Below are 72089 nucleotides of genomic sequence, written 5' to 3'. Positions count from 1 at the left end.
CTTGGATTAGAGTGTAATTCTGGTTCTCTTGAGTAATTATGGTATTTTTATTTTCTTTAATTAATTCAGTATAAATGATATTTAAAATTTCTTGTGTTACTGAAGAAGAACCGTGCCAGATGCGTACGTTGAGTCATACTTCCACACACAGAACAGTTACACTTGTGCTTTGGTTTCGTAGGTTTTATAGTTGCTGGGGACTTAATTAATTAATTGTGTTAATGAAAATTTCCATTTCATTCTTTGTTGTTGTTCTATGCAGTCAGATTGCGTAATAATACTAGTCAGGGCCAACCGGTACGAGACTTCGTAATCGGACAAACAGCTACAAAAAATTAAAAATTATTTTCAAATTTATTTTAATTAAGCCCCCATCCAATTTATTTGCATTTTAAAATATTAAGCCCCCATGCACTTGGACTTCTGCTCTAGGATTCTTGGCTGAGGATCGATGGCGCAAGCAGAAGACGGAGGTGGTCTCACAGATTCCCTATTGGGTTTAAATCCGGTGAGTCTAACGGCCACGGGAGTAAGGTAGAGTCATCCTGGCTCTCTTCGAACTACGCGCATACAGTGCGAGCTGTGTGACATGACGTGTAGTGCAGGTAAATGCTGTCGTGCCGAGGGAAATACAAACTGCATGTAAGGGTGGCCATGGTCCCAGAGGATGGATGCACACTTATGATGATATTGTGCCTTTCAGAATGACGAGATCACCCAGGAATTGTCATGAAAACATTCCCCCGAACATAATGGTCCCTTCTCCGGTCTGGACGCTTCCGATGATGACTCCAGGGCGTACATGGCAACGGCTATCTATCTACACTCCTGGAAATGGAAAAAAGAACACATTGACACCGGTGTGTCAGACCCACCATACTTGCTCCGGACACTGCGAGAGGGCTGTACAAGCAATGATCACACGCACGGCACAGCGGACACACCAGGAACCGCGGTGTTGGCCGTCGAATGGCGCTAGCTGCGCAGCATTTGTGCACCGCCGCCGTCAGTGTCAGCCAGTTTGCCGTGGCATACGGAGCTCCATCGCAGTCTTTAACACTGGTAGCATGCCGTGACAGCGTGGACGTGAACCGTATGTGCAGTTGACGGACTTTGAGCGAGGGCGTATAGTGGGCATGCGGGAGGCCGGGTGGACGTACCGCCGAATTGCTCAACACGTGGGCCGTGAGGTCTCCACAGTACATCGATGTTGTCGCCAGTGGTCGGCGGAAGATGCACGTGCCCGTCCACCTGGGACCGGACCGCAGCGACGCACGGATGCACGCCAAGACCGTAGGATCCTACGCAGTGCCGTAGGGGACCGCACCGCCACTTCCCAGCAAATTAGGGACACTGTTGCTCTTGGGGTATCGGCGAGGACCATTCGCAACCGTCTCCATGAAGCTGGGCTACGGTCCCGCACACCGTTAGGCCGTCTTCCGCTCACGCCCCAACATCGTGCAGCCCGCCTCCAGTGGTGTCGCGACAGGCGTGAATGGAGGGACGAATGGAGACGTGTCGTCTTCAGCGATGAGAGTCGCTTCTGCCTTGGTGCCAATGATGGTCGTATGCGTGTTTGGCGCCGTGCAGGTGAGCGCCACAATCAGGACTGCATACGACCGAGGCACACAGGGCCAACACCCGGCATCATGGTGTGGGGAGCGATCTCCTACACTGGCCGTACACCACTGGTGATCGTCGAGGGGACACTGAATAGTGCACGGTACATCCAAACCGTCATCGAACCCATCGTTCTACCATTCCTAGACCGGCAAGGGAACTTGCTGTTCCAACAGGACAATGCACGTCCGCATGTATCCCGTGCCACCCAACGTGCTCTAGAAGGTGTAAGTCAACTACCCTGGCCAGCAAGATCTCCGGATCTGTCCCCCATTGAGCATGTTTGGGACTGGATGAAGCGTCGTCTCACGCGGTCTGCACGTCCAGCACGAACGCTGGTCCAACTGAGGCGCCAGGTGGAAATGGCACGGCAAGCCGTTCCACAGGACTACATCCAGCATCTCTACGATCGTCTCCATGGGAGAATAGCAGCCTGCATTGCTGCGATAGGTGGATATACACTGTACTAGTGCCGACATTGTGCATGCTCTGTTGCCTGTGTCTATGTGCCTGTGGTTCTGTCAGTGTGATCATGTGATGTATCTGACCCCACGAATGTGTCAATAAAGTTTCCCCTTCCTGGGACAATGAATTCACGGTGTTCTTATTTCAATTTCCAGGAGTGTAATTAGGCATATAAAGTAATTAATCTGGAAAGGCCATCCGTCGCCAGTCAGTAGACGTCCAGCGGCGTTATTGTAGTGTAAATTCCAGCCTTCATCGCCGATGAACAAGAGTCATCATGGATGCCTGAACCAGACTCCTGTTACGAACGCCCATACACAGCAATGTTCGCTGGACGGTCGTTGAGGAGACAGTGTTGGTAGCCCTTGGTTCACCTGGACGGTTAGTTACTCAACAGCTGCGAGTGTATTGGCCCATACACAGTTTCACAGCCAAAGGATAGCGCCATTTTGCATAAACGGTACACTTTAACTACGGTGGTACACGAATACTTTGCGAACTTAGCCGTTTGGGAAACGTCTCCATCGTTCGCCCGAAAGCCAATGATCACGTCCTTTTGGATATCAGATAATTCGCTCCGTGTTCATCATTACGACAACGACTCTACTGTTTTCTGCATCGACGACACGCTTTACGTACCGTCCATTGCTACTGTTGCCACCTGCCTTCTGTGAGTCGTTATCGCATGTTGACGTCGAACATAGGCGGTGGTCACATGTTAATCGACCGTGTGTGTGTGTGTGTGTGGATGGGGAAAGTAGGGATGGCGGTCGCTCGCTGATCAAGGAATCGAATAACAAGAGCGAGCACTTTTCCACATGGCGCTGCCTTTTTTCCCACCCACACGGTGATGCGTGTGAACAGCTGGCCTATGTCGCAGACGAGGAATGAAAAACGCAGTACACCTCTTCACTAAAACTTTGCCGGCTGAAACGTGCAATTACGCGTGTGCATATCGGGTAGCGACTGTACTGAAGCCTGCAATGAGAGGCCGATTTGATCAACCGCCGGAGCGCTCCAGTGAACACGACTCTCTCTCAGTCTCAAATTTTGCACCATCTGCGCTCCCAGCAGGACGTAACAGGGTAATTTTTTATTGTATATAATCAAAGTCGTGTGACAAACGTGCAGGCCGTCTGGTGCATGACACGCCGTTCCGCGCTAATGGCTGCGCAATAACTCACGATAAACCGCGGCTGGAAAACGGTAATTCCACTCATTGGAACTAAATGCCAGTCAGTGTACGCTCAGCCATGAGTACGCAATACAGATATTCACAAATGAATTGACGTATTTAATGCGTCATTCTTGGCTGAGTGCTAGTCACCGAGTTTTAGACAGTATTACGTATGATTAATCCCGCAGTAAGGAAAAGCGCTTCCTTTTTCTCCGTTTCAAGAAGAATTACGATGAAAGTTGTTCACTATGGGAATTATATTCATGTAATCAATATAATTTTTTTTCGAACCTGCTTCTTAGCAAAAAGTATTCCATGCGGTTGTAGAATGAAAGTTATGCGATACGCAGCCATCGATAAATGACTATCTACCAAAATTAAGACAACGTCCACAGTTTTTATAATTGATACGATCTCGTAGGAATGCAACACAGTCTGGATAGATTATTTTCTTATCGACTCCAGTTTCAAACTGCGCTGCAGATCATGGAACGGGGACAGGGACAAGAAAAATAGGTAACAACAATAAAAATTAGAGAAGTGTGACATTACAAACTTTGCCATCAGATACGACATGGACCGAAAGAGACGGACTGAGAGGGCGCTGCCATTCGTAGACACAGTACAGAGCTCTCCCACTGGATGGGGTTAGTAGACACCTTCACGAAGCAACTGTATACATTCAACCTCGAATACTCAATACAGATATATGCAAATGAAATTACGCGGCTGCTCATAAGCCACACATCACGCTTGGTGTAAGGAGCGTAAACATTGGACGACTGAACAGTGGAAGAACGTTGTGTGGAGTGAAGAATGACGGTACACAATGTGGCGATCCGATGGCATGGTATGGGTATGGCGAATGCTCGATGAACGTAATCCGTCAGCGTGTGTAGTGCCAACAATAAAATTTAGAGGCGGTGGTGTTATGGTGTGGTCGTGTTTTTCATAGAAGGACTTGCACCCCTTGTAGTTTTGCGTGGCACTATAACAGCACTGGCCTACATTGATGTTTTAAGAACCTTCTTGCTTCTCACTGTTGAAGAGCAATTCGGGTATGGCGACTGCATCTTTCAACACGATCGAGCACCTGTTCATAATTCACGGACTTTGGCGGAGTGGTTACAGGACAATAACATCCCAGTAATGGACTGGCCTGCACAGAGTCCTGACCTGAATCTTGTAGAACACCTTTCGGATGTTTTGTAACGCCGACTTCGTGCCAGACCTCACCGACCGACATCGATACCTCTCGTCAGTGCAGCACTCCGTGAAGAATGAACTGCCATTCCCCAAGAAACCTTCTAGCACCTGACTGAACTATGCCTGCGAGAGTGGAAGCTATTATCAAGGCTAATGGTGGGCTAACACCACATCGAATTCCAGCATTACCGATGGAGGGCGCCACGAACTTCAAAGTAATTTTCAGCCAGGTGTCCGGATACTTTTGATCACTTAATGTACAACCTACGTTGAAAATTCTCCAAGTTCGCAATTGTGAGACATGGATTCAATACGAAGCTATCTTTTCTCCCTCACGGGAATGACAATACTACAACAAGGGTGTACATGGAAAAATCCCCAAGGAAGCACTGGAAACCATTTCGAAAAAATACAAAGATCCTGTGGCTGTATCATATAACGGGTACTAGCCAACGTTAAAATGTGTGACGTAATGGAACAACTACATGAAATATTGTAGCAGCTGCGTGTAGACTAATATTAGCGTTTGGATATGGATGTAAAGGAAGATTTAGCTGGGATTTTTAACGAAATTGTGCTGTGCGACTACCTAATGTCAAACCACAACTTCTGCGTAGAAGGAGACTGCCAGGGAAACTGCAATGTAATTTTGGACAACCATTACTCGGTTGGCACTGGCTGTTTATTGTGGGTCAGTTCCAAATGTAAAGATATATAACAGATTTATGTGTCACATCACAAGCTCACTGTAAACAAAGTTAACGGTAGCCATCTTCCAGATTTTTTAGTGTCTAGAAATGCGACTTTTATACAGGTTTATACCTTTCTTGGCTAAAGGACGTGGTACTGTCAGGCTACAGATTGGGCTGTGTGTTTGACCGTGTGCAAGACTCTTCGACTGTGTTAAAAACGATCAAACAGTATGTAACAGTGTTCTCCAAGCCAATTGGTTCCATGTGTTGTGAATTTACTTACAGAATAGACGCTTCGTGGTGTTTATCAACGCTCTGCAGTTTGTCTACTGGGGTGATAGGAATATCCGAAAATGGACTGGTGTACAAGTGAGTTTTTAAAACACTCAAGACCAAGAAAACTTATAAGTTATGTTCTACCGGCACACAGTTTTAATTATCTATTTATAAATTACAAGGATGTTTGAAATATTGACTTCAACAAAGATAATACAAATTTTATACAGACGTGTTACCTTAAAACAGGAGAAAAATGTTTTTCTCAATCTAGGACATCGTTCTCCACAGTAACATCAGGTATAGATATTGTCGAATTAGGGTTGGTTCCCACAACCAAGGTTATTCCATAAGCCTTAACAATAAAACAAACAAACAAACTGTAGAACGGAATTGAACCATTCCTCTTCAGGAAATTACTCCCCTACATACAGTTACTGTGTTATGTTTACGAAAAAGAAAACCTGTAAACTGAGGACGTTAAAGCCAAGAAACGAAAGCTGGTATATATGAAGAAAACGGCCACCATAAACGAAGAACGTAAACTGCAATTAGAGAAACATGAAGCTAATGCAGATGTGCTAGTGCAGTTCATAAATTGTTTTAGACGCAGTGTATGTAGAAATATGTCTATGGCTGGAGAACACAAAACATTTTCATTTACAGTAGACAGCAGAGGAAATTGATTACAAGTTGGAGCGCTGCCCAAAATCAATGGATTCGAGAGCATTTACTGCATTAAATGATACACGAAGAAAATTATATTTCTCCATTCCCATTTGTAGCAGCTTAGTGTGTTGAACTGGATGTCGCGCACTAGCAACAGAACAGCCATTTGTGGAATTTAAAACCAATGGAATATCTACATTTAATGGACACACATCTGAAAAAGTTATAGTTCTATGTTGTATACAGAAATTCAGAAAAACTGAGTAGAAGAAAATCTGTTAGCGTACGCACAGAATGTATGAAGAGCTTTAAAATTAGAGTCATGGAGGATCTAAGGGTTAAAATTACAATCGTCCAATGCAAGAACAGGGCTAATAGTTAATGGCGTAAAACAGGCATTTCACAGGAGGAAAATCAGATATATATAGAATTGGAGAACACACCGTCTGCTGATTGTGAAATTATTGGCTGGAGAAAGAAACAGCTGATTCAGATTTGAATTTAAGTTACAGGTTGAAAATTAGGCCGGGTGTTATGGAAACTCCGACAAAAGAAAATAAAAAAAGTTGTTGAAGTGTGGAGATGTATATCCAAATTAATAATAGTTTTTGTATAAGAATGTTTATTGTTATTCGTCGCTGCGCCAAAACCCTAAAAATGTCTCCAATGTCAGATGATTACTGTGTATGTCTTTTGGATGGGGGATGTTGGTAGTTGTGAAACTTCCCCTTACAAAAACTAATGAATTACTGTGCTGATAAATCTCTTACATTATTTGATTTTCAAACAGCTGAGCAAAACTGAACGTACTCCGCCATTTCACTCTTAACCTATTCTGATCAACACTAAACTGACACACAATATTTTTAGCGTAACGCAATCTGACTTTGAAAAATCCCTAGAAAATAATGGCCCTGACTAACATTAACGTATACCTTTCACAAATCACTTACCTCACAAAATCTTCGTTACTAGAACTACTGCAATACAGCGAGCGCCACTAGTGCCAGCTAACTAAAAGATTCAAAAAACTGAAGGCACTAACTACTGATAGGCATAGTTAGCAAATGAAAGATTTTGATAGAGAAAAACCGATGTATTTACCTTAATAGTGTTCAAAAGTCATAATATATATAGCAGTCCATGGCACCCATTCTTACAAATGTACTGTTTCTGATGGACACACGTCCAGATCATCCGCTCTCAAAAATCCGCCATCTCACTTCCCCACATCCACCATTGCTGGCGGCTCACCTCCAACTGCGCAACGCTACGCGCTGTTAACAGCCAACTGCCCAACACTACAATAGCGAACAACAATGCAAACCAGCCACAGACTGCACACAGCACAGCCAGTGATTTTCATACAGAGCGCTACGTGGCGTTACCAATAAATAGACCTAAACAGCCTACTTACAGTTGGGTGACATTGAAAAGCTGTTGAAGCTATGTAGTTAGGATTGCGACTCTGTTTCTTACCTATAGAAAGTGTGATAAAGTCAATGACAGTCCTGAAACAGTTGAAAAGTTTGTTTCATTTTCCAAGAGAATCACCCTAAGAATATCTTCACCACTTCCTGTATTCGCTTCACTTCTTGTACGTGTCTCTTCAGAAAGTTGCTGAGACAATGCAGCATGACTTGCATATCACCAGGGATACGTGTACTGATGACTTAAAGCTTCAGCTTGTGGCAAAGAAAGGAGTCTTCCATACGAATACATAGACTCGATGGAGAGACTCAACATAATCACACTACGAGACATAACTGCACTTTGAGTAAACAAATAGGCACTGCCATAACGGATGCAGAGTATGAGCATGCAGTGAATGCTTGGCAGTAGTTAGATATCTCTGTTTTAGGACAATATGCAACATTACACATTAAGACGGATGTACGCCTGCTCACAGACATTTTCGAAAAAATTTCGCAGTGTATGCCTGCCACATACTATATGGCTCCTGCTTTTAATTTCATTGGACCAAGGCTTTCTGGGTTACAGTGTTAAGCACACTTCTTAGCATCAAACTGTTGACTGATGTTGCATGCCGCTCTTCTGGGAGTGCAGGAGTCGTGCGGGAAGCCTAATATCCGTGAATGATTGATGAGGAGCGCAGACCATCTAACGATTTAAGTCACATTGTTTTGTTGGATGTAAACAACCTATACAGGGTGTTACAAAAAGGTACGGCCAAACTTTCAGGAAACATTCCTCACACACAAAGAAAGAAAATATGTTATGCGGACATGTGTCCGGAAACGCTTACTTTCCTGTTAGAGGTCATTTTATTACTTATCTTCAAATCACATTAATCATGGAATGGAAACACAAAGCAACAACACGTACCAGCGTAACTTCAAACACTTTGTTAAAGGAAATGTTCAAAATGTCCTCCGTTAGCGAGGATACATGCATCCACCTTCCGTCGCATGGAATTCCTGAAGCGCTGATGCAGCCCTGGAGAATGGCGTATTGTATCACAGCCGTCCACAATACGAGCACGAAGAGTCTCTACATTTGGTACCGGGGTTGCATAGACAAGAGCTTTCAAATGCCCCCATAAATGAAAGTCAAGAGGGTTGAGGTAAGGAGAGCGTGGAGGCCATGGAATTGGTCCGCCTCTACCAATCCATCGGTCACCGAATCTATTGTTGAGAAGCGTACGAACACTTCGACTGAAATGTGCAGGAGCTCCATCGTGCATGAACCACATGTTGTGTCGTACTTGTAAAGGCACATGTTCTAGCAGCACAGGTAGAGTATCCCGTATGAAATCATGATAACGTGCTCCATTGAGCGTAGGTGGAAGAACATACTGACGAAACTAAAATGAGCTCTAACATGGAAATTAAGCGTTTCCGGACACATGTCCATATAACATCTTTTCTTTATTTGTGTGTGAGGAATGTTTCCTGAAAGTTTGGCCGTAACTTTTTGTAACACCCTGTATAGGTAAGCCATGCAACAGATTCTGCAGTCTGGCGTGTTCCAGTTGATGTCCAGACGGGAAATTGCAAGACTGAAGGAAAACGTCCACGATGTTGCTGTGGATGCTGGTGAGGGATATGTTCTGCAGGGAGAACTGGCACATCCTACCCATTAGCAATGTAAAACGTGGACGACACGCACAGCGACTTGTCATTCTTTCAGCAGCGCTTAGTCCTGCGAAATGGTTCCATGCTGAAGTTGTTGACAATTTTGGGGAATAAGCAGCGACAAATTCTGCACTACAGAAACTTCCAGTAATGTCACATATTTCGGATGGAATAACGCATGGCATCTCCTTCAGCCAGCTTGATGTAAACACCGAACTGAGATCTGCCTTGACATGTCACACTGAAAAAGAGTTTTACAAATTAATGAATAATACAGTATCCGAAACGACAATGGAAAATGTTAGAAAACATCGCAAAATGCAATTAGATTCGACGTGGCTGGATGGAGGGGGTCGTTATGACAAGATACGACATTTTCAAGCGGGTCACCATCTTCAGTGTGGGACTAGTCACTTCAGAGATGTCAACTTTTCCGTGCATTTCACGATAACTGCCTATATCGTCATGTGTATTGTGAATCCCTCCGTAACACTTTCACTACGAGTTTGCAAAGCCTAACTTCAACAATTCCAACTAATTTTATATGGATACAGATAGATTCATCTACTGATTCATATGAAGTGACTGGTACAATCATGAAGAATTCGACACGTCTGGATATGTAGCCGAATATTCTTTTGTGATAACATCACAAAACAAGAACGTTAACGGTCTGATGAAAGACGAGACATATGGTTCACAGATTGTGGAATTTTATGGATCAGGTCCAAAATGTACACATATTGTATAGGTACATATGCGACTGAGAGGCAGATTTGGGATGTGCATCTACATCTACATCTACCTGGTTACTCTGCAATTCAAATTTAAGTCCCTGGCAGAGGGTTCATCGAACCATTTTTATACTACTTCTCGAATGGCGCGTGGGAAAAAGGAACACCTAAATCTTTCCGTTCGAGCTCTAATTTCTCTTATTTTAGTATGATGATCATTTCTCCCTATGTAGGTGGGTGTCGAAAAAATATTTTCGCATTCGGAAGAGAAAGTTGGTGATTGAAATTTCGTAAATATATCTCGCCGCAGAGAAAACCGCCTTTGTTTCAGTGACTGCCACCCCAACACGTGTATCATGTCAGTGACACATTCACCCCTACTGCACGATAACACGAGCTGCCCTGCTTTGCACTTTTTCGATGTCATCCGTCAGTCCTACCTAATAAGGACCCATACCGCGCACAAATACTCCAGCAATACACTCTACATAATTACTCCATTCAGCCTAACATCTGATTTCTTAATCTCTGTCTGAGCATGATGTAATCGAGTTGGAATCTTCCAGCGTTTTCGATCTTTCCCAAGTGCATATTTTCTTGTGATGTTTCGAACAGTGTATTCACTATTACAAGCTTACATTTATTGCAGAACTCAATCAGCTTTTGTCTCCTGCATTCTTATTACAGAGCACTTATTTTCATGTAATTCAGTTTTCCATTCCTTTCCCACTACAGAGTTCCGATCATCCAAGATCTATAGATTTTGATTTCCCTTTAAATACTGAAGTATCATTATCCTCATATTCTTTCACTACTTGTTTATCGCTATGTGATTTGTGTGGGTGTACTTGAGGTATTGTACGTGTAGTTGGTTTTCTATCGATTCTGATGCCAAAAATCCGTTTACTGCACTGCTTACAGTAACTCACTCTCTCTCCTGCTGAACTATTCATGAAGATTTCTACTCTTGTTACAGTATTGACGGCTGCTCTTGACATGACGCTGGATAAGTCCGACCATAAATCCTTCCACCACAATTCATTGATACCTGCTATATCTTGATTGAGGCTCTGGTTTTCTCTTAGCAGTATTTCTAGCTTCCATACGATAATCAGATTTATGACATTCCACTTCCTACTCGACGAATATTAAATTTCCGCTGGTTTTTCGTTTTCGCACGGTCATGTCCGTACGACAATCTTTTACCACAAGGTTCCAAAAATTGACAAATCCAGGTTATTTTACGAATGGAGAGATCATTTTCACCCTTTTTCGTATAAAGCAATCATGTGCTGTGCACATTATACATCGTCGTTGTAATGGTTTCCTTTGGTTTCTACATCATCATTCACTTTATCATTACTGATTCTTCCACCTCTTACGGACAGTTTCCTGACCTATGGGAAAGAGGCTGTACCCCAACGTCTGGTCGCTTCTCCACCCTCTCGCACAAGGCCGTTGGGTGAACGTAGTTATGTAGACTGACTGGGAACACTTTCTCCTGTGTGGTGTCAGAATGTAAGAGAAACGCGGATTTAAAGCTTCTGTAAAGTTTGGAAGGTAAGAGACGAGATACTGGCAGAAGTAAAAGCTGTGAGTACCGTGCGTGAGTCGTGCTTCGGTACCTCAGATGGTAGAGCACTTGCCCGCGAAAGGCAAAGGTCCCGAGTTCGAGTCTCGGTCGGGCACACAGTTTTAATCTGCCAGGAAGTTTCATATCAGCGCACACTCCGCTGCAGAGTGAAAATCTCATTCTCTTCTTCACTCAAGATATCTGGCCCTGGCGGAGACCATCAACTTAATGAGGTGGACATAATTTATCTGGGGCCCTCTCCCCCTCTAGGGTTTGGCCCCTGTCCAGGACTCTGACCCGTGGGGATCGGTATAATCCGTCAGGTAACAAGGTTGTGGAACAGCCACACAAACTGCGACCAGCAGGCTGCCATGGAGACGGTAGAAAGAAACTTTTCCAAATGTCCTTTCGTAATGTAAGAAGGAATACAGAAAAATCGATGTATCCGCATAACTTTTATGGGTACAAAAACCCTTCCCAAATATGATGTTAGTGTATAGCATTCGAAATCGTGAGACAAAAGGCGATAAAGTAAAGTACAATCAACAACCAAATGGAACGAGTTAAAAATACAAAATTATGGAAGACATTCGTGCTGACAAACGAGTAAAACAACAGTAGAGCAGGTGGTTCAGACAGAAGAATATAATACAAAAATAAAGTTATGGAGAACGTTCGGTGTAGTTATTACGTAAGGGTCATAGGGCTAAGACAAACTGAGAGGAGCACAAGAACGACTTAAACCAGTCGAGACTTACCTGTTTATTTACACCCACCTTCTCCATCCCCATTCCAACAGCCTCTCCACTCACAGGGTCACTTAGGTAGTTCCCGTGATGCATCAGTTTGCTCTAACGCATGTGACCAGGACCAGTACAATCATGTACAGTTGTCTACAGAAGTTTATGTGCAAATAAATGTTTACTGGGAAACACCTTTAGCATGTGTATTTAGCACACATAGAACAATAAATGGCTGCATGAACATGATACAAAAGTGAACATATACGAAAACATAAACATATAACGCTAAACAGCAACAGCTAGATCTAAACAAACTGCCAAATAATCACTACAAATCTCACGTCACAATATATATAGTGAATTAAATTTGTATGTATAGGTTACGTGCAAATAAATATTTCCTGGACGACACCAATACTATGTGCCTTTAGCGCGTTTAGAACAATAAATGGCCGCGTGAACGGGATACAGAATAGAAAGTAAGGAAAAAGATAAACATATAATGGTAAATAGAAATATCTGGATCTAAACAAACTGACGAAGAATCACTACAAACCTCACGTCACAATATATATAGCGAATTAAATTTGTATCTATTACTGACCATTATAGTCACGGACTATGGCGGACGAGTTTATGCTTCTCCTGCGCATCTATGTCACGCGTTCTCCGACAACCAATGAGCGTTCAGCAGTGTTCTCAGTGCTCTGCTGTATCTATCGTAGCCCATGCGAGCATTAAACGTAAACGTAAGAAGTTATTTACCGAATTTTTATTCAATTTGTTCCGAGTTGTCACGTCTGACGTTGGTAAGCGACAAATTATTGCGCAAACAAGCGAGAGATATGTAATTTCACCGTGTATGCGCTTACCACAACCGTCACTTGGAAACGGCAACAATACAGTCCCCGACTGTGACTCGATCTGGGCGAAACGTCATCGTTCATGTATGGGACTCCAGAAATACCTAATGTGAATAGGCGAAACGTGTCTGGTACTCAAGAATAAATTTGTGTTGGAATAGATTATCAGGAAACGAGGAAAATGGATGCAAATACTAACAATATGTTTATTGACACAAAAAATCCTGATCTGTAGGTGCAGTGCATTGCAGCGACTGTTAGCACACCACGTACTTGCTTCAAAATGATGTTACATACGACACCTCAGATAACAGCTCTCATTTTCTGCTTTTAAAGGATAACCATGTACAGTGATGAGATTCTGAACTCGAGGCTTACTCTTGTATAAGGCCTTCATTATCTAATGGGAGTGTTATTCAGTGATATAAAAATTAAAATAACGTTACGTCATATATAGCACCGGTCACTGAAATCATTATGATAGCTTGATTTACTTAAATGAAGTGTTGTGAAGTCGGGCTGCTTAGCTGTATGATAACGTGCTCGCCGCCCATGCAAGCGGGCCAGGGTTCGATCCCCAACTGGGTTGGAAATTTTCTCGCTCCGGGACTGGGTGTTCTGTTCTCCTCATCATTAAATCGTCCTCACCGACGCGCAAGTCGCCCAGTGTGACGTTGAATGAAATAAGACTTGCACTTGGCGGCCGAACTTACCCGAATAACGGCCTCCCGACCAAAGATGCCTTCCCTCATCTCATTTCATTGTAAGTGTTGTGAAGAGACCATCATTGATGAGAAAATTACATAAGAAAACAATCTGCCCTCGGATATAGTGTGTAGAACACGCGCTCTTGTACACACATGCTATTAGGTCTCCTGGACCAATTCATAGCTTATTTAATCCTTCGATAAAATTCTGTCATTAGAGGCTCGGAAATTTAAGCGATCCCATACTATTTTAAACAACACGTAATATATCGTTTTCGAATACTGAAGGGGGTAAACTTGAGGACAAATAGAAGGCTGAATTCCCATGCGAGTGAACAACACCTATTAATACAGGATGTTTGAAAAAGATTAAGTATTACTTTTCATAAAACTATATCTTCCAAATGAACAAAGGTAGAAACGTGGGGTAAGTTTTAACTTTCGCATTTACACTACATAAGTATTATTCTACAAAATTCATTTCACTAGTTCACACACATGCACGCACAACGCTGGTGTACCCTGTACAGGTATGTTTAACATCAAAATTTTCATCTATGTTTCATGAACAAACGTCAAGAGATAGTCAAACTCGTCCCCTAGTTTTGCAGTTATGTCCGGGGTCACTGAAGACATTGCTGTTGCACGAATTCCTTCACAGATACTATCCTTCTCCTCCCCCCCCCCCCCAGGCTCCATTCCCCTCACCCCACACATACATACGCAGAAAGAAAAATCCACACTTCACGCGATCGGGTGACGTCGGACCCTAATGGCGCAGTTCCTCCTACATGGCTCAGTGTGGTGGTGCTACACCCTATACAAAAATGAAATATTCGACATGATCTTGTAATTGTGGAAGTAGACGTATGTTATGCATAGGTACGTAATTCCTGTCTCTCGGAAAAAACAAGAAAAGTACAAGTAGGACTCGAACTCCGAGCGTTCCGTTCACTCGTCCATCCAGAGAAACGAGAATCTCAGCGATTTTTCCCTGTTAATGACGTCGACACTTGCAAGATAACTGTCTGGGGAATATCAAGACTTTGAGTTGTTGGTTTTTAATTTTTTGTCTGATTTCGCATTCGCTGTCGTAATTTTTCATTTATTTTATTAATTTGGGAGTTATATTAATGTGCTGTGCTAACTGACGAGTTCAGATACATTCACGTAGTGTGCTCTCGTCCCTTGTGAGATTACCGGTAATATTTGCGGAAGTCTCCAGAGAATAAATCAGACGGCCGTAGGACTATTGTTGTTATGCAGACGTTGATTTGTTCTGTGGAAAGCTTCAATGGATACTTTACGAGATATTTGAACTGCATCCCAAACAATGGAAATGCAATCGTGCATCCGCTAAGAGTTTTACTTCGCTTCGAAACATCATCACCGAGTGATGTGGCACAGTGGTTAGCAGAATGGATTCGCATCCGACCATCCTCATTTAGGTTTTCCTTCATTTTGCTAAATCGCTTCACGCAAATGCCGGGAGGGTTCCTTTGAATGGGCACGGCTAATTTCCTACCCCGGGCTTCCCTAATTCGAGGTTATGCTCCATTTCTAATGACCTCTCTGTCAGCGGGACGTTAAACTCCAATCTCCTCCTTCTCCTCCTTCTCCTCTTCCTCCAGACATTACCGATGCTGTACGTGTACTGCCAGAGACTGTGAGGAGAATGAGCCACTGTGGCGCGGAAGCAAGGCGACCTTACGCGTGTCACCGCTAGATGGCAAACGCATCCATTTCACAGCAGCAGGGAACTTCATCGTAGCTGAGCATACTGTAACGAAATATTTGTGAATCGTACACACAAAGCTTCTTCGAGAAACACTCTACCTATTACCAAAATCTCTACAGTAGTCTCTGAAATTTTTTACGGATTACGAATGCAGTTCAGGATGTAATCACAGAAACATTTTTTTATTGATATATTTTTAGGATTTTTTCCCCTAGCTGTGCCGTGTAACAGTGCTTTTTGCCAAATTTCACGACTCTAGATCAAGGCGAAGTACTCTATAGGTTCTGATGAGTGAGTTTTCGAGTATCAGAAAATAATTGGCTGCATATTTTCATTGTATTCACTTAGAATCTTAGATATTTTACAAAGGCAATAGACCATAGACCTTAGTATGTGCGACAGGTTTCAATCTGATGCCTCTAAATGTTCCTAAGATAAAGAGGTGTTAACAGGTGGGCTGACAGATAGACAGATAAGTGATCTTATAAGTGTTTCGTTTTTACCGACTGAGTAACGGAAACCTAGACACGAGCCAGAAACATTTTTCTGGAAATGCCAGTGTTGGACAACAATTCCTCACTCTGGGCTACGACATGCAGCTGCTGTGTTCCCTTGACTCTTACTTTTTTTCTTAAATGGAATACAGACTCATTACTGAACGCTAAACTAGGTTCATATGAGTCGGGTTTTCGCAAAAATTGCAACACAACAACTGGTTTCATAAAAGTAAGACACGATCTGAAGCTACCTATGGATGGACAAGATTCAACTACGCTCTCTGTATATTCAGCATAGCTTTGACACATATGATATAGTCCGAATAAAGATCGATTTCGGTCTCTCGATTTATTCTTAATCGATGTGTTCAGATGAAAACGTCTTTGTGTAGTGTAACCAAAATTTTATCTAGTGATAGTTGTCTCTTACATGACGTACCAGACATATTTAGTTACAACTGCTTGAAAATTTACCTCTCTATTTGAACGACGAACATTAATTTGGGTCCAGCGCCTCGAAATAATTTCTGAATCATAAAACCATTTTAAATAACCACCGTGGGCTGCCAAATTATTTACTTATAGCATAATGTAACACCTTACTTTATTTGCCACATATTGACTGTAGCCATTTTCAGAGCATTCGTGATGTGTATATCACCGACACAACTGCATTTGAAAATTGCCAAAGGCAGAACCTGGCCACAGATCACGTAATGCAATAGAGGTCACAATCTACTACGAAATTTGCAGCCTACGGAGGATGTTTCAAGTAGCTTCACGATTCAGATATTAAGAATAATTGTCGGACGGGAGAACCATCCTGGACAGGCGTTCTGTAGTACGACAGCACAAATCTGATTCCGACCATCCAGATTTAAGTTTTTCGGATGTTTTCCTACATCGCCTCAGTCAGGTGTGTGAGGTTGTTTTATATTTTACTTTTCTCTCTATTCAAAATGGGGTTTATTGAATTCTGGAATGCGTTGGTAAAGTGTACGTAGATTTACCACCGAAAATTGTCGGTGCGGTGGTGGGGGGTGCCTATGAATATTAAGTGAAATAAGAGTTACATCTACTTCGTTTTATTACAGTAAAATCAAAGGCGAACATTTGCAACCTGTGGCAACGTTGTTGTTGTTGTTGTGGTCTTCAGTCCTGAGACTGGTTTGATGCAGCTCTCCATGCTACCCTATCCTGTGCAAGCTTCTACATCGCCCAGTACTTACCGCAACCTACATCCTTCTGAATCTGCTTAGTGTATTCATCTCTTGGTCTCCTTCTACTATTTTTACCCCCCACGCTGCCCTCGAATGCTAAATTTGTGATCCCTTAATGCCTCAGAACATGTTCTACCAACCGGTCCCTTCTTCTTCTCAAGTTGTCACACTCCACTTCTCCCCAAATCTATTCAATACCTCCTCATTAGTTATGTGATCTATCCATCTAATCTTCAGCAATCTTCTGTAGCACCACATTTCGAACGCTTCTATTCTCTTCTTGTCTAAACTATTTATGGTCCATGTTTCACTTCCATACATGGCTACACTCCATACAAATACTTTCAGAAACGACTTCCTGACACTTAAATCTATACTCGATGTTAACAAATTTCTCTTCTTCAGAAACGCTTTCAGTGCCATTACCGGTCTACATTTTATATCCTCTCTACTTCGACCATCATCATTTGCTCCCCAACTAAGAAAACTCCTTGACTACTTTAAGTGTCTCATTTCCTAATCTAACATCCTCAGCATCACCCGACTTAATTCGACTACATTCCATGATCCTCGTTTTGCTTTTGTTGATGTTGATCTTATATCCTCCTTTCTAGACCTTGTCAATTCCGTTCAGCTGCTCTTCCAAGTCCTTTGCTGTCTCTGACAGAATTACAATGTCATCGGAGAACCTCAAAGTTTTTATTTCTGCTCCATAGATTTTAATACCCACTCATAATTTTTCTTTTGTTTCCTTTACAGCTTGCTCAATATACAGATTGAATAACATCGGGGAGAGGCAACAGCCCTGTCTCACTCCCTTCCCAACCACTGCTTCCCTTTCGTGCCCCTCGACTCTTATAACTGCCATCTGGTTTCTGTACAAATTGTAAATAGCCTTTCGCTCCCTGTATTTTACCCCTGTCTCCTTCAGAATTTGAAAGAGAGTATTCCAGTTAACATTGTCAAAAGCTTCCTGTAAGTCTACAAATGCTAGAAACGTAGGTTTCCCAACTGATCTTCCCCGAGGTCGGTTTCTACCAGTTTTTCCATTCATCTCTAATGATTTCCCGTTAGTAATTTGCTGCTGTGACTTATTAAACTGGTAGTTCGGTAATTTCCACATCTGTCAACACCTGCTTTGTTTGGGATTGGAGTCTGAGGGTACTTCGCCTGTCTCATACATCTTGCTCACCAGATGGTAGAGTTTTGTCAGGACTGGCTCTCACAAGGCCGTCAGTAGTTCTAATGGAATGTTGTCTACTCCCGGGGCCTTGTTTCGACACAGGTCTTTCAGTGCTCTGTCAAATTCTTCACGCAGTCCGGCCGCGGTAGCTGAGTGGTCAGCGTGACGGAATGTCAATCCTAAGGTCCCGGGTTCGATTCCCGACTGGGTCGGAGATTTTCTGCGCTCAGGGACTGGGTGTTGTGTTGTCATCATCATCATTTCATCCCCATCGACGCGCAGGTCGCCGAAGTGGCGTCAACTCGAAAGACCTGCACCAGGCGAACGGTCTACCCGACGGGAGGCCCTAGCCACACGACATTTCATTTCATTTTTTTTTCTTCACGCAGTATCATATCTCCCATTTCATCTTCATCTACATTCTCTTCCATTTCCATAATATTGTCCTAAACAATATCGCCCCTGTATAGACCCTCCATATACTCTTTCCACCTTTCTGCTTGCCCTTCTTTGCTTAGAACTGGGTTTCCATCTGTGCTCTTGATATTCATACAAGTGGTTCTCTTTTCTCCAAAGGTCTCTCTAATTTTCCTGTAGGCAGTATCTATCTTACCCCTAGTGAGATAAGCCCCTACATCCTTACATTTGTCCTCTAGCCCGCTTAGGCATTTTTCACTTCCTGTCGATCTCATTTTTGTGACGTTTGTATTCCTTTTTGCCTGCTTCATTTACTGCATTTTTATATTTTCTCCCTTCATCAATTAAATTCAATATTTCTTCTGTTACCCAAGAATTTCTACTAGCCCTCGTCTTTTTACCTACTTGATCCTCTGCTGCCTTCACTACGTTAACAAGACAAATCTATGGACCAATAAAGAACTGCAAGGCAACTCTAATATGCTTTGCACATCGGACATAGGGGCGGGGGGGGGGGGGGCGAGCTAATAAGCACACAAGAAATTTACTTATAATCAGGAAATGCCTAGCGAGTGTTTTAAGGTTAATGGAGGTAACTCATACTACAGGAAGCAAAAGTGTCACACCTGTGGACATAGTTGGAAGGAAACTGTTCATTACTCACAAAATGCAAGTCTATAGAGTGAAGCGCGAACTAATCGGATTATGAAAAAGTGACTCTAATTTTTGTACATCTCGTCTGGAAGATGTAGAACCATATGGGTGTGGTTTAAGTGGCTATTGAATCGATCACTGGTCGACCAGCGAAGCTCGCCAGTCGTCAAGTCCAAATTAGCCCAAAACGTTTCCAACTTCCTAATCCATTATCTCAGGAGATTCTGCGACAGCTTCGAAGCCGGCCGTCGGAGGCCCAAAATATAGATTTTTGCCACAGAACTCAACTTCCCCTTCTGGTTTCCAATCGAATGTGAAGGAAGGGGAAACCTCGCATTGGCGCCTTTTCCTTCTGCCGCGGTATTTAATTGCTTCGACACTCAGTCTTCCGAATGCAGACTGATCAAACTGCTCATTACAAAAAGTTTGTTCTTCCTCAGACTGGCTAATCACTGGTTTGTGTCCTACCAGACTCTTCCGTGTTACTCTCTCTCTCTGTTTGTTTCTTCGGCGAATGAGGTGCTCTGCCTAATCGCTGTCTGGTATCTTTCTTAGAGTTTGTTGACGTTAGCCAATAGCGGCAAGTTTCACTTCAAATAAACATCGTTTTTCTCCAAAAGCAGAGCGTTCGGGGGTCTCTCCCAATTTCAAAGGCTCAGGGCCGAGCATGCATTATGCATTAATGCGATGTTTGTCTTTAATTTTCTGTGCTTTTCTGCGGAAACGGCAGGCTTCAGCCTTCTCGTGTACAAAGGTGTGTTCCAGCTAAAGAAGGTGAGATGCTACTCCATTTCCTGGCTGTATAACTTTTTTGTCAGGCATTTAAGTTTGGGATATGCTATCTGCTCTTGCAGACAATGACGCGACGTCATTAGGGGCCTCTGCACGGCAGAAGCTTCTGTTCAGTGGTCAGTGACCTTTCAGAACGCCCACAGCGGCTTTTCCAAGAACTTGACCCTGGGTATGACTCTCTTATGACTTGATCTGGTGCGCCTCGCTACTCATCGCCTCATAATGCTTTCAACATTTCGCACTGGTACTTCGCATGGAAATATGAATTAAGGGTGAGAGAACAGCACAACTGTGGCAGTTACCCACTGATAATCTCTAGCAACGTGGACTGTAATACATTAATTTTACTGACGTAAATGGAGAATTCCATTTAAATGGGGTTAGCACAGGTGGCTAGACTGACTGTACATAACTGTTCTTCCCAATAGTTCCTTTGGAAGAGCATGTTTAGTTTCGCCCCCACCCTTGAAACAATATGAGCTTGTGCTCGATCTCATATTTCCTTGATGTCGACGGTGCATTAATTTTTCTTCATTTTTTAAAATCTGAACCACTGATATACCATCCATGAGCCAATCCTGAAAATCCAGTTATGTGAAGAATTTATCAATTTTGACACTTTCCCTTACAAAAGCCTTTTGAGGCAATTAATGTATATTAATCAAAACTTGTGATCAAAATACTTCAATCCCGAAAATTATTTTAATATAATAATGTTTTAATTACAATTATTTGATTACAACATTCACTAAGTAACATCGGTAACTCGAGTAATCCTTCGCCTAGAAAGAAAATCCTATTTTGCTTTCACAATCCTGAATCATTTGATATACGTCACACTAACATTCTTTCTGATTTACACATTTCAATTGTCCTATTGATTTAATTGTTCTATATTTTTATCTCTTCCATTCCCCCTTTCATCCAAGTTCAGCCATGACATTACAAACACGATTAGCATGCGAATGGAGTCGGCAATTTGCGGCGACTCTGAGTGTCATTTGCGTGTACTGAGTTACCCACATAATTGGCGAAATGCGTATTTTACATTTGTGTGAAATTTAGTTTGATTCATAAGGTATGTCTCAATTCTTTTGTAGTACTTGTTGGACGCCAAAGCGTTGACGTCACAAGCCACTATAATAAAAGAGGCAACCTCCGTTGAAAGATGTAGTTGTGGTCATGGTTCCTGGCACGATATCGACGGGCGGTAGCAAGCAGGCTCTCTGACAGCTACAGATATGGATATTTTCAAGATGGTACTATGTTGGTTTTGACCAGTATGAATGTGGGGAAACGAGACAGTTCAGCGCTTTTAATTTGGTTTCTTGCTTACACCCGAAATCCAAATATATAAACTTTTCGTAAAGTTTTTGCTTATTACATCCGACGTCAACCGTCATTTGAGACACACAGTAAATCTGTCGAAATGCAGCCCTGCACAACCAACGACAACGAGATAGGTATATATCCATGGAGCTGTGGATTCGAGATTCTGCATCATTAGTTGGGGCAGTTATTGATGCCATTTTAAATAAACGTGGGTAGATCTCACACTTATTCGCCATATATAGCTGCCTACATTTATCTTCAACTGCATTGCAGTAGATTCACGTGTACGTGACAAGTGCAAAACCAATTAAGAAAAACTGTCGAGTACGTAAAATCTTACTTACGTGGATTACCAAAATGAGCACAGCGTAAAAAATTAAATCTCAATCCATCCCAATAGGAAGTGGTCCTGATTAGTGATTCTAGGCTGATCTTCATGACATAAATTTCTCTTCCTCAGTGACTAGTCTAAGGTAATAACGGTTCGAGACATAAACTGGCGTGATCATTTGACTACAGTTCACATTAAGGCATCAGAATCTCTGAATGCACTACTCAAATACGAAAAGCTTTTCCTTGAAAACATACCGTTAAAGGTAACTTGTACAACCTCTTTATTTCACTTCCATTTGTTAGTCTGAGTCATAACATCGAGCGAACACTTCCTCATAAAAGCTCACGGCGCTTGGTACAGGAGACGAATACCTGCTTAAGATACATCAGTGGCGTCATGTTAATCATATTTACAGTTTTTGGCTTTATGCAGGCAATCGCAAAGATTTCCAAAGACGATGGCTCCTTTATCTTCTGAATAATACATGGAGTTCCTGATTTCTTCTCGTTGACCTTAACGCGTTTGCATGAACAACACAGAAAAACACTCGTTCCTATCAATTTGAAATCCTTCCTTCCCACTCTATGCCGCAGATATCATTAAAGTCCCTTTCAATTGTAGGAACTCGATTCTCGTATTACCTCCCTCACTCTATCAGAGAAACCCATTAGCACTCCAGCTTCTCCAGGTGACATAACAAAATTCCAGGTGACATAACAAAATTTCTGAATTCGTTTAGGTATGCATAGCTTATCGTAGCACAACAAGGTACTGTCCTCTGCCACCATTCTGACAACATTTTAAAGTCTACCTAGCAGGTAAAATCTATATGAATTCTGTCCTGTAGAACCACGATTTCGTGATATCTCTCCGTTGTGGACTCCTAATTATATTTCCTGTCTTCCGCTGTCACTCTATTTACAATAGTTATTTTTATTGTTAGCAGTAGTATTAGTAGTGTTCTCATTGTTATCATCTCTTTTTCATTATTCCTTTTCCATTTCGTTTCACATATTTTAAGACCATTCTGTATCTTCTATTGCTACCAGTATTATTATTATTATTATTATTATTATTATTATTATTATTATTTATAGTTCCAGTGCTATAATCGCTTAAGCAAAAGTGATGTGGAACGTACTACCAACGTAAAACGTTGTTTCGATATAAGGGAAAGATGGAAGGCCTTAAGATGATCACGATCAATACGCAAATAAAATACAAACTCTCAACAGAATACGGCAGGAACTATAATATGAACTCGTTCAGGTAACCTATGTTGTTAGGGAATGTGCTGTTTATTTTATTTATTTACTCTTCACAATTACAGCCTATTATCTAAAAAACTTAAACAGGCCATCCATATTACATCTCCTTGGATAATAATTATGTATTAAATATTTTCTTCTGATACTTAATTTTTACAATACAGCCACTTCTACTGCTACAAAACTACAATAAACCCGTTAACCAGTTACCCAACTACTAAGCACTACAGAATCTGTTCTCTGTTTGTTCATTTACTTCGGTGCATTTAACATGTAGATGGATGTATAAAATGTTGAGCATGTCTTGGCTTAGTGTACGATGACACGTTGATTAACGAAACTGGCTGTTTCATAGTAAAATACAATCACTGCTGCTTCCCACTTTTAATTATAGGACTGCATCTCAGTTCTTACGTCAGTTTGCAGAATCAGAAAGACTGCTTCTACCAGAGTTTCCCGATACTCGAGAACTTTTAATCTTGTTCTTATACCAGAATAATCGCAATACCTATGAACGAATGTTACCGTAAGAAAGCTATAGCTTTTGTTCCAGATATCAGCACCACAATCACTATAACAGATGCAAATACAAATAGATCGTAAAGGAATGACGAAGGTCGATATGCGGTACTGCTAAGTCGTGTCTTTGACACTGCTTCCCTCATAAGGCAAATTAGTGGCGCTCTGACACAAGAATAACATTATGTTTTGCTTCTCCTTTCAAAAGTGATGTGTTTGAAGAAGACAGTTCGCTTGTATCTGTGCGTTCAAATGTTTGTTTCGCAGTGCAAAACAGAGGAGCAGTAACCGGAATTTCGCAGCTGATGTAGACGGTATCTCCATACTAGCGTGAATATTAAGAGTTAACTGGGGAGACAAGAGTGGAACTAGCAACTCTGGCGCTACGTAATTCCGAGTTTTGCGTTACTTAAACTGCTGACTCGCGGGGAGAATGGCTAACCGCACTCCGCGCGAGTTCTGCCACTTTTCTCGACAGCTGAGGAGGTGCTGTCTGCCAGCAACACTTGCTCCGGTGCCTTAATTAACCGCCATGTTTGAGCAGCAAAGTTGAGCGCAGCCTGCAAGCAGCTTGTCGACACCAGGCCACGGCGGGGTTCGGCCGAGCTGCAGAGCTCCTGGCAGGCAGTATAGGACTTCGCGATACACAGATAACCACTTTAAGAATACTGCGTTTGAGCATTATTTTAAAGACATGTCAAATGAAAGTAGTAGGAAAATTTAAAATGTGAGAAGGAAACGGACGATCATCGTAGGAAATTAGACCTGTAACTGACGACAAATAGGCCTAAAAGACCATCTAGGATGCAACCTGATCTCCGTGAGTAATGGGTAGCGTCTTTGATTACTAATCCTAAAAGTAGTGGGCCACTGGCATTGCCTCCAGCCGAAATAATAGGGAACGGTGACTGAACGTAACCGGTGTATTCAAACGGCCTTGTCATCGAGGATATAGATGTCGGGAAATGTTGCGCCACCGTATATTCTCTTGGGTTGGGAAAAGTATATGCCAAAGTAACATTTTGAGAAACAGTTGATCAGAATCCTAAGAAGTTTTGGTCTTATGTTAAGTTAGTAAGGAAATTGAAATTATCTATTCAATAGCTCAGTGACCATACTGAAGCATATGATGACAAAAAGAGGCAGATATGATGAATACTGTGTTTCACAGTAAACGACCGTAATGCAATTTCTCGTTTCGATTGTTAAATGACTGTTTTTCTCGTAAAAGTTACGTAACGTATGCAAGTTCGTTTTGTGAACTCTCCCAGTGGTGGTTGTCTTGGGATGGACATCTGCTTCTGTTGTACTGGAGGCTGGTGGACTGGTGATGGGACCCTGACTTTTGTGTACTCGTCATACAGTTGGTCATTTGAACCACGCTCACAGTTTTTCTTCCTTCTTCTGTGTGACCCCCTCTGTTTTCCTTGATGCCAGCCTGGTATATATCACCAGCAATGGAAGCTGGTCACTTTTACCCCTCCGCTCTCCCCAATAGTTTGTGCCCCTTGATGTAGTATGGTAAGCTTCTGGCAGGTGCACATGTCGTCTGACAGTAAACACATGGAGCACACCGTGTCGTGTCACCAGTGTTATGCTACAGGCCCAATATTCAGGCAGCGTAAACACTGCACTGCTCACTTCATGTCACTGGGCTTCAGTGTGACCAACACCTCAAAGAGCAGTAAAATGGTGACAATTTCATCGTTCTTGCTGTATCGGGTGGGGCCCACAAACAGGAATTTTTAATTTAAAAAAAAAAAAATTCACGGGATGGATAAGGATGGTTTCTTTATTATGAATGATAATACAAAGTAATGTTACCTTGTACAACAATATATTTAGTAAGTACACCAGATAACTTGCACCAAACATTTAGCATCTCATTTGCATTAATCCCCCTCCGATTCCTTGTATAAAGTAGAATGGTTTATCCGTAGTAACCACACATGATCCATAATTGCGATTTGGTATAACACCAACAGCAAATGTGCGATAAGAAATAATGTCTCTTTCATTATATGCTTCCAATCGTTCAAGTACTTTATCTGTACCTCGTAGAATAGCAATTGTTAACCACGAATTGCCACTAATAACCTCTGTTGTGGTACAAGAAAATTGAATCTTGCAACCAACAAAAGTAATAGGTCCTTGTAGTAATTCTTGCTGTCCAGTTTCATTTGGAGTTATTGAAAATGTATCAACTGTCTTGTACACTGGCATTCTGCTCCTTCTTCTGTAGATTCTCCTTCTGCACGGCATGGCTGTGTTACTCGTGCGGCTGCCTCGAGTCGAATGTGCCTGCAGCTGCCTCTGTAGCGGATACTGATAAAAACTGGGTGCGGCAGAGAGTAGCGCGACGATAAACCGCAATGACGGACCGGATGCAGCCTTTTTCCAGCGGACCGTGCTTAGTTAAAACTATAGCACGGTCCCCCCACCAACTTCCCCTCCAGCGCCTCGTGTGCCTCCCCTCCGTCGTTACGTAACTGCAGCTGCTAAGTCAACACAGCCATATGCAGTTACGTAACGACAGAGGGGAGGCACACGAGGCGCTGGAGGGGAAGTGTCCTGTTTGAGACCCGGTAGGGTGTGGTAGCATCTGCGTTTTATCCTGTGGGCGACTATGCCTGGTGTGAGAAGTCACGGCAAGCTTTAATGGTCTCCTTCCACGTCGGTTCATGGTCAGGAGGTTCTTCCATCACGATGTCACGGAAAATCTCTGTGGCTACATCATAGGCTCGATGGTCATAAAGGATAACAACAGCAGGCCGCCATCACCCATCATGCTTTGTAGTAGCAGTGAAGCCTCCTTGTGTGGCAGTTGTCAGACCTGCTTGGAGTTCACCCAGTAGAAGAAGAGGCGAACAGGATAACGCCATTGGCGAAGGTAAGCCAGTGATTTGATGCACTTCCACTAAAATTGAAGTCGTGAGGGGTGATGAGTGGCCACCTAAAGTGGATTCCAACAGATGCAGCATGACGTCATAACCAGTACATGCTATGCTACACAGGGTGAAAGTAGTGGACTGAGCTCCTAGCAGGTCTCACAGCTGCCACACAAGGAGACTTCACTGCTACTGCGAAGTGTGATGGCGGCCTGTTGTTGTTATCCTTTATGACCATCGAGCCTATGATATATATGGCCGAGCGGTGACCTCTCCAGTTGCCAGGTTGCTAAGAAATGGCTGTAGAAGCGTCAGAAATGCCAAAGAAACATTATTAATTCATAACACCTTTATTCCTGCCGAGTACAATGTGGCTTGCTGATATCAACGACCTTCCCCGAGTCCACGCTGACTCGTAGCTGTGACACCAGATCCGGTCCGCACAGTCTTGCTAGCGCAACGCCGCGTGCTGTGACATAGCGGAGGAATGCCCTTACTCGTAATTCGGCCGCGCGTGGCTGGTGGCACCCTGCTGGCCGGCCGGCTGCAGACAGCAAGCTGCTGCGTGTGGAGGCTCTGGGTTGGAGTCCCGACGCTGTCGGCACGAGAGGTGTTCTCGTAGTGCGGAGTGTACTCTATACCACCCCGTCTTCTCCCCTGCTCCTCCAGGTGGCTCGTCCGCGGTGGACGGGCGGAACGGGCTGCAGTCCTCCAGCATCGTCGGCTCGCCCGGTTGTGATGGTGGATGCACAGGGCCTAGGCCCCGCACGATCTCGATGACGGCTCACCGATATGGTCAGCATTGGTGGCAAGCGAATCTGCCGCGATGTCTCCATGTTCATGATGGACAGTGGCAGCAGAGAGGACCAGAGCTGGTACTGTCCCCTCACGTCTGCTGCTGGATGGGCCGCCCTTACTGCAACATCTCCTTAATAAAGATTAACGTGTCGATCACCGCGCTGAGCGCTACGCAGCGACCCAGTACACATCTAACTGCAAGTCTAACTGCGAGTGCATTGTTGCTATCAAAGCTGGTGTATTTAAAGGATGCACGAGCGACGTCCTGACGTCATGCTCGTTTGTAATGAATGCATTCGTTCCACTTATACTGCTGATTCATCTGTCGTACTCGCCCCTTAGGTGTTCTTGCGACAGAGTTACGTGTTGTTACGGCAGACTTACGCGAAGTTGCGAAATGTAGTACAGCTGACGCTATACCTCTGTCTTGCACTCTACGAAAGTCTGCGTCTAACACAAACCCGCGTGCTAAGCAATTTTCTCTCGCCTGTTGTGTGTAACCAGGCCATTGCCCCTGCGTGACGACACATTCCGACATATGTGCAATCCTCTTAGCTCTTGGCTAACCTACTGCCTCTTGCTCTCGGCATAGGCAACGAAACTTTGACAATATTCCACGTTTCCAACTCTTTACTATTCCGCGACACTACAGTACACCAAAATACTGTTTATATACATTTGTGTCAAATATTTACATTAATATGGTTCTTAATTAAGCATATTACAAAAAAACACATTTAATTGTAACAGATAAGTGAGACACAAGTAGCACTGACTCAGTTGTCAAAGTTTCTGGTAAAAGAATAGGGGTTCGGAAATAATTATCATCCTAACAATTAATTACATGAAACATAGTGGTGATGAATGCAGTAGATATTAGGACTGTACCAGTCAGAGAAGAGATAATAAGACCCAAATATGCCTGCTTCCCTTTTCATTGATGAGCATACATGAATTTAATGAATTGTCAGACAATGCCTAGTTCTATTAGGTCCTAACCTGCTAGTTAGACTCATCGCAATCATGAAGGGGACCAAACTGTGTATGAATGAAGTAGCTGTCACTGCTACTCATCACACAACCTGCAAACCACCTCTCCAGACAAACTTTCTTCTTGCTGCTGCCACTCATTGCCAAAGTCTGAAGCCACTAGTCTTAACCCAGTCATGTGTATTGCCTCAAACCCTCTGCAAGAGATTCTTTCTTCTCTGCATCTCCTGTTACTGATCTGAGGAGAGCCTGCACAACGAACATAATCTTCGAATGAAAAAAGGTGCACTGAACTCTGACCAATGATGAAATCCATTATATATATTCCAATATTTTAATAAGTATGCCAATACTTCTTTCTTTGGCGCTTCAGAGTATAATTGAAGAGAACATTTCCTGCTTGTACATTATGGCCAGTCCATTTTACCAATGTGAAGGTATATCATACCTGCTTTGACAAAACAAATCGTGAGAATCTGTTTTGTAATAGGACCTCCTATACGAATTTACTACATCTCTCTCCCTCTCTCTCTCTCTCTCTCTCATCGGTAACATGGAAACCAAGTTCCCTCTGCATGCTTACATTTGACAATTTTGCTCCATAACTTCTCTCTGCCGACGTGTCTGTAAAGTTTTCATTAATCAGAGATTCTAGCATTGTAGTTTTTTAAGCAATTTGATCATCACAGCCTATTTCACACAATCTACTCACATGTCTGGAAAAAAACGCTATCATTTCTAGCCGGCCGGCGTGGCCGAGCGGTTCTAGGGGATACAGTCAGGAACCGCGCGACCGCTACTGTCGCAGGTTCGAATCCTGCCTCGGGCATGGATGTGTGTGATGTCCTTAGGTTAATTAGGTTTAAGTAGTTCTAAGTTCGAGGGGACTGATGACCTCAGAAGTTAAGTTCCATAGTGCTCAGAGCCATTTGAACCATTTGAACTATCATTTATAGGTTCCACATTGACCTATAATTCATGCAGTGTCTTCTTTGTAATTAGAGGTTATGAATCAGGGAATAACACAGAACTTACGTTAACACTTATTTTTGTACAAGCAGTTCTGACGATAGTAATGAAAACAGTTATGATTCCACCAGAATAGATATAGTCGATTTCTGTTAGTTTTATGGGCAAAATCAGTGTGGTTTTGAGGGAACTGCCGTATTCAAACTTAAAGCAGCTATACCACCCCTTGCAATAGAACCTCCTTCTGTCTCTCTCTCTCTGCCGATATATCAAAAAACAAATATCTTCTGCATGTTGAAATCAAGCATACTACATATACATGTACCGCTCCAATGGAGCAGGTGGCCAGTGCTCGAAGTCACTTGCTATGATCTGTGCAAAGTTTTGTCAATTATACTGGAGGAATTCCATACCCAACAGTCTGTCAATCACAATGGAGGGTTCTTGTATTGTTCCTTCATTAGCAATGTAATACATTGTTCTTTTGGCTTTAACACATCCAAGCAGTGTATGGCTACAGCTTTGTTCACTGCCATACACTCTGTTTTCCTACCATGACTTCAAGGTCTCTGTTAGGTGCTAAACCAACATTAACATGTTTCAATACATTGCCTGTCACAGAAATATGAACATTGGAAGGTATAAACTATACAGTTCTCACCACAAACATGTTGGTTGCAATAAAACAGAGAGTTGATGTTACTCATTGAAAAAAACATGGAAGACATCCCAATATATGAAAGTTGAAAGAGTTTACAACTTTGCAGAGAATTTCCAACAGCTATCCGAAGGTGATGACCTATACAGTTACCCTTGGAGATTGGTATCAAAGAGCATTCTTTCCTCAATTTGCAGTCATGTACATGATTAATGTCGGGTGTTGACCATCACCGGAAGCTGCTATTCATAACACATGTACTGCAGTAGAAATAAAACCAGGTACCATTATCTTACTGGTGAAAATAATAATACATGTGGAGGGTATTACACCATATGGACATAGGACGAGTCTGCAGCATTGAGGAACACTTCCAAACACCTGTTGGAAAGTGATGACCTGTACATTTCATACCATCGTCCACAGTGACAAGCAGCAGATATCCAGTGGTCCAAAAGGATCTCTACATCTCAAGCAAGTGTCTTCAGTCAGTCGTTATGTGGTAATCAACGGTGTACCAGTGGAGGTATGGGATGGTAAAGACACCCTTGATATGGGACAGCATACTGTAAAATACACCACAGTTAATAGCATAAGCAATTTTAGCAATTTTATCAGTTGTTCCATAATTTCAATGTCATCCAATCACATGGCACAACGCTTCCAAGTTTCTGTATCATCGCTAAATCACCTCTCCTCTACTTTTCAAGTACTATATACTAGCTTGTGAATGCACATAGGTGACTGCACAGTACGTCCATTCGGTCATATACGTCAAAGTACACAAGGTGTTTCATAATTTGTAAGCCAGCGAATGACACAGCAAAATGCTTTCCAATTTCTGTATCATCGCTAAATCACCTCTCCACTACTTTCCAGGTACAATATACTAGATTGTGAGTGCAGATAGATGACTATGCTGTACCTCAATTCAGACCTATACATCAAAGTATACCAGTTGTTCAGTAATTTTATTGCCAGGCAATGACACTGTAGAACACTTCCCAATTTCTGCGTAATCGCTATATTACCCCTGTGCTACTTTCCAGGTATGATATGCTAAATTGTGAATGCAGCGAGATGACTGTGCAATACGTCCATTTGGCAATACACACCAAAGTATACCAGACACTACCCTATACCGATGCAGTTAGGTTATCTACAAATTTACAGCGCACTGACTAGCCATATTTCCCTGAGTTGATGGGCGTCACAGAGTATATAGCATAAAGTCAAACACTGACAGATCCCTCCCACACTGTCACTGACCAATCCTCCCTGCAACGCCAATCTTACCCACGGCACCAATCTAAATGCACAACAGCTCACCAGATGTGTGCGTGTGGAGGAGAGTAGTACCTTTTATGGGTGTATAGTATATATGAGACTGTTACAGTGATAAAACTGGTAGTTAAGAAGAAACATGATGGACCTCCAGACAATTGGAGTTTGAAACAGTTCACGTAAATCAACCATACTATCAATTCTGAAGCATTGTTCCACTGTCTGTAGTCAGTACCAGGAAAGTAACAGCATGACGGAAATGATTATAGAGCATATACACACACTCCGATGGTTAAATGGTTCTGCAACTAAAAATGCTATATTATTAAAGCCATATGGTTTCAGAAGTATTAGTTGTGCGAAATGCAACGCTCTAATGCAGGCTATATTTGTCTAACATCGGCCATACAGCCATCCTGCATGTTTCCTTCCCCAATCACTGCAGTGGCAAACTTTAATACGATAAAACTATTTCCTTCTACCCTATTGTGGTGTCCTAGGAAGGCATCGTCGGTGTATATCCACCACTTGAGATGCTTATAAGCCAACCAGAACGAAGTCTGGAGACTGCTGTTCTGTCTGTTAGCAAATTAATGGATTTTATACGTCTTTTTAAGTCGGAAACGTACCATCCCTCGATAACATTTCCCGCTTGAATCGTGCTTATCATTACTTAGTAGTGCTACCATCAGTTTTGATGGATGCAGCTATGTCTCACTAGGAAATTGATCGAAAAAAACCCGAAATGAATATTATCAATTGCTGGTACATTGAGGTACCGCCCAAGCCCTGCTGCATGAAAATGTACACGAAGAAGCAGCAGTTTCTTACGAGGGAGTAAGCACTATGATCAGTAGCCAAAGCAAATGTATGTAGCAATTTCGTTCTAATGCCATATCTCTCGAGTACACCCTCCCTCCCACCCGCCTCACATTATTAAAGATCATATATGTGACAACGATCCACTCTCTTACAGAACACTCTAGGAAACGGCTTAATTCTAATAAATGCATAGCTTCTTCTCCTTGATTCTTAAGTAATAACAATGTTTGTGAGAACCAATCACAATTCGGTAATACTGTATACGCGACTGCATGTGTGAGAACACAATTATAGATTGGGATATATATGTTTAGTATGCTTTAATATGGCGCCTATGTGTAATACTTATATCAGCTTTGTTGAAGTATTTGTTACGAAAACCCACATAATATACAGCTGCATGTGGAGGGTTAAAAGTGAAGAGAGTCAGAGCATAATTTTTAAGCTTTTCTCAAATTCGAGTGTCACAGTACCCCCAGCCCACCTCAGTTACCCGCATTTCTTGCTGCTTTTTCTCAGTCAGTTTAAGTAAGTATGCAGGTTTTTTCGCAATTTTACATATTCCGTCGTATTTCCCTCAATTTTACGTATTTACCATCAATTTATGGTAATTATAACGGTTTTTGCTCCATTTTAATCTATTTTATGTCATTTTTCAAATAATTTGATAATTTTCCGTAAATATATGGTCATATAGCTGGTATACCAATGTATTCTTTTATTTTATATGAGGATATATCTGTGTCCTGTGCACCAGCCTACTAAAAGACCCTAAGAATTACTCTAATCCCGATGATCTACATGCATGCATTTTAGGTAGGAAGTCTATGAAAAGTATAGTAATACTCTCATAGTACCTATCCGAGAATTAACAAGTGACTGGAAGCTCGTAGTATGGAAACAAATGCGTGTACTCCTACGACACATCAAAGAGCTTGTCTGCAGACTCTTGTAGGGAAGTACATGATGGGAACTCAAAGCCTATCACAGTTCTACATGTTCATGAGGCTTCCACTCTACCGTGTAGGGCTCTGCAACAGGGAGTTGACATGTGCACCCAGCTGATTTCTGCTAATGCTCTGACATTTTTTTTCTCGTAAGTACATGCTCTCCTTGCTTACCAGATTAGCTTTACTACTTTTGTTTACACCTTCCAACTCTGATACGTCTCCACAATCATGTCAGGACATTTAAAACTGTACATTTCGGATACTAGTTTTTTTATGCTAGTGATGCAGTATTCGTTATTCGTAAGTGTGTGGACTGCACTTAACATTCTGGAACGTGAGAGTTTCTCCTCCCCGCATCTACAGAGTGTGCAGCACTGGCAACGTAATTTATAGACGAACAGTTAGGAAGTTATGCATATGAACCAGCACCGTCCGCCACTGACAGCACTACGCATATACATATAGAGACTATGGAAGAATATTACCAGTAGCGTTGTCTCGATTTAAACCGCTTGTGTATTATTTTCGAAAGGGCTACAGCTCTGCAAATAGCGACAAACTCTTCGCAAAATGGTTCAAATGGCTCTGAGCACTATGGGACTTAATATCTATGGTCATCAGTCCCCTAGAACTTAGAACTACTTAAACCTAACTAACCTAAGGACAGCACACAACACCCAGTCATCACGAGGCAGAGAAAATCCCTGACCCCGCCGGGAATCGAAACCGGGAAACTCTTCGCAAAACGACTCTTTGGTATGTAGGCACATTTAAATTCATCCTGCTACAGAGCATAACAACCTCAATTTAAGTTATGTTATCGATATTTCGTAACAATATTGTCTAGATTCTCCAATAATAACATCAAACCAAGACATCCTGCTGCGCCTATCGTACCTCCTTTTACATATACAATGATGGGACGTAATAAACTTTATTCTCTACGTTATTTCACGTATTTCAAATGTCTGTAATACACACGTGCATCACAGTTTATTTACAGGCACTGATTTGAAAGCGAGAGACGCTCTCAGGTCATGTAATTTGTAAGCTGAAAGGAATTGCTTAATATAGGTTTCTTTTTTTATTCAGAGTTTAAATTCTGGCTTTTTCTTTACTCTGATGACGGTTTAGAATAACAAGGACATTCTGCGATGGTCGGTAGTTTTTGCAGCAAAATAGTGGAAATTTTTTTTTTTCTTCAGTTCTATGCAGGGTGCACTTGTATGGGTCTCTGCAGTCTGGTCGTTTGTAATCTGTGGTGCACTTCATTGGATGTCTCAAAATAATGAGATGCGAACTGCATCCTACAGCTGAACGCAAAAACTTTACCCATTTTGCTCATCAACTAAAAGAAAATGGACTGCACCTAATTTCATGGAAAGAGGACATTTATTATCGTCACGATGGTGTTCTACTTTTTAACAGATGCTCGATTATAAGATATGCTTTTGTGCTGGATACAAGTGTTATAGTGCAGTGTTTTCCTCCCAGAATGGTGGTTACTGGCAGTGGTAGTATGGTGACAGCCCAGAGCGCGCGCGCGCGCGCGCGCGCGTGTGTGTGTGTGTGTGTGTGTATATATAATTGGAATGGCTGTTGGCAGATGCACTCTTGTTAGGGAGTGGCGTGTGGGGTGGGGTGACCTTCATTTATCATTTATCTCCTACTGTTTAGTTGCATTTACATGTATTGTTTTGGCAAAGTACTGCCGCCTAAAAGGTGGACCGGGTGTTGCTCGTCAAGGAGCCACCAGCTGTAGGCTGCAAAGCAGGGCGTGGTACTTGGTGGTAGCAGTTGACTGTTCGAAAAAGCCTTTGCCACCTGCAGGTGGAGAGTAGGATAGAGGGAGGGAGGAAGGGAGCGGGTAGGATGACGGGCGCTATGAGGCCCTTCTAATTTTCGGTAGTTCGTAATTGCACACAGAGAACAATGCACGTTCAACTACAGCCCACTCAGCAATCTTTTGGGACGGCGATTTTCCCCAGTACGTATATTGCATTATGACCCGTTCATTACGAGTGCCGGTTATTTTTCACGACAATTTCTATGTGTAATTAAAAAAGTGATGCATTTTCCTTCAGATGCACTAGTGTGTATTGGCTTCGATTACGTGGGCTGCTGAGTTATTGTCGAGCAGGTGTCTGTAGCGATCTCTCACGTCAAACAGTGATAGATGCAGTCCTCAGCTGTGTGCTTACAGGTAATACACTTATTAAACTCCTCTCTGTTCAAGACCAGCATCTCGTCAGTTGAATACATTTCCCACCAAATAATAGACGTAGTACCTTACACCGCAGCCTTTTTCTCATCAGATTCTAGGTGAAGGGTAGAGATTGAGTGGATCTGCTACTAGTTTCGAGTGGTATTGTGAAACTTTTTCACAGCAGGATAACACCAGTTTTATGGCATCATCAATTTTTCACCTGAATTGCAATTGTAGGCAGTCCTTGAGTAGCACTATGCATGTAGTTGTGTAATTAGGGCCAATCTCTATGATTAATTACGTAATAAGGTCAGATCTTTACTTCTGCTTCCCAACCAAATTAAAGAAAATACATAAGATAACCTTCCTCTCATGTGGCGGAATGGTTTCCATGTGTTGGGGGGTATACTTGGGCTTTCTGTCCAGAAGGACCAGGGTTTGAGTCCCAGTAAGGGCAACGCGATTTTTAATTTATCCTCCAATTCCCCAGTTCGGGGGAGGGGGGGGGGGGAATACGACAGCATAGCCCTGAGACAAACAAATTCCCAAACAATTCTAAATTTCCACCAAAATCCGATATTCCCGCCAATAGGTAGGTGGGTGAAGGGCAGGAGGAGGGTGGGGAGGATGATGGGCCAGGCTGAGAAAAGCACGTGACTTCATTCATGGTGGGGGGTGGGCGTGGTTGGGGTAATTAATTGACAATCTAATTAATTGGCATATCTTTTGACATCAAAGTTAAGGGTGGTGCCGCTATCTCCGTACTACTTACCTATTGAAGACACAAACGCAAAAATACACTGTTCATTTTATCACAGTAAGAATTATTCGTAAAATGAAGATAGTTTGCTTCACAGCCGCAAGGAGTTCTTGCAAACAGACTGAATTCATTTGCTTCCTCTTACTTTATTTTCAGCTGGTAGTCGCGATGAATCCTCGACACTGTGCAGTCGTGGTGTATCTAGGGCTGAAAGTTTTGAAACAGAGTAAAAATCACCAGAACTACTGGATGCATCCAGTTGTGAGTTGTTTCTACAAGTTTTGTTTAAAGAACTACGAGAGAATGAATTCATATTTTTAAAGTACTTCTGAAAGTGTTTCTCAAGCTTTGATGAATTACGCCACATCGTTAGAAACGCATTACAGGAGAAAGACATGAACATGAGACTATCTACACTTTCAGTGGAAATTTGACTGTGCCTTCGAGGTAAATTCTAGTATATTAGTACCCTACCTGAGCCAGAAATTATCTCAGCTAAAAATAAATCAACATGTTAATATCTATTACTATTCTTAATAAACCTTCACGGCAAATATTTAAAAAAGTAATGATATGATCATTAAAGGAAAAACGTGAATTCTCTTTTCTTCTCTGATATAAAATGAGAAGTTACTTGTATCCTTCTCTTTTTTAAAACAAGATAGGTTAATGAACTTTTCATGAAAGTAACAGAATATACATGCAAAAATAGAAAGAAATTAATACCTTTCACTTCATTTTTCTAAAAATGCAGTTAACTCAGAATTAGAATCAGCACGGTCTTGTATTACTGAAGGTAATTGTTCTATAGACAATAGTTTTCTCAGATTCATACTAATTAGATTTGCCCTAATTCAGGGATTGCACCCAGGTTGTAAATATTTCCTTGTGTAAGTAACGTCTGGAAATATCCTGGGCATGCCGCATGCGTTGCTATACGTCACATACGTGGCTGACACACTGCATGGAAACCATGAAATCGTTGTAATCTCGAGTTTCGTATGCGGTGAAGGTTTGACGTAGTTACAAAGCTTTCATAGAGAATTCCAGTTTTTGATCCGGATCAGATCAAGTGGCAACAAGTCAATGAAAACGATATGTCTTCGTGCTCAGGGGAGGGGGAAGCAACTGGAGGAATTTTTATTTTATGTAACTGATTGGCCTACTCAGAGGGTGATAATTATTTAACTATATGAAAAGAACGTAAATTCGTTACAAACTACGTACTTTATTCAATATATAAACATCACTACAGGTATTAGGATTAAGGTTAGGACATTTTCGATATGTCTGCCATCAGTGGTAATGAAGTGCAGATGAATAGAGAAGTTCTGCAGGACACGCTGAGTTGTCGGACTATCGATGCTGTCGATGACCTTCTGAATGGCTGTTTTCAGCTCAGCATTGGTTTTGGGGTTATTGCTGTGCACGTTCTCCTTAATGTAGCCCAACACAAAGCAGTCGCGTGTGTTCGGATCCGGAGAATATGGCGGCCAATCGAGATCCATGCCAGTGACCTCTCGGTACCCCAGAGCCAGAATGGCGTTCCCAAAGTTCTTCTCCAGGACATCAAACACTCCCCTGCTTCGTCTTGCGTAAACCACATTTTGTCGAAATAAAGGTCACTTTGGATAATGCGGATTGAAATCATCCTCCAAGACCTTCATGTACCGCTCGACAATCACCGCGTCATCAAGGAACATCGCACCGATTTTTCAGTGACAGGACATTATACGTCACACAGTCACCCGTTGAGCCTGCAGAGACTTCTCGATCACGAAATGGAGATCCTTAGACCTCCAAATGCGTCAATTTCCCCCACGGCTAAGGCTATATACAGGGTGAGTCACCTAACATTACCGCTGGATATATTTCGTAAACGACATCAAATACTGACGAATCGATTCCACAGACCGAACGTGAGGAGAGGGGCTAATGTAATTGGTTAATACAAACCATAAAAAAATGCACGGAAGTATGTTTTTTAACACAAACCTACGTTTTTTAAATGGAACCCCGTTAGTTTTGTTAGCACATATGAACATATAAACAAATACGTAATCAGTGCCGTTTGCTGCACTGTAAAATGTTAATTACATCCGGAGATATTGTAACCTAAATATGACGCTTGAGTACCACTCCTCCGCTGTTCGATCGTGTGTATCGGAGAGCACCGAATTACCTAGGGATCCAAAGGGAACGGTAGTGGACCTTAGGTACAGAAGAGACTGGAACAGCACATTACGTCCACATACTAACACCTTTTTATTGGTCTTTTTCACTGACGCACATGTACATTACCATGAGGGGTGAGGTACACGTACACACGTGGTTTCCGTTTTCAATTACGGAGTGGAATAGACTGTGTCCCGACATGTCAGGCCAATAGATGTTCAATGTGGTGGCCATCATTTGCTGCACACAATTGCAATCTCTGGCGTAATGAATGTCGTACACGCCGCTGTACACCTGGCGTAATGTCGCCACAGGCTGCCACAATACGTTGTTTCATATCCTCTGGGGTTGTAGGCACATCACGGTACACATTCTCCTTTAACGTAACCCACAGAAAGAAGTGTAAGATCAGGAGAACGGGCTGGCCAATTTATGCGTCCTCCACGTCCTATGAAACGCCCGTCGAACATCCTGTCAAGGGTGAGCCTAGTGTTAATTGCGGAATGTGCAGGTGCACCATCATGCTGATACCACATACGTCGACGCGTTTCCAGTGGGATATTTTCGAGCAACGTTGGCAGATCATTCTGTAGAAACGAGATGTATGTTGCAGCTGTTTGGGCCCCTGCAATGAAGTGAGGACCAATGAGGTGGTCGCCAATGATTCCGCACCATACATTTACAGTCCACGGTCGCTGTCGCTCTACCTCTCTGAGCCAGCGATGATTGTTCACGGACCAGTAATGCATGTTCCTTAGATTCACTGCCCCGTGGTTTGTGAAACCCGCTTCATCGGTAAACAGGTAGAACTGCAGCGCATTCTATGTTAATGCCCATTGACAGATTTGCACTCGATGATAAAAGTCATCACCATGTAATTGCTGATGTAGCGACACATGAAACGGGTGAAAGCGGTGACGATGCAGTATGCGCATGACACTACTTGGACTCAGTCCACCGGCTCTCGCAATGTCCCGTGTACTCAAGTGTGGGTTCATGGCAACAACAGCTAACACACCAACTGCACCCGCTTCTCCTGTGACGGGCCTGTTACGGACCCGTTTGCGTGCTACGACCATACCTGTTGCATACAGTTGGCGGTAGATGTTTTGCAATGTGCGGCACGTTGGATGCTCTCTGTCCGGGTACCGTTCTGCATACACCCTGCAGGCTTCAGCTGCATTTCGTCGACACTCGCCATAGATGAGTATCATCTCCGCCTTTTCATAGTTCGAATACACCATGGTCACAGTTCCTGCAACACTACACTATCACAGACGTCTGGTAACGCGGTGTACTACAGTTGGTCTGCGTGCGGAGACGAATGCAGGATAACAATAGCAGCAAGAGCTACATGCGGACACTGCGACAGCTAGACCAAACCACAACAGTCCACTACAGCCACACTCGTAAACACGGTCGTCATCGTAAACATGTACCTGCAGATGCTGCTCGCCGACCGTGGCTTGTGTTTGTTATAACACGCAACTGAACGTCGGAGGTTTCAAGTGTCAACTTTAGGTTACAATATCTCCGGATGTAATTAACATTTTACAATGCAACAAACGGCACTGATTACGTATTTGTTTATATGTTCAGATGTTCTAACAAAACTAACGTGGTTCCATTTAAAAAACGTTGGTTTGTGTTAAAAAACATACTTCCGTGCATTTTTTTATGGTTTGTATTAAACAATTACACTAGACCCTCTCCTCAAGTTCTGTCTGTGGAATCGATTCGTCAGTATTTGATGTGGTTTACGAAATATATCCAGCGGTAACGTTAGGTGACTCACCCTGTATAGTTCAATAACTGTCACCCTGTAAGTCCGCCCATAGCGTCATCTGATGTTAGTTCATTGCCTGTTTTATCTTTTGCCAGGGATAACTCCAATGGATATTCCGAGTGCCATATTTCGTCTTCCTGCAGACCTGAAACGTAATCACTTGTTTCTAAAGAGGGTGCCACCTAGTCAGTCTATAGGCGACGATTTAGTTAAGCCTTCTGGAAAATTAACATCCACTTCAAAATAACTGACGACATCAATTAATGATTAAATATTGACTTTGAGCTATACATTTCTTTAATTTTAATTTGACGACTGGATGTTACATAGTTAAGCTGCACTATACTCGCAAATTTGGCAAGTCAACAGGCGGTGATATGGTGAGAACAGTGTCGTGCGTAATTTGGGGTTCCCTGTGTGGCACTTGTCTACCTCAGCGACAGACAAGGACTGGAAGAGGTTCAGACAACACTATTTTCAAAACATCGAGATGGTGCAAAGGCCTGAACGAAAATACATTTTATATACCACAGCCATTTGGCTTACAAAATGCCAATGAGATACTTAAATTGTATATGTTTGTAGGTGACGAAACATTTAGGATCTCAGAACACGAACTACATGAGGAAAGAATTTCCAGCTTCTACTTCTTGTGAACTCGTCGGTATGGCGTATGTCCCTCTGGCATATGTCGTACAAATGACGTGTGTTCCAGCAATCAGTGAATGTGAAACTGGATTTTGCTATTTATATAATTAAAGCATCTCGTACATGAAATGTATTCGCATTTGAGAATATGCACAATCAGCATCTGTTTAATGCAATGAAAACTTGTGCCGGACCGGAACGCGATCCTGAATTTCCCGCTTATCAACATCAGTCCCTTCCCATGAGGCTATCCAATCACGACTCACAGCCAGCCTAAAACTTACTTATGTCGTTAACCATGTGTCTGCAACCTATACTCGCACATCCATTATATGTTTTCCTGAAGAAGTGAGACATTTTGCATGAATGTCACTTGCCCACACGTCCGAAGGAACACTGCGTCGTAACTCGGAATGCCATAGGCAGTGGCGGCTATTGTGCGATGGCGCAAGAGTATGTCAACATCCCAAATTTTGATGCCTCACGGATTTATTGGTTATTTTTCTTCGAATGTTGTTAAATGTATCACAGATGAACTAACCTGAATCTACTGTGTTATTGCTCCTCTAGATTCCATGAAGCTTGTCGTCAGGGTCGCGAGCACATCTTCGGTGGTGCTCTTTTTAAGGAACTTCTGTGCTTGCAGAAGTTGCTGTAATATTCTTTCAAGTGCAGTGTCGCGGAATAGTAAAGAGTTGGAAACGTGGAATATTGTCAAAGTTTCGTTGGCTATGCCAAGAGCCAGAGGCAGTAGGTTATCCAAGAGCTAAGAGGATTGCACATGTATCGGAATGTGTCGTCACGCAGGGTCAATGGCCTGGTTACACACAACATGCGAGAGAGAGAGTTGCTTAGCACGCGGGTTTGTGTTAGACGGAGACTTTCGTGGAGTGTACGACAGAGGTATAGCGTCAGCTGTACTGCATTTCATAACTTCGCATAAGTCTGCCGTAACAACACGTAACTCTGTCACAAGAACACCTAAGGGGCGAGTACGACAGATAAATCAGCAGTATAAGTGGCAGGGGTAAAATACAGGGAACGAAAGGCTATTTACAATTTGTACAGAAACCAGATGGCAGTTATAAGGGTCGAGGGACATGAAAGGGAAGCAGTGGTTGGGAAGGGAGTAAGACAGGGTTGTGACGCAGCATGTGAAAGTTGCTGGATTTGGATGGGTTACCACTGTAACTGAAATATCAGATCTGAAGATCGTTCTGAATGAACCGAAACCGGTCATATGAATAAAAAATTTGCAATCAAGATGGATTTGAAGTAAGATTATAGCAACATTATAGTCTCCGTAATACTACACCAGTTCCTATACTGTGTGTTTGTTGTTCATATCTGCTTCATATCTGAAGAAATTGCAAAAAGGTGGGAATTTAAGGAGATGGGACCTGGATAAACTGACTAAACCAGAGAGAGTACAGAGTTTCAAGGACAGCATAAGGGAACAATTGACAGGATTGGGGGAAAGAAATACAGTAGATGAAGAATGGGTAGATCTGAGGGATGAAGTAGTGAAGGCAGCAGAGGATCAAGTACGTAAAAAGACGAGGGCTGGTAGAAATCCTTGGGTAACAGAAGAAATATTGAATTTAATTGATGAAAGGAGAAAATATAAAAATGCAGTAAATGAAGCAGGCAAAAAGGAATACAAACGTCTCAAAAATGAGATCGACAGGAAGTGCAAAATGGCTAAGCAGGGGTGGCTAGAGGACAAATGTAACGATGTAGAGGCTTATCTCACTAGGGGTAGGATAGATACTGCCTCCAGGAAAATTAAAGAGACCTTTGGAGAAATGAGAGCCACTTGCATGAATATCAAGAGCTTAGATGGAAACCCAGTTCTAAGCAAAGAATGGAAAGCAGAAAGGTGGAAGGAGTATATAGAGGGTCTATACAAGGGCGATGTACTTGAGGACAATATTATGGAAATGGAAGATGTGGTGTCACCGCCAGACACCACACTTGCTAGGTGGTAGCTTTTAAATCGGCCGCGGTTCGCTAGTATACGACGGACCCGCGTGTCGCCACTGTCAGTAATTGCAAACCGAGCGCCGCCACACGGCAGGTCTATAGAGACTTACTAGCACTCGCCCCAGTTGTACAGCCGACGTTGCTAGGAAAGGTTCACTGAGAATTACGCTCTCATTTGCCGAGACGATAGTTAGCATAGCCTTCAGCTAAGTCAATTGCTACGACCTAGCAAGGCGCCATTTCTCCTTTGCTATGTATCTAATGAAGCATGTACAGTAACAAGACCAATGTTCACCAATTATGGATTAAAGTTAAGTATTCCAGAAGCTACGTACTTTTCTTTATATCATTCATTACGTTTCCTGTTTCAGACCTCACGCCGGCCTGCGTGAGTTTATAGCGTGCATTTCGGCTTCCTCAAACAACACGGTGTTGGCACTTCTGCCGACACATCATATTGGCGACGAGGATGGGATTTCCGTCGATGTCGATGCACACTCTTTGTGGGACGAACACAGTCACTGTTAGAGAGAGTGGCACTGGGCGGAGTGGAATGAACTACATGAATTTCCATGGGCGAAGGTTCACGAGCCTGAGTATTCTTGGTTCGATTCCCATTCCGGCGTGAAACAAAGGGCCTGGAATGGTTGTTAGTGTCCGATCTGAGCTTTTTCTGGCAAACACTCTGAACATGTCCTTTTGTATTACAGAAAAAGCAAATAGCTTGGCGTGATGGGCAATTCTCACGCGAATGTCTAGTAGCACACCGCGGGCATGACTTCACTGCATTTGCATGCTTGCGCGGCACACGTGGCTGCGCGGACGTGCGCGAGGGCTGTTTACCGTTCTGTGCAGCTCGCCCAGCGGGCCGGTTAATGTGACACACAGCTGGCGAAGTTTCAAATGATTCCTGAGCAAAGTCAAGTGTGTCTTGCCTATCCAATATATCACTTGTTGAAGGGAGGGATTGACTAGTTTCAAAATTTGCTCCCGTATACGAACATCAGAAACGTTCTGTGCAATTACATTACACACCATAGTATCTGAATAAGGGAGTCCACATTCACACTCAAAAGCACAATCCCTTGTAAGGCCTTGCAAAGTTGCAACCCACTCCCGATTAGTTTGACTGGCCGTACGTTTTGTACGAAAGAACGTATACCGTTTTGCAACTACATTAACAAATTCCTTGAAATAGGCATCTAAAGCAGACAAAATTTCTTCATAGGACAGAGTTGCTACGTCGCGTCGGGGAAATAATTTCACTATCACACGGTACGTTTGCACCCCTACACACAACAATAAGTGAGGCTGCCGCTCGTTACCTTGAATTCTGTAGGCGGCAAGATGAAATCCAAATTGGCGTGACCACTCTGTCCATGTTTCCATTGCCGCATCGTATGGACGAAACTGGGGTGCAACAGCATGTTGTGGCTGCGGTAGCGGTGAAGCGGCGGCTGCCGCATCGTTTTGCATTGCACGCTGACCCTGGACGAGCTGTCCAAGGGCATCCAATAATACCTGCGTCTGCTGATTCTGCAAGCGATAAAATTCGGACAGTACATCAGGAGATTGTGGCGAAGCCATGACACATCAATTAGCATGTGATTCTGTACCAGTGTCTGTTCAAATTGCACGAGACAGTCGCTCTTGTCGTCAGCAGGACAATAAACTTTTTGTGGACTAGGACATCCTTAAACACGTGATACCATTACAGCTCGATACCGGAGCTGCAGTTTCCTTGATCAATAAAGACACGTACAAACAACTGGGCACACCTCCCTTGCGTGCCGCAAATGTTAAGTTAAATAGTTATTCAGGTCAGAATATCCCTGTGTTAGGACAGTGCAGCCTTCTTGCAACATACAAGGGACAAACAAAACTTGTGTCTTTTTACGTCCTTCGTTCTTCTTCTGCTGTGAACTTGTTTGGTTTAGATTTATTTCAGTTGTTTAACTTGTCTATAGTCAATCAGGTCCTATTAGTGAACCAGACTGTGCCTTCAGCCAGTGTTTCTAGTCTATGTGAAGAATTTGCAGACATTTTTGCACCGGACCTTGGTTGCGCTAAGACCTATAAAGCACATTTGGAACTGAAAGTAAACGCGCAACCGAAATTTTTCAGAGCGCGCAATGTTCCCCACGCATTGCGTGATGAGGTCGCAAGAACCTTACACGATTTGGAATCACAAGGTGTGATTGAACGTGTGCAGGCTTCTCTCTGGGCATCACCCTTAGTAATTTTGCCAAAACCTTCCGGAAAATTGAGGCTTTGTGTGGACTTCAAAGCAACGGTGAATCCACAACTAGTGATTGCAACTTTTCCTTTACCCCGCCCGGAAGATCTTTTTGACAAACTGTGCCCGGGTAAATATTTTTCGAAGTTGGACCTAGCAGATGCGTACTTGCAAATACCAGTGGACGACGAATCCCAGCGCGTCTTGGTGGTTAACACGCATCTTGGTTTGTATCGATTCAAAAGACTGCCATTCGGGTGTGCGTCCGCCCCTGCATTGTTTTAGCGATATCTGCAAATTGTTTGTGCGTCGGTCCCTACTGCAGCAAACTATCTGGACGATATTGTGATCTCCGGAAAGACGGAAGAAGAACATTTAGCCAATCTCAGGACATTATTTCAGGTCTTGCGACAAAATGGTCTTCGCTTGCGGAAGGACAAATGTGTGTTTTTTGCTCGTGACTTACCATATTTGGGACATGTAATCAATGCACAAGGCATACATCCGAGTCCAGAGCACCTCCGTGCCATACAGGACTTGCCTTCGCCGCAGAATTTGAAGCAGCTACAGAGTGTGTTGGGAAAAATTAATTATTACCATCGTTATGTTCCCCATGCCTCTTCCATTTCAGCTCCGCATCATCGCTTACGCCGTAAAGGTGTTCCATTCGTCTGGACGACGGAATGCGAACGCGCCTTTCGCCAGTTGAAATCGGCGTTCCTTTCTCATACTTGCCTTACGCCATTCGATCCCCAGAAACCCCTTTTGTTGATGGTAGATGCATCGGATTTCGGGATGGGTGCTGTGCTTGCGCACAAAGATGGTTCGCATGATCGCCCTATTGCCTTTGCGTCCAAATTGCTCTCGTCCGCGCAAAGCAATTATTCACAGATCGAGAAAGAAGCTTTGGCTCTCGTGTTTGGTGTTACAAAGTTTCATGATTTCTTGTATGGTCGTTACTTTACCATCATCACAGACCACAAACCTTTGACATCGCTTTTTCATCCTACCAAGCCTGTACCTCCACGTACAGCGCAGAAATTAATTCGCTGGTCTATTTTCCTCTCGCAGTACCGCTACGATATCTTGTATCGGTCCACTGCTAAGCACGAAAACGCCGATGCGTTGTCCCGTTTCCCTGTTGCTGAGGATAGAGCATTCGATTCTTCCGAACTTGCTTGCATGTTCATTGATGCGGAAACCGATGACGTGGTCGAATCGTTTCCGATTGATTTTCGTCGTGTAGCTACAGCCACAGCTGCTGACCCTGTCCTTGCTACAGTTTTGCGTTTTGTTGCTACGCAATGGCCCTTGTCAAAGTCGCGGATCGCGGATCCGTTGTTTCGCCGACTTTTTGCTCACAAGGAGAGACTTTTTGTGCGACGTGGTGTTTTGTTGTTGCGTTCTGATAATGATCACTCCAGAGTCGTGGTCCCACGTTCGTTACAGTCCTCTGTCTTACGGCTTCTCCACCAAGGGCATTGGGGTATCGTGCGAACGAAACAACTTGCTCGTCAGCACTGTACTTGGTTCGGAATCGATGCTGCGATTACGAATATGTGCTCTTCTTGCATGGCGTGTGCCGAACAACAATCCGCACCACCGCGGAAATTCTTTGCATGGCCGACAGCCACTTCCCCTTGGCAACGCTTGCACATCGATTATGCTGGTCCATTCTGGAATGCTCGATGGTTGGTTCTGGTCGATTCATCCAGTAATTTTCCTTTTGTTGTCCGGATGTCTTCCACGACGTCATCTGCCACCATCCAAGCGTTGTCTGCTATCTTTTGCATTGAAGGTCTTCCACAGACTATTGTTTCCGACAGTGGCCCACAATTCATGTCCGCAGAATTTCAGTCATTCTGCAAGGCCAATGGTATTCAACATCTGACATCCGCGCCGTTTTCGCCTCAGTCAAACGGTGCCGCTGAACGATTGGTCCGGACTTTCAAGTCACAGATGTTGAAGTTGAAAGAGTCGCATTCTCGGGAGGACGCGTTATTGCTCTTTTTGTCCTCGTATCGCTCTGAGCCCCACGATGGTCGCTCGCCCGCTGAGTTGATTCACGGTCGTCCTCATCGAACCTTGATGTCTTTGTTGCATCCGCCACATCAGGTTCCTGTGCAGTGGCAGCCACCTGCTTTTGTTCCAGGCGACGTTGTCTACTATCGCGGTTCACAGCGTTGGCTCGCAGGGCGCATTCTTCGCTGCCTCGGCCGCGCTATGCATCTGGTTTTGGGGGCCTCTGGTGAGGTGCGTCGGCATCTCAATCAGCTGCGCCTCTGTCGTCGCACGGGTTCTGCCGCTCCCCGTCTGCTTTCAGCGACGGTGCCGTCCGGTCAGCGCCCTGGGGACCCATCTACTGGCTCGCCTCATCCCCAGGTGTTACAGACGCTGCCTTCCATTTTGCCCCATGGCGACGCGCTGCCACCGCCGCCGCCGCCTGTTCTCCCGCCGGCGACGCCTGCAGTGGACGCTTCGCTGCAGCCGCCGGTCGCTTCCCGTGCCCAGCTGTCCTCCGGCATGGAACTCTTGCCCGCTCCTGACCATCTGTCGTCTTAGCCCGTCGGGTGCTCCGGCTCGATGGAGGTCGACCCTTCAGCCCCTCCTGACTATCTTAGGGCGCATACCCCGCATGTTAGCGTGCACCCTGGACTAGGTTTTCAGGCGTTTCCTAGCTCCCCTCGGACCGAATGGCCGGGTGCGGGAGGCACAGCCTCGCCTGTTGTTAGGCTCCCCACCTCGTCGCATACGTCAACATGGGGTCCTCCCCACGGCGGGCGGAAGCCTTATAATACAACCGTTCGCTGATTTGCGGGGGAGGAATATGGTGTCACCGCCAGACACCACACTTGCTAGATGGTAGCTTTTAAAACGGCCACGGTCCGCTAGTATACGACGGACCCGCGTGTCGCCACTGTCAGTAATTGCAAACCGAGCGCCGCCACACGGCAGGTCTATAGAGACTTACTAGCACTCGCCCCAATTGTACAGCGGACGTTGCTAGGAAAGGTTCACTGAGAATTACGCTCTCATTTGGCGAGACGATAGTTAGCGTAGCCTTCAGCTAAGTCAATTGCTACGACCTAGCAAGGCGCCATTTCTCCTTTGCTATGTATCTAATGAAGCATGTACAGTAACAAGACCAATGTTCACCAATTATGGATTAAAGTTAAGTATTCCAGAAGCTACGAACTTTTCTTTATAGCATTCATTACGTATCCTGTTTCAGACCTCACGCCAGCCTGCGTGAGTTTATAGCGTGCATTTCGGCTCTCTCAAACAACACGGTGTTGGCACTTCTGCCGACACATCAGAAGAGGATGTAGATGAAGATGAAATGGGAGATACGATACTACGTGGTTTGACAGAGCACTGAAAGATCTGAGCCGAAACATGGCCCTGGGAGTTCCATTAGAACTACCGACGGCCTTGGGAGAGCCAGTCCTGATAAAACTCTACCGTCTAGTGAGCAAGATGTACGAGACAGGCGAAATACCCTCAGACTTCAAGAAGAATATAATAATTCCTATCCCAAAGAAATCAGGTGTTGACAGATGTGAAAATTACCGAACTATCAGTTTAATAAGTCACAGCTGCAAAATTCTAACGCGAATTCTTTACAGACGAATGGAAAATCTGGTTGAAGCCGTCCTCGGGGAAGATCAGTTTGGATTCCGCGAAAATGTTGGAACACGTGAGGCAATACTGACCTTACGACTTATCTTAGAAGAAAGATTAAGGAAAGGAAAACCTTCGTTTCTAGCATTTGTAGACTTAGAGAAAGCTTTTGACCATTTTGACTGGAATACTCTCTTTCACATTCTAAAGGTGGCAGGGGTAAAATACAGGGAGCGAAAGGCTATTTACAATTTGTACAGAAACCAAATGGCAATTATAAGAGTCGAGGGGCATGAAAGGGAAGCAGTGGTTGGGAAGGGAGTGAGACAGGGTTGTAGCCTCTCCCCGATGTTATTCAATCTGCATATTGAGCAAGCAGTAAAGGAAACAAAAGAAAAAATTGGAGTAGGTATTAAAATCCAAGGAGAAGGAATAAAAACTTTGAGGTTCGCCGATGACATTGTAATTCTGTCAGAGAGAGCAAAGGACTTGGAAGAGCAGTTGAACGGAATGGACAGTGTCTTGAAAGGAGGATATAAGATGAACAACAACAAAAGCAAAACGAGGATAATGGAATGTAGTCGAATTAAGTCGGGTGATGCTGAGGGAATTAGATTAGGAAATGAGACACTTAAAGTAGTAAATGAGTTTTGCTATTTGGGGAGCAAAAAAACTGATGATGGTCGAAGTAGAGAGGATATAAAATGTAGACTGGCAATGACAAGGAAAGCGTTTCTGAAGAAGAGAAATTTGTTAACATCGAGTATAGATTTAAGTGTCAGGAAGTGGTTTCTGAAAGTATTTGTATGGAGTGTATCCATGTATGGAAGTGAAACATGGACGATAAATAGTTTGGACAAGAAGAGAATAGAAGCTTTCGAAATGTGGTGCTACAGAAGAATGTTGAGGATTAGGTGGGTAGATCACGTAATTAACGAGGAGTTATTAAATGGGATTGGGGAGAAGAGAAGTTTGTTGCGCGACTAGAAGAAGTGGTCGGTTGGTAGGACATGTTCAGAGGCATCAAGGGATCACAATGCATTGGAGGGCAGCGTGGAGGGTAAAAATCGTAGAGGGAGACCAAGAGATGAATACACCAAGCAGATTCAGAAGGATGTAGGTTGCAGTAGGTACTGGGAGATGAAGGAGCTTGCACAGAGTAGCATGGACAGCTGCATCAAACCAGTCTCAGGAATGAAGACTATTACAACAACACTCTATAGGCACTGTTATTAAAACAGCAGCATTTCAATGGAATGAAGATTTCATTAATGACAATTACTCGTTCTTTAAAAAAGGTTTATTTACAAACGAAAAATTTTAGCACTTTTACTACAGCTAATTTATATTTGTGTATTAGCAAAAAGTAAAGACATCTGCTTAAGGTTTAACGACAGGTACACCGTATTTTTTTTACTGATTTTTATTTATTTCGAACTAGTTTTCGGCTTAATAGGCCACCTTCAGGAAACAGCTGACTAGCGTCTGTAGGTAGTGTAATAAGCCGAAAACTAGTTCAAAATAAGCAAAAATCAGTAGAACAAAAAGAGTGTACTTGTTATTAAACATTAAATATGGAATTGTTCTACCAAGTAGTAACGGAAGAATTCATAAAAAGAATGCCTGTTATAACCGAGACCAAACAAATACCTAAAACTACCGGTTATTCAAAACTAAAATACCAGTATCGGTTTTAACCGGTTTGTTTCCAGCATTGACTACCTTCAGTCGGCACTTCTTCTGCCCCACTGCCCGTGTGAACTGCCCAGTAGATTCTCGTGGCCCATACCATTGAGGAAGAGGCCGAGCCACTACCTTCTCGCTGCGGGCGATACGGCTGGCAAGCAGCGAAATTCTGCAGCAGCATACTTTCCACCTTGAGTGGGCTGCTGCATCTCTAGACCGTGCACCATAGCGGCGCTCCCATTTTCTAGACAGCTGACGTACAGCAAATATTCTGCTCGTGTGAGTGAACCAAGCTTAATCGGCCACGCCGCGCTGCGCCGAACCTAATTTCTTGGTTTCGCGCGGCTGGTGTGGTCGTGCCTTTGTAAGGCGCCCCATGAAATCCGACGTCCTTAAAATCCGCAGCCCCAGGCAGTCGCCTAGGCCGAAATATTCCCCTGAGTTCAGAGGACATCCTGCTCTCCCCTCCGTTATAAAAATTCCGGATGTCGTAATTTAAGAGATGCCTAAATAAATGTTTTGTAGAACATACATAGAGTACAGTATTGCTCACTGGAAAATTTGACTACCTGCTAGTCTAAGCTAACAGCGCTATTTGAAGTTCTGTAATCGGCAATGTTTCCCAGTGAGCACTGCTGCTTAAGGCGTTTTCACTGCAGGTGTTCTGTTTGTTCACTTACTCTGGAGCAGCAATGAGGGTAGAAAGGACCACCGTAATGTTATAGGAACATGATTTAATCGGCGACAGTGGCCCATGATGCACCTCGCTATGCTTTGGAATGTGGCGTACATCTGTCGGCAATTGTCTCGGCTAAACATCGAATGACAATGAAGATGACTAACTTTATCGATAGAATCGGTTATCTTGCGTATTTAGTAGAAATGATTAAAAGTGAACTTCGATGGCCTAATAATTTACTAGAAACCCCGCGCTTCACTTTCGAAGTTTCGTTTTGTGTGCCGCCCGAAGTGTTGTAGAGAACTTCTTTACAAGTAGCATACCTTATTCACCAATTTAAAGGAGAGCAAATAAGTGTATTTCATTAACAGACGGAGCGATTATTAACAATACTTGGAGATCCGACTAAATTCATGTCTGAACTGTGTGGAGTAGTGATTCCGATAGGAAGACTGTAAACGAGTTAGAAAATATAGCATGTGCGTGGGAACTTTTACTGAATATATCGAGTTTCTGCACAGCGATGTAAAAATTATGGGTAGGGATAAAATTCTGTCAGAACGGGCTGGGCCGTTGCTAAGTGTAATACATCCGCCGGGCACCCAACAGTGGTGCAACGAATGTGTACGCTCATAAGAACTGAAGAACACACAAGGAGCTTATTGCCTCATAATGTGTGATAGCGTCAGGAACACCTGCTTCAGCATTCCGCAGTGCAGAGCAGACACAACGGTCTTCTGTAACAGGTCTCCTGATTATCCTGTATCCCATGTAAATGGCTTTGTTTTCGTGAAGTATCATCTCCACCAATATCATTTGAAGACTGATGAAAGCCAACGATATTTACGTGTCTACCATGGACAAAGAGGGGAAGAATTGGAGAAGACAGGACGAGGATGAGTGAGTTTGATATGACAAATTCAACTCAATTATTCACACAAACGAGAGCGTGGTTGATTTAAACATTGAGCTATTTCTAATTGAATATAGGTAGCCATAATAATAAGCAGAATGTATTTTTCTTCATTAATTCCTCGTTTAGTCATACACTGAAGTTCCTGCTGATGTTTTTGTATACAAGCGAAAATCATTTTTACTCATGTACTATATCTTCATGAGAAACTTTGTTTTGTATCATTTTCTCTATGGAAAGGAAGTACCCCAGTTTTTGATAAAATAAAATATTTGTCATCCAGAATTATTGTGTTTTGGCTAGGTATCCCTACCCATACCAAATTATGCCAACTGACCCCTAGAGTAAACCAATTAACCCCACACCTCGGGTTGCATAGTTGCAACCTTTTCGGAAAGGTCTTTTTGGATAATCTAAATATGTACATAAATAATCGGTCCTACATAATTTTGTAGTCAAAATATTAAGCTACGCGCCTCATTCACCAGGATCATTCCAAGTATTGTACGAAAATACACAAGTCAGAAATCACAATCGATGCAACTACCCCCAATCTCCCGTACGGTTTAGTGGATCAAAGCAGTGTTCAGGGCCTATCAAAAACTACCGGTTCTGTTTGGATCCAAGTCATGTCTATAATATTGTCAATGAACTGGGTTGACATGGGTTGGTAGGGCTAAAATTGTATAGAATTATTGTATAGAGTTCCTAAATGTTCTCCATTTCACCTGTGTTAGTCACAGCGAAAAAGGTTTCAGAGTTCTACTACATGATGGCCTCAAGGTTGAAACAAGCTGCAAAATAATATTCAGTCGTCTTCGATAGAATTAGTTGAGCCTATTTTTCTCTACGTCGTGTGACTAGGGCCTCCCGTAGGGTAGACCGTTCGCCGGGTGCAAGTCTTTCGATCTGACGCCACTTCGGCGACTTGCGCGTCGATGGGGATGAAATGATGATGATTAGGACAACACAGCACACAGTCCCTGAGCGGAGAAAATCTCCGACCCAACCGGGAATCTAAACCGGGACCTTAGGATTGACATTCTGTTGCGCTGACCACTCAGCTACCGGAGGTGGACGTTTTATCCTCTAATAAACTAACTTTAAACATATCTTCTTGTGATTTTACTTTTCTTTACTATAATTTAGCGATTAGTAACTTCGTAGTACGCAAATGAAATGTATTAACATCTTTCTCTACATATCGCTGCGCCATTTGGCTAACTTTGTATTTGCTATAGTGTAGCCAATCGTGAATAGTCTGCCACAATGGCTCCAAATATATTTACATGTCACTAAAAATATAAAATCGTTTTATGATTTTCGATTTGAATTTAATGCTCGCGGTTACATATTATTGATGCACATACATTCCCTACTCTAGCATACATTCACTACTCTAGCATAATGTTACATGTATCCTGCTAAAATAATGTTTTAATTGTTAACTTTATTAGAACAGTACTACGTTCTCTCACTAAATGTTGTATGTACTTCACACTTACGTCTTCTAGGCTGCACCCTCCTAAGATTTTCTCCTTTCTAATTATACATGCGATTACAGTATCCAGTTACTCATCTACTCACAATTTCTAATTTCATCTCTCTGTATATAAAAGGCAATGTCGTGACTGACCGACTCACTCATCATCGTCCAGCCCAAACCACTAAGGATAGCAACTTGAAAATTGGAGAAGGTGTGGATCTTATTTTCAGGCGTCGATTAAGAAGAAATTCTACGAAATTACAACCCTAAGGTGGTGAAATAGGGGGTGAAGGGCTTTATCTGAAAAATGCCGCAAGGCAATTTTGAAGCTAGAATAGCGAAAATTAGTGTTTTATTTCTCGGTCAAAAATTAAGAAAATGTGTTTCAGCTTTTTCGAAATTTAACCTTATGGGAGTGAAATAGTGGGTGAAAGCTTTTTTGAAAATGTATCATTACTGAAGAAGTGCCAAAGTATTTTTAAGGCTACATCTACAAACATTGGTGTTGACTTCTCGGTTACTAGTGAAAAAAAAAGGTCGTGTTTCAGCGTTTTACGAAATTGACCCCTAAGGGCGTGAAATAGGAAATGAGAATTTTTATGAATTTGTTGTATTATAAAAGTATTTTATAGTTACATCTATGACATTTAAATATGGCTTCTCAGTTAGAAAAAAATACTTGTTTCACTCTTTTTGGAAATTCAACAATTATGGGGGTGAAACGGGGGAGGAAAGTTTTTTTGGACAACTTTCACTGAAAGCATTTTTGAAGCCAAATTTATGAAAATTTGTATTTGGCTTCTCTGTCAGAAGTTAAATAGACGCATGCGTTTTTGGGAATTCAGATCCTAGTGGGGTGAAACAGGGTGCATTTGGCTTAGAAGTGAAATATACGCAGGCGTTTTTGGGAATTCATCTCGTAGTGGGGTGAAACAAGGTCAGACTTATTCACTCACTCATCGTCGCCCAGACCAAACCGCTAAGGCTAGAATTACTTCAGAGCTACTAAAGGATTCTTAAGGCTACATCTATGACAACAGATATTTGACTTCTCGGTTAAAAATTAAAAATAAAAAAACTATGAGCTTCAGTGTTTCTGGAAATTCAACCGCTCAGGGAGTGCAATTGGGAATGAAAATTTTAAAGAAAATATTTCGTTACATTAAAAAAATTTATAGCTAAGGTAATGAAAATTTGTATGCCACTACTCGGTGAGATATAAAGAAATATTTGTTAGGGGATGAAAGTTGCTATAGAAATATCTTCACGGGAACGTGAAAGGCATGGACTCCAGCTACCAGATTCGCTTTTTGGTCTTAAGTACATTTGGAAAAGACCGTTCCTATATGGCTTTAATTTTAATTAGAGTGAAAAAGTTAGGTGTTACAATTTGTAAACAACATAAAAATACGATTCAATAAAAACAAAAAAGAAATCTTTGTAGACTACACAGTTTACGCGATCGAAACATCAGGTGTTAAGATAGTTTACCTATATAATGCTTTTAAATTATTATAACTTCACCTGGTTCTGCACATTGTTACTTTGGAACAATATCAATTGAGAACTGTTACTTGATCTAAGTATGCCTTGATGGCTTTATATGTAACTCTACATTATTTACGCTGTAAAATAGAGCGCTTAGGTCACGTTACGACGCCGCCAGTCATACTACAAAATTTACATTAGATTAATGTGGGAGAGATTACGAAGAACCTCTGTTTTACTGTTGGCTTTAGCAAGCGTGAAGCACAGAAAGAGTTGAAGAAGCCAGTCTCTTCGGTGAACGAGATAACGCCTTTCTAGCTTGTGCCCCAGCCGGAAACGAACGACATTAAACCCTAGAACCAATATTTCATGGCTTATCTCGCGAATGTCGTTGAAGGTGCGAGGTTCATCGTTTCTGGATTGATTCCAATTTTCGTCGAGCCAGCAGCACAAAAGTTACGAGTTGGCCGAATGCCTCCACCACCACACCCCTGGTAAATGCTTTGCCTCACGTTAGCTGGTCTCATCGTAGTGGTGAGACACGCGTAAGATCTAGTGAACCTGGCGGGTTGTGTGACTTTAAAACGCACCCAGTCGCTTTTTGAATTTCATAAGGGTTGATTACAGCATTAACTTGTTTTCTAGCCACTGCGTTCTCAATTCCAGATGTAGGTGACAGAGGAACGTTACATACCTCGGACCGAGAGCAGCTAGACGCTAAAGCTGTGGTGCTGACGCAAATAATGGAAATTTGTTATGGTAGCATTGTCTACACAAATCATCAATTTAAATCAGAATTGGGTGTTCACCATCCTCAGTGGATGTAATTAACGTACGTAGTAAGCGTCTCAAACACACAACTTAGAGCAGAGCAGTTAACAGCAGACTGAGTATCTCATTTCCGATGCACTATTTCTTCTTTACTGTATCCCTCGCACCCTCACATTGACGAATTAATACAGCAATTGCGTCGCAATGAAATACTCTGGGTTCCATGCCTTCTCTTTCCCAATCTAGGAACGTTTCTACGGCAATGACACTGACAATGTTGAGTGTTTATGGAAAAAGTTCAAGGCAATCGTAAAATGCGTTTTAGACAGGTACGTGCCGAGTAAAACTGTGAGGGACGGGAAAAACCCACCGTGGTACAACAACAAAGTTAGGAAACTACTGCGAAAGCAAAGAGAGCTTCACTCCAAGTTTAAACGCAGCCAAAACCTCTCAGACAAACAGAAGCTAAGCGATGTCAAAGTTAGCGTAAGGAGGGCTATGCGAGAAGCGTTCAGTGAATTCGAAAGTAAAATTCTATGTACAGACTTGACAGAAAATCCTAGGAAGTTCTGGTCTTACGTTAAATCAGTAAGTGGCTCGAAACAGCATATCGAGACACTCCGGGATGATGATGGCATTGAAACAGAGGATGACACGCGTAAAGCTGAAATACTAAACACATTTTTCCAAAGCTGTTTCACAGAGGAAGACCGCACTGCAGTTCCTTCTCTAAATCCTCGCACAAACGAAAAAATGGCTGACATCGAAATAAGTGTCCAAGGAATAGAAAAGCAACTGGAATCACTCAACAGAGGAAAGTCCACTGGACCTGACGGGATACCAGTTCGATTCTACACAGAGTACGCGAAAGAACTTGCCCCCCTTCTAACAGCCGTGTACCGCAAGTCTCTAGAGGAACGGAGGGTTCCAAATGATTGGAAAAGAGCACAGGTAGTCCCAGTCTTCAAGAAGGGTCGTCGAGCAGATGCGCAAAACTATAGACCTATATCTCTGACGTCGATCTGTTGTAGAATTTTAGAACATGTTTTTTGCTCGAGTATCATGTCGTTTTTGGAAACCCAGAATCTACTAAGTAGGAATCAACATGGATTCCGGAAACAGCGATCGTGTGAGACCCAACTCGCGTTATTTGTTCATGAGACCCAGAAAATATTAGATACAGGCTCCCAGGTAGATGCCATTTATCTTGACTTCCGGAAGGCGTTCGATACATTTGCGCACTGCCGCCTGATAAACAAAGTAAGAGCCTACGGAATATCAGACCAGCTGTGTGGCTGGATTGAAGATTTTTTAGCAAACAGAACACAGCATGTTGTTATCAATGGAGAGACGTCTACAGACGTTAAGATAGTCTCTGGCGTGCCACAGGGGAGTGTTATGGGACCATTGCTTTTCACAATATATATAAATGACCTAGTAGATAGTGTCGGAAGTTCCATGCGGCTTTTCGCGGATGATGCTGTAGTATACAGAGAAGTTGCAGCATTAGAAAATTGTAGCGAAATGCAGGAAGATCTGCTGCGGATAGGCACTTGGTGCAGGGAATGGCAACTGTCCCTTAACATAGACAAATGTAATGTATTGCGAATACATAGAAAGAAGGATCCTTTATTGTATGATTATATGATAGCGGAACAAACACTGGTAGCAGTTACTTCTGTAAAATATCTGGGAGTATGCGTGCAGAACGATTTGAAGTGGAATGATCATATAAAATTAATTGTTGGTAAGGCGGGTGCCAGGTTGAGATTCATTGGGAGAGTGCTTAGAAAATGTAGTCCATCAACAAAGGAGGTGGCTTACAAAACACTCGTTCGACCTATACTTGAGTATTGCTCATCAGTGTGGGATCCGTACCAGATCGGGTTGACGGAGGAGATAGAGAAGATCCAAAGAAGAGCGGCGCGTTTCGTCACAGGGTTATTTGGTAACCGTGATAGCGTTACGGAGATGTTTAATAAACTCAAGTGGCAGACTCTGCAAGAGAGGCGCTCTGCATCGCGGTGTAGCTTGCTCGCCAGGTTTCGAGAGGGTGCGTTTCTGGATGAGGTATCGAGTATATTGCTTCCCCCTACTTATACCTCCCGAGGAGATCACGAATGTAAAATTAGAGAGATTAGAGCGCGCACGGAGGCTTTCAGACAGTCGTTCTTCCCGCGAACCATACGCGACTGGAACAGGAAAGGGAGGTAATGACAGTGACACGTAAAGTGCCCTCCGCCACACACCGTTGGGTGGCTTGCGGAGTATGAATGTAGATGTAGATGTAGAATCCGAAATTTTTTTCCTTTTTATTTTTTCCTTTCTTTTCTCTTTGTAGATTACTTTTTCACTAAGATGGTACCAACCACTTATTCACCGTCTCCTGCATATCTTTATACTTGCTAGTGCACTGACCTTGATGAGATATATATATTTCTTCTTGCTTCTGAAGTGACATCTGTGGAGAACTTCCCACAAAATATTTAAGCTAAAATTAGAAAAAGAAATTTTAACAAAAAATGTTCACATTTTCGTAATATACTATTTATACGCCTGTCAGCCCGCCTCGGTAGCGTTACCGCCTACCACACTAGGGGCCCGGGTTCGCTTCCCGGCAGGGGACTGGGTGTGTTAAGTGTCCTTCATCATCATTATCATCACCATTAATTCGCAAGTCGCCGATGTGGCGTCACCTAAAAAGGACTTGCAATACGACGGCCGAACTTCCCCACATGGGGCCTCCCAGCCAACAATGCCATACGATCATTTCATTTCATTATATACGTCTCTCTAGTCTTTTCATAATTATACAGATTAACTGCAATACTGGTTTACATCTGACGTGTAGATAAGGTTGTATACAATGCACTTGGGTTAGAAATGCAATTAAATACATTTAAGTTTACACATGATACCTGCAACACATTCTGTGCATAGTTGTGAAGTACGTTTTAAAACATGGCCGAAATGCTATGGTCTTTATGCTTTCTTAGACTTCACATTGTCACCTTTTGGAGATTTCATGTACTTTCTCGTTTGTGGCGAGTGTCTAAAGAAGGCAGTGTTAAGACTTGTGTAAGAAACGAATAGCCGCGAGCTGTGGGATATTTTCATAGGGCTTAATATGATGCATGTGAAAGTGGAATTGTATGCGGTGTTAAAAAAATGTAGCAGCTGCGTGCTTTAGGATAAACCGGGCCATCCTCTAACCTACTGAGAGAAGTGGTTTTCGGGCAGTATTCGCCAAGTTAATGATATAAAGAACTAGGTTCACATATGCTGACGTTCGCTAGACTCATTGAGGCTAGTACATCTACAAGCCGACGTCTGCATGACCAGTCTGCAATTTACACTTGAGTACTTGGCAGAAGGTTCATCGAACCACATTAAACTATTACTGCACCGTTGCACTCACGAGTAGCGAGCTGGAAAAATAAACTTAAATCTTTCCGTGTGAATTATGATTTCTCAAATTTTACTGCGATGATAATTTCTCACTGTGTAAGTGGGCGTCAACAAAATAGTTTCGCATTTGGATGAGAATGTTGGTGACTGTGATTTCGTGAAAAGATGTAGCCGCGACGAAAAATGTTTTCCTTTAATAACTGCTGCCCCACCTCACATAGTCGTATCATATCCATGACACTCTCTCCCAGAGCTTTCGATAATGGAAAATGAGTAGCCTTTCTCTGATTCTTTTCTTTTTCCTACGTCAATCCTACATGGTAAGGCTCTCGTACCGCATAGCATAAGTGCAGGAGGTGACGGAGAAGTGTACTGCAGGTCTCCATACTGGACCCGTTGTATTTTGTAAGGGCCCTGCCAATAAAGTGCAGTCCGCGGGTCACCATATCCACAAGGTTTTTTACGTGATTGTTCCAGTTTGAGTTGTTCCTAATTGTAGTCCTTAGGTTTTTTGCTAAACCGATAACATTGTGGTTTGTGTGATTTGTCGTGTAAACAAAATTTTACGGATTCCTTTTAATACTTATGTCAGTGATGAAATGGACCCACCTTCCAACAATAAGTTAAGCAGTTTTTAGTAAAAATTATGTACATTTATTGTTAATATAATAAATATAGATAAAATGGTAGGTAAGCACATTTAGCACTAAGATCTGATGAATAATTTATTCAAAAAATGGCTCTGAGCACTATGGGACTTAACGGCTATGGACATCAGTCCCCTAGAACTTAGAACTACTTAAACCTAACTAACCGAAGGACATCACACAACACCCAGTCATCACGAGGCAGAGAAGATCCCTGACCCCGCCGGGAATCGAACCCGGGAACCCGGGCGTGGGAAGCGAGAACGCTACCGCACGACCACGAGCTGCCGACAATAATTTATTCATAAGATTTATACTCATCTTTTTGTTGTAACAATACAGTGCTCGTCGTTTTAATAGGAAACGATTTTGGTCCGCAGGCGTCGATTATCCATTGAAAACATTATTTCACACAATTTCTTATCATTTAATTTGACGTTGTTTGCCTAGTCACAATAGTAACGCATTTCCATCAAGTGTTTACAAACAAGAGAGAAATTTGCGCAACACTTTTTCAAAACAAAGTATATTACAAATGAGCAGCAGACGTTATTACAGATCATAGTTTGACTGATAACTGACTGCAGGATGAGCGCAGACTTAAAGCAGACTGACTGATTTGGCACGCATCACCTTGAATACATGAAATTATGTTTTTCCTGAATGTTATAGAATATATTTGTTAACACTGCAAATTATAATAATATCCAGTTTTACAAACAGAAATAATCTAGGTAAAGTTTTGTCCCTTTTGTGTGAATAAAGATGTGAAAAGAGCAGTTTTAATAAAAGTTCTTTGGTACAGCCGCAAAATAAAAATTTGAAATTCCGAGGCATGCCACGACAAGGAGTTTGTTTATGTCAATAGTTGATATCATAATACGTCGTTTTTACATAAAGTGAATGTGTTCTCAAATATAATCTTTAAAGGAATTGTATATGTTTTTTTTTCAAATATAATAACCATTCCTAATTTGATTAATATAAATGTTTTGTTTATCATTACGTAAATGAAATTTGAGAAACAGTCAAATCCACGTGGCATTACTTATGAATGATATGAAGCAAATTATATCTTTCTTAAACAAAAAATTTCTCTACTAAGTGAAATCTACAGGATGACACGTTGTATTTTAATTCATTCACATAATGTTGTACAGTGTAATAATATTGTAGACAAATTTGGGAAAGAGTGTAATTTCATAAATACTTCAGACTATAGGATACTTACATAAAGTCCATGAATTACGTACTACAAGATCGAAATCAGATTAAGCATTACAGAAAAGCGTGATATAATTCCATCGGTTTCGGTAAACATAGGATGGTATCACAGTTATCGCTTGATACAAAAACCTCGTAATCTTGGTTTGTTACAATAAGCTCATCTCTTTTATTGTTCGAAAGTTGCCGCGACGAGAAACAGTCCATTTTGAGATATCAGAGCCGACTGTGTATTTTCTTTTTAAATGTTGCGTACGGTACCTAGCTGCAGCAGATCTCTCAGGTTCGATTCAAAATACCATGCATGTGCGTACTCTGACACCCAAGGCAATGTTGATTTATTTGATTGCCTCGTCTCTGTACCAGTGTATCATGTATCGCAACGTTCCAGAGTACACATCATGCAGAGGCAGTAACCACGATCTTGTGAAAGGGCGTTGATGATCAAGCTCTTTAGCGCCCAACAAATTTAAATCCATCCACATCGAAATCTGGTATTGTTTCATGTATCCAGAGCCTTTCTTCAGGGCCAGAATAGCCGACAATAGTAGGCTGTGGTTCAAACATGCTTCTTGAAGTCAGGCAATGCTTCTTTTGTTTAGAGTCAAATTTTGTGCGTCACGTACTTTTATTTGAACGGTTCTACAACTTTAACTCGATACAGATGACGTGGATAGTATGCATGATCTTATCGCATTCTGATGATAACAGTTTAACGTCTTCACCAAAGTGCGTTTTATGGCACAAACGTTGACTGTGTGTGTTGAGTTGAATGGTCGCGTCACGCCTTCCTCACACTTAAACCGGCTCCGCCTTTATAGAACGTATATCGTCAGCATCCTCTATGTGAAGATTATTTCGGCATACTGTACATGTCGAGTAAGTCGTCGGCTTTACTCTGTATACACATTAACGTATATACTTATAGACACTCTAGATCTTCATATTTATATCTCTGTTACAATAGTTCCAAACCCCTGCTTCTGCCGTGGCTTTCGGGAGGTTTCCCTTACTTTTAAGGCGAATGTTACAACTGGTAATTCACTGAAAAATATTCCCAGTATGAAACTTCCTGGCAGATTAAAACTGTGTGCCCGACCGAGACTCGAACTCGGGACCTTTGCCTTTCGCGGGCAAGTGCTCTACCAACTGAGCTACCGAAGCACGACTCACGCCCGCTACTCACAGCTTTACTTCTGCCAGTACCTCGTCTCCTACCTTCCAAACTTTACAGAAGCTCTCCTGCGAACCTCGCAGAACTAGCACTCCTGAAAGAAAGGATATAGCGGAGACATGGCTTAGCCACAGCCTGGGGGATGTTTCCAGAATGAGATTTTCACTCTGCAGCGGAGTGTGCGCTGATATGAAACTTCCTGGCAGATTAAAACTGTGTGCCCGACCGAGACTCGAACTCGGGACCTTTGCCTTTCGCGGGCAAGTGCTCTACCAAATCTCATTCTGGAAACATCCCCAAGGCTGTGGCTAAGCCATGTCTCCGCAATATCCTTTCTTTCAGGAGTGCTAGTTCTGCAAGGTTCGCAGGAGAGCTTCTGTAAAGTTTGGAAGGTAGGAGACGAGGTACTGGCAGAAGTAAAGCTGTGAGTACCGGGCGTGAGTCGTGCTTCGGTAGCTCAGTTGGTAGAGCACTTGCCCGCGAAAGGCAAAGGTCCCGAGTTCGAGTCTCGGTCGGGCACACAGTTTTAATCTGCCAGGAAGTTTCATATCAGCGCACACTCCGCTGCAGAGTGAAAATCTTTCTGGAAGCATTCCCAGTATGAATTTCACTTGCCCCAGTATCAACTTGTCCAGTATGTAGCTACGTCGTTCTTGACTCAGCTGGGTCGTTATTCGAACAGCCCAGCTCTGTATTTCGTAATGGGGAATGAAAAGTACTAAAAGGTCTTTCTCCATCCACGGAATATTAGTGAAATACCAGAATCATACTGTCTGATATCTCTTTGTAGCACAAGCAAGACACGCTTTAACAGATCGACAAGTATCTACATTTTATTTTAGGCTAATCCATGCATTACAATCTTTAGTCACAGCCTTCAATGTTGTTGTATTAGGCATTTCAGTGTAGACATGAGGGGATGTCTTCTGTATTGTCCGTAACAGATTTTCCTCGGCATTTTCGTTCAGGGCGCTGCGACTGAATGTTGCAGATAGTGAATACACCTTCAGTCACAACAGTATTGGGTGATCTGTGGAAATCGTCATGTTGTGTATGCCGAAACTGGAGTTAAGCTTCGTTTTACGAATCCAAAGCCTCTCAATAACTGAAAAGTAAGGAAGTTTTCAGTACGATTTTTGGTAATAGCTATTTACCTAGCATACGGGGTTCACCGACGCGACGGTACGTCGTTTTATTAGATGCATACTGAGTTTCTCAAAAGCATTCATGTGAAGTAGATGTACGAGGGCAGTTCAATAAGTAATGCAACACATTTTCTTTTTCTGAAACAGGGGTTGTTTTATTCAGCATTGAAATACACCAGGTTATTCCCCAATCTTTTAGCTACACAACACTATTTTTCAACGTAATCTCCATTCAATGCTACGGCCTTACGCCACCTTGAAATGAGGGCCTGTATGCCTGTACGGCACCATTCCACTGGTCGATGTCGGAGCCAACGTCGTACTGCATCAATAACTTCTTCATCATCCGCGTAGTGCCTCCCACGGATTGCGTCCTTCATTGGGTCAAACATATGGAAATCCGACGGTGCGAGATCGGGGCTGTAGGGTGCATGAGGAAGAACAGTCCACTGAAGTTTTGTGAGCTCCTCTCGGGTGCGAAGACTTGTGTGAGGTCTTGCGTTGTCATGAAGAAGGAGAAGTTCGTTCAGATTTTTGTGCCTACGAACACGCTGAAGTCGTTTCTTCAATTTCTGAAGAGTAGCACAATACACTTCAGAGTTGATCATTTGACCATGGGGAAGGACATCGAACAGAATAACCCCTTCAGCGTCCCAGAAGACTGTAACCATGACTTTACCGGCTGAGGGTATGGCTTTAAACTTTTTTTTGGTAGGGGAGTGGGTGTGGCGCCACTCCATTGATTGCCGTTTTGTTTCAGGTTCGAAGTGATGAACCCATGTTTCATCGCCTGTAACAATCTTTGACAAGAAATTGTCACCCTCAGCCACATGACGAGCAAGCAATTCCGCACAGATGGTTCTCCTTTGCTCTTTATGGTGTTCGGTTAGACAACGAGGGACCCAGCGGGAACAAACCTTTGAATATCCCAACTGGTGAACAATTGTGACAGCACTACCAACAGAGATGTCAAGTTGAGCACTGAGTTGTTTGATGGTGATCCGTCGATCATCTGGAACGAGTGTGTTCGCACACTCCGCCATTGCAGGAGTCACAGCTGTGCACGGCCGGCCCGCATGCGGGAGATCAGACAGTCTTGCTTGACCTTGCGGCGATGATGACACACGCTTTGCCCAACGACTCACCGTGCTTTTGTCCACTGCCAGATCACCGTAGACATTCTGCAAGCGCCTATGAATATCTGAGATGCCCTGGTTTTCCACCAAAAGAAACTCGATCACTGGCCGTTGTTTGCAACGCACATCCGTTACAGACGCCATTTTAACAGCTCCGTACAGCGCTGCCACCTGTCGGAAGTCAATGAAACTATACGAGACGAAGCGGGAATGTTTGAAAATATTCCACAAGAAATTTCCGGTTTTTTCAACCAAAATTGGCCGAGAAAAAAAATGTGTTGCATTACTTATTGAACTGCCCTCGTAATTACCGCTCCAATGCCTCAATTGTGAGCACCTGCATGTTAATGTTGTTTTCCTCTCACGCATTCCTCTGGGAGGGTGCGAATCTCTTCATCTCTTCGAAATGGCGTCCATTTAGTCGGAATCTACCTAATTAGGAGCTCCACAGAAAATACTTATTTGCCATGGGTACTTTCACGTGCTTGCTGTTCTACACAGCACCTTCATTGTTTTTAAATGAAATGTACAAAAAAAAAAAAAAAACAAAAGTCTTCATACATGCGAATCAGGCTAAGAATCTAAATGTTAGGTAATCGGTAAGTTAACGGTGGGCATTGCTTGAAGCACTGTACTGCACATGTGTTGTGCAACTGCAGAACGTATATAAATCTATGGAAATATTGGTTAAATTTATAATATAGGCCTAACCAGAGAAAATTTCGCGATTAGCATCCCTCAAAAATAGCATTTTACTATAATCTTTATTTTGAAAGCCTACTACATTTATCGTCTAATTATACTTAATTTTCCTTTAATAATGTTATGAGATCAAAAAAATTAAAGAATTTTAATCACTGATGTAAGAACGTAATTTATTAACATAGCTATTAACAACTAAAAGTATGTTTAAAAATAACGAATCATTGCCGTTCATGTACATGCAAAAATCAGTTAAAATATTGCACCTGTATGCTATTTGTTTGTTAGGCAAATTATAGATAAGGAAAAGAATGTAACAGCAAAGTCAAATTTGACACCCATTTAATACAACACTTCAGCAAACAGCCAGCCTTAAAATGAAGGTCTCAAATAATCTTATTGGTTTCTTTTCCTGCTATGGCACGTTATACTTTTGAAACTAGATGTAATAGCTTTATAACTTAACCGAACCGTAATTATATGTCACGTTCTAATAAACTGTGGGAAGTCGTAGTGTTGAGCCGGACATCTTACGTTCAGATTCCATGCCTATTTTCCATCACCTTCAGTTTTGGATGATGGCCATTTTCAAGTGCTGTATGTGATCATAAATGACAGGGCACATTCACTTCATGGTGGGGTCAGTTGATTTCTGGTTCGTAAAAACAATCAACAGCTGCAACCGTATTATTACTTCGATATCGCGCTCTGTTTCGCTTTTATGAGCAGTGCAGTCTCCTAACCCACCACTTTTCGATTCATATTCTTCAAAACTACCGCTTTTTGTTTCTATGGAGCTTTTCAGAAGAGTCAGTGCTGAACGGTTTATGTTTATGTTGTAATATTATTGGATTTCAGATACTTTGCAAATGAGATATTTGCCATAAAAGAAAGGAACAGCCGGCGGGCTGTAGTTCGTAAACATATTAAGCATCACAGCGCATGTGTAAAGAAACGAAATACTTTATAATGTGCGCCTACACCAATACGCGCGTCCAGCGTTAAAATATTTCAAACAAACACTATGACCCGCTAGGTGCAGATTTTTAAATCATTGCCACAGCACTCGTTAGCAATAATCTGCGAAACATTTGAAAGAACAATCCATCATTTGTTAAGAAATGTTCTAGAGACTTCATTACCTTTTTACGTTTGGTCGCCGATTTGTTAAGACGTGTTGTGTAGCACCGCTACAAGTAAATCACCAAGCAAAACGCTTCGGTAAACCGTGTGACGCTAAAAAGTACTTATGCGCACGCCAGAACATTTAATTTTAAGAACTCTCGGAGAGACAAAAGCAGCGATTGTTGAACTGCTCCATGTATGAAAGAAGCATAAAAATGTAAGTTTTGTATTCATTGTATATTTGTTAATGTCTATTAGTTTAAAGCATTTGTTCTATCAGAATATATTGATGCTTCACTTTACAGAAAAGTCTGCTTATTCTTTTCTTTAAACTCACAGTGATTTTTCACCGTATGTAAGCTTGGTTACAGGTTCACACTTCATCGCGGTATCTCGATTGGATTCGGGAGGATATTAATGTGTTCAATTTCCAGTCTGATAAGTTTTCACAAAATCTCACTGTTTTGCATTCATTTCCATTCATTTTTTTATTATTCAAATAGGTGCCTTAGGTATTTTCATCGAGGATTCTGATTTCGTGAAGGCAATGTGGGTCAAAGGTCAGTCACGAAACCACCTTCGCGTAATTAAACCTTACGTCTCGTGAACACAATCTAGAACAGACGCATCGGCGATCATACATTAATTTATCTCTGTGTCCAAGTGGTACCAAAATCGGCAAAGCAGAACTGCCGTGAGCACACAGTCTAGTGTTATAGGTTGCATTCTTTATCATTTCGGCAAACATTGCCAGACATTATCATCATTACTGTTATATTGGATTAAATGTGTGTAAATAGAAAAATCTATAACACTAGAATGTGCACTCCATGAGTTGCACCAGTTGTTTTTAGGGTAGGCAGGGGCAAAGGTGCCCACTGGACAAAGACCCGACTCTAGTGTTTTTCGTTCCTGTTGGTGCAGTGTGGCAGCGATGCATCTCCAGTTGAGAGCTGTTGTGGTAGACGTGTGTTGTGTTAACGTTTTGTGCTTTGAAGATTTCGCTATACAAAGTGAGTTAGCTTTTCGGAACTTTCACTCTAAGTACTTACCACGTAACTGATGGCTATCTGTCTACTATAACAAAACGCAATGAATTGCCGCTACCTGCTACATAATCTAACTGATGCTATATGCTTAGCTTTTAGTTTAACAAGTTGCCATCTAAATCTACATGATTACTCTGCTATTCACAATAAAGTACCTGGCAGAGGGTTCAATGAACCACCTTCAAGCTGTCTCTCTACCGTTCCACTCTTGAACGGCTCGCGGGAAAAACGAGCACTTACATTTTTTCCGTGCGAGCGCTGATTTCTCTTATTTTATCGTGATGATCTTTTTTCTCCCTATTTAGGTGGGTGCCAATAGAATATTTTCACAATCAAAGGAGAAAACTGGTGATTGAAATTTCGTGAGAAGATCCCGTCGCAACGAAGAACTCCTTTGTTGTAATGATTGCCACTCTAATTCACGTTTCACGTCTGTGGCACCATCTCCCCTTCTTCGCTATAATACAAAACGAGCTGCCCTTCTTTGTACTTTTTCGATGTCATCCGTCAGTTCCATCTGATGCGGATCCCACACCGGACAGCAATACTCCAGAATAGGGCGGACCAGCGTGGTGTGAGCATTCTCTTTAGTAGACCTGTTGCACCTTCTAAGTGTTCTGCCATTGAATCGCAGTCTGTGGTTGGCTCTACCCACAATATTATCTATGTGATCGTCCCTATTTAGGGTATATGTAACTGTAATCCGTAAGTATTTAGTTGAATTTACAGCCTTCAGATTTGTATGACTGAACGCGTAATCGAAATTTAGCGGATCTCTTTTAGTACTCATGTGAATAGCTTCACACTTTTCTTTATTCAGGGTCCATGAACCATGGACCTTGCTGTTGGTGGGGAGGCTTGCGTGCCTCAGCGATACAGATAGCCGTACCGTAGGTGCAACCACAACGGAGGGGTATCAGTTGAGAGGCCAGACAAACGTGTGGTTCCTGAAGAGGGGCAGCAGCCTTTTCAGTAGTTGCAAGGGCAACAGTCTGGATGATTGGCTGATCTGGCCTTGTAACAATAACCAAGACGGCCTTGCTGTGCTGGTACTGCGAACGGCTGAAAGCAAGGGTAAACTACAGCCATAATTTTTCCCGAGGACATGCAGCTTTACTGTATGATTAAATGATGATGGCGTCCTCTTGGGTAAAATATTCCGGAGGTAAAATAGTCCCCCATTCGGATCTCCGGGCGGGGACTACTCAAGAGGACGTCGTTATCAGGAGAAAGAAAACTGGCGTTCTACGGGTCGGAGCGTGGAATGTCAGATCCCTTAATCGGGCAGGTAGGTTAGAAAATTTAAAAAGGGAAATGGATAGGTTAAAGTTAGATATAGTGGGAATTAGTGAAGTTCGGTGGCAGGAGGAACAAGACTTCTGGTCAGGTGACTACAGGGTTATAAGCACAAAATCAAATAGGGGTAATGCAGGAGTAGGTTTAATAATGAATAGGAACATAGGAATGCGGGTAAGCAACTACAATCAGCATAGTGAACGCATTATTGTGGCCAAGATAGATACGAAGCCCACACCTACTACAGTAGTACAAGTTTATATGCCAACTAGCTCTGCAGATGACGAAGAAATTGAAGAAATGTATGATGAAATAAAAGAAATTATTCAGATAGTGAAGGGAGACGAAAATTTAATAGTCGAGTGTAGGAAAAGGGAGAGAAGGAAACATAGTAGGTGAATATGGATTGGGGCTAAGAAATGAAAGAGGAAGCCGCCTGGTAGAATTTTGCACACAGCATAACTTAATCATAGCTAACACTTTGTTTAAGAATCATGAAAGAAGGTTGTATATATGGAAGAGCCCTGGAGATACTAAAAGGTATCAGATAGATTATATTATGGTAAGACAGAGATTTAGGAGCCAGGTTTTAAATTGTAAGACATTTCCAGGGGCAGATGTGGATTCTGACCACAATCTATTGGTTATGACCTGTAGATTAAAACTGAAGAAACTGCAAAAAGGTGGGAATTTAAGGAGATGGGACCTGGATAAACTGAAAGAACCAGAGGTTGTACAGAGTTGCAGGGAGAGCATAAGGGAACAATTGACAGGAATGGGGGAAAGAAATACAGTAGAAGAAGAATGGGTAGCTTTGAGGGATGAAGTAGTGAAGGCAACAGAGAATCAAGTAGGTAAAAAGACGAGGTCTAGTAGAAATACTTGGGTAACAGAAGAAATATTGAATTTAATTGATGAAAGGAGAAAATATAAAAATGCAGTAAATGAAGCAGGCAAAAAGGAATACAAACGTCTCAAAAATGAGATCGACAGGAAGTGCAAAATGGCTAAGCAGGGATGGCTAGAGGAAAAATGTAAGGATGTAGAGGCTTATCTCACTAGGGGTAAGATAGATACTGCCTACAGGAAAATTAAAGAGACCTTTGGAAAAAGAGACCCACTTGCATGAATATCAAGAGCTCAGATGGAAACCCAGTTCTAAGCAAAGAAGGGAAAGCAGAAAGGTGGAACGAGTATATGGAGGGTCCATACAGGGGCGATGGTCTTGAGGACAATATTATGGAAATGGAAGAGGAGGTAGATGAAGATAAAATGCGAGATATGATACTGCGTGAAGAGTTTGACAGAGACTGAAAGACCTGAGTCGAAACAAGGCCCCGGGAGTAGACAACATTCCATTAGAACTACTGACAGCCTTGGGAGAGCCAGTCCTGATAAAACTCTACCATCTGGTGAGCAAGATGTATGAGATAGGCGAAATTCCCTCAGACTTCAAGAAGAATATAGTAATTCCAATCCCAACGAAAGCAGGTGTTGACAGATGTGAAAATTAGCAAACTATCAGTTTCATAAGTCACAGCTGCCAAATACTGAGGCGAATTCTTTACAGACGAATGGAAAAACTGGTAGAAGCCGACCTCGGGGAAGATCAGTTTTGATTCCGTAGAAATGTTGGAACACGTGAGGAAATACTGACCTTACGACTTATCTTAGAAGAAAGATTAAGGAAAGGCAATCCTTTCTAGCATTTGTAGACTTAGAGATAGCTTTTGACAACGTTAACTGGAATACTCTCTTTCAAATTCTGAAGGTGGCAGGGGTAAAATACAGGGAGCGAAAGGCTATTTACAATTTGTACAGAAACCAGATGGCAGTTATAAGAGTCGAGGGACATGAAAGGGAAGCAGTGGTTGGGAAGGGAGTAAGACAGGGTTGTAGCCTCTCCCCGATGTTATTCAATCTGTATATTGAGCAAGCAGTAAAGGAAACAAAAGAAAAATTCGGAGTAGGTATTAAAATCCATGGAGAACAAATAAAAACTTTGAGGTTCGCCGATGACATTGTAATTCTGTCAGAGACAGCAAAGGACTTGGAAGAGCAATTGAATGGAATGGACAGTGTCTTGAAAGGAGGATATAAGATTAACATCAACAAAAGCAAAACGAGGATAATGGAATGTAGTCGAATTAAGTCGGGTGATGCTGGTGGAATTAGATTAGGAAATGAGACACTTAAAGTAGTAAATGAGATTTGCTATTTGGGGAGCAAAATAACTGATGATGGTCGAAGTAGAGAGGATATAAAATGTAGACTGGCAATGGCAAGGAAAGCGTTCCTGAAGAAGAGAAATTTGTTAACATCGAGTGTAGATTTAAGTGTCAGGAAGTCATTTCTGAAAGTATTTGTATGGAGTGTAGCCATGTATGGAAGTGAAACATGGACTATAAATAGTTTGGACAAGAAGAGAATAGAAGCTTTCGAAATGTGGTGCTACAGAAGAATGCTGAAGATTAGATGGGTAGATCACATAACTAATGAGGAAGTACTGAATAGGATTGGGGAGAAGAGAAGTTTGTGGCACAACTTGACCAGAAGACGGGATCGGTTGGTAGGACATGTTCTGAGGCATCAAGGGATCACTAATTTAGTATTGGAGGACAGCGTGGAGGGTAAAAATCGTAGAGGGAGACCAAGAGGTGAATACACTAAGCAGATTCAGAAGGATGTAGGTTGCAGTAGGTACTGGGAGATGAAGAAGCTTGCACAGGATAGAGTAGCATGGAGAGCTGCATCAAACCAGTCTCAGGACTGAAGACCACAACAACAACAAGGGTCAATTGCCACTTTTCGCACCATAAATATATATTATCTAAATCATTTAGCAATTGGTTTTGATTATCTGATGATTTTACAAGGCATTGACTTTACAATGACAGCATCATCTGCAAACTATCTAAGACGGTTACTGAGATTGTCTCCCATGTCGTTAATATAGATCAGGGACAATAGAGGGCCTATAACACTTCCTTGGGGAAAGCCTGATGTTACATCTGTTTTAATCGATGACTTTCCGTCTATTACCACGAACTGTGACATTTCTGACAGGAAATCACGAATCCAGTCGTACAACTGAGGCGATATTCCGTAAGCACGCAGTTTGGTTAGAAGACGCATGTGAGAAGCGGTGTCGAAAGCCTTCTGGAAATCTAAAAACATGGAATCAATTAGACATCCCCTGCCGATAGCACTCATAACTTTATGAGTATAAAGTTGTGTTTGACACGAACGATTTTTTCTGAATCCGTGCTGACTATGTGTCAATAAATCCTTTTCTTTTAGGTAATTCATAATGTTCGAACACAGTATATGTTCCAAAATCCAAATCGAACTTAGTGATATGGGCCTGTAATTCTGCGGATTACTACTACTTCCATTTTTGGGTATTGGTGTGACTTGAGCAATGTATGGCAGCTGATGCCAAAAGTTCAGAAATGAACACCACGGGCAAAGATCCTACGAAATAGCTGGGGCAAATGACGGCATGCATACCTTTGCTCCAAAACGTTTGTCTTTTCTTTTTTAATCCTGAACGCTTAACTTTAACATATTTAATGGACCTTAACTCACAGTTCACTATTACACATCAACTGA

The sequence above is a fragment of the Schistocerca nitens genome, chromosome 5 (genome assembly GCF_023898315.1).
Source record: "Schistocerca nitens isolate TAMUIC-IGC-003100 chromosome 5, iqSchNite1.1, whole genome shotgun sequence".
Classification (NCBI taxonomy): Eukaryota; Metazoa; Arthropoda; class Insecta; order Orthoptera; family Acrididae; genus Schistocerca; species Schistocerca nitens.
This window is presented reverse-complemented; position numbering follows the sequence as displayed.